Below are 72089 nucleotides of genomic sequence, written 5' to 3'. Positions count from 1 at the left end.
ATAGCGAAAGAAGTTCATCAAATGAAAGCCGTAGAATTGTGCGCTAAGAGAAAAATATTTGCTAAGTGTCCAAGTGAATGCTAGCTGTCGCGAGGACTGGGCGCCATGCCATGCATTGACATAAATAAAAGACTGCACATAATTCCGTATTGTGCGCGCTTACAGGCATCAGGAGAGCGTTCACGATGCGCCAAGAGGAGGAAAGCCCCATGGCACCAGTCGAGATGAAGATCTTTGGATTGTGGCAGCTGGCACTAAGGGTTTCTGTGTCCACCATTCGCCGCAGATTGCACGCGGCCGGGTTTCGCAGTAGCACTGCTTGCCAGAGGCCTGTAGTAAGTAAGAGAGAGAGGGAGAGGCAAGAACGACTCCAATTTGCACACAACCACCTGTTCTGCGGAGAAGAACAGTGGAAGCTGGTCGTGCTTACAGACGAGTCTATTTTTACGCGGTGGGAGGAGCAGCAACGGATATGGAGAATCGTCGACTCAAGGTAAGCATTTATTGAAATTTTCGCATTACAGTAGAACAGGCAATGGAGCATCCAGCGCATTGTAACGGAAATTTATTCCAAGAAATCGCACTAGCTCATGCAACGAAAATTGTGCGGCCTTTACCTCAGAGTCAGCTGCTGTGTTAGGCGTTAGGAAATTCACGTCGGAAAGTTCCCAACCTAGGTTTCAATTTCAGGGTTCTGTTCAATTTCATGCGGTCTTCCAGTAGTATTTATTCAATTTTGAAAAACAGTATTCGATGCATGAAAAAGGAAGGAGTTCTAAGATCGTACTTACTATGTCAAACGTGTCAACGGTTTGATGCAGGTTGTTGTACCGACGAACCGCCGAGAAACTGTGATGAAGTAGGCCCGCGAAGGAATTATGCCTGGACATCTGCGAGTCGAGAAAACTAACGACCAAATTGAAGAAAAAAGTTTTCTAGCCCAGAGTCACAGCCGACGTGAAACGATTCGTGGCATCTTGCGATATTCGCGAGCGGACTTGACGAAAGGAAGGGGGCCACACGTGTCTCTCGGCAAGTCTTCTGTCATTCACACTCCTTTCAAACGAGCGGACATTGATATTGTAGGTCCGATCCACCCATCACCTGTACCAGGTAACCGCCATATACTAACAGTGATGGACTGCGTCACGCGCTACCCGGACGCCGTTGCACTTCCCAGCATAAAGACAGAGCGAGTCACAGAAGCTCTCGTCGAACTGCTCTCCCGTTTAGGCGTACCGAGAGAAGTTCTCAGGGATAGAGGCACTAAATTTACGTCGGAACTAATGAAGGAAGTGGCATATATGCGCCTCTTCCATACAACCCCCTACAATCCGATGGCAAACGAATAGTAGAAAAATTTAGCTGCACTCTAAAAATAATGCTAACGCGAATGTGTGCGGAAAAACCGAAAAACTCGGATTGATTCCTTGTCTGTACGGGAGGCGGTTTATCGCTGATTGAGCTACTCTACGGCCGGCATATTCGAGGCCCTCTGGCATTATTGAACGAAGTTTGGACGAACCAAGAGCTGGACGACGACTTTAAGATCACCTACCGGTACGCACTGGATCTTCGAAATCGCTTGGAAGAAACGTGCAGCTTAGCCTACGAAGAACTCCCAAAGGCGAGAGCACGCTACGCCAAAAGCTATAATCGAAAATCTAAGGATGGAACATTCAAGCCAGGCGATAAGGTTTTCATCTTGTTCCCGACCGTCAACAACAAGATCTTCATACACTGTAAGGGTCTTTCGAAGTCTAGGCAACTACTGGGAACTTCGACTGAGGCCTGAAGACGCCGAGCGGGCCCAGAATTTTCCACGTCACCCTACTGAAAACTACGCGGAGCGGGAAGCGAACGAAGATACGCCGAATCAACGCCAAGCCACTGTAGAACTTATCGACACGGGCAAAAAAGCAAGAAATTCCCGTCCCGGAATTAGATAGAGCAAGAAAACAGAGGGAGTAGAAGACGTGACAATCCACCCCAAATTGGCCACCTAACAAAAGGAGGAGTTGGAGGAAACTATGTCAACGTACTCCAGAATGTTGTCCAATGTCCCGGTCAAGACAGACTGGATAGAGTGCCACATGGTACTGACGACGGACGCCCCACTTCCCGTCAAGCGGTACCTGTTACCAGTGGCGCACCGACGGGGGGGGTTTCGGGGGTTGTAACCCCCCCCCTGAGGCCGACCACCCCCCCCCCCCCCCCCGTAACTGCCCCGCTGTCCTTCTCACCGGTAGTCCAAGGTTCATATCCAGAGGTGTCCTGAGGTCGACTTTTCCTGACCGGCTCTGGAAATGTGTTGTATTCACTCATCTACTCCTAAATTGAGGAGTGCTCTATGGCGTGCTCTATGGCTCTGCGTTCCTAAATTTCCAGGGAAGCAGCTTTCCAATAATAATATCTGGGGTTTAACGTCCCAAAACCACGATATGATTATGAGAGACGCCGTAGTGAAGGGCTCCTGAAATTTTGAACCCCTGGGGTTCTTTAACGTGCACCTAAACTTAAATACACGGGCCTCAATCATATTTTCGCCTCCATCGAAAATGCAGCTGCCGCGGCCGGGATTCGATCCCGCGACCTTCGGGTCAGCAGTCGAGCGCCATAACTTATCACTAGACCACCGTAGCGGGGCGCAGCTTTCCAAGAAAAAATATGCTTTCACGGGTTGTCAGTATGGCCCCTTTTTCATTTTCTTGCCCCTTTGATTACTACAATAGAGCATATGCCACGGCAAATATAAGAATGGAACACATCGAGGGACGAGCTCTCATTTCACTCCAGCCGCAACCAAAAATATTTCTCAGATACGTCTAAACGACTGTTTTTCGATCGTCAAGAGATCCTACGTCATAATTTTTCTCTCTCATATAAATTTCATTGAACGAGAATTCAATTCGCCCTTAAAACATAAGACTCTCGGCCGTGTTTGGATGTTCCCGTAGCCTGAAAATAAAACTCTGCACAAACACCTACACAAGTCGATATCTTCGGTTTTCTTCAGACCCCCAAGAAACTCACCAAGAACAGCTACGGAAAGTCATTTATTCAGAAAGCAGTTCACTTCCAAAAACACGATGCAAGCTGATAAATCCAGCAACACCCCCCCCCCCCTTTTCCAATCAACACCACCACAGAAATGCATCAGTCTCTACTATCCGAGTAGTGATCGAAACCATCGCTCCCAATGACCGGCCGCCGAAAGAGAAAATTCAAGACACCAGCTGAACCGAGAACCTGAAAGAAAGGCGGGAACCAATTTTGCAAGAGATCGCAACTCATAGCCGAAGATTCCGAGGACGCGGACCGCCGAATCAATTTTCCTGAAACAACAGTTTTCGCCGTTGAAACCAACTACCGGAAATGAATCCTGACATATGCTAGCGACCCAAACAACGTGAACCGCGCTCAATGCAACCTACCCCTTGTGTACAGCACACAAAAAAAAGAAAGAAAAAGAGAGAGAGAGAGGCATCTCCGTACCCACTTCGACGCGTCCGTCTAAAAAGCTCCCTACCCCCTTCACTGTTCAACTTATGCCTTCCGGTCAAGCCCTTGCACTGCTCTGTTCTTTTGCCGACAAGCAGCGCCGCCGCCTGAAGCACCCTTCCATACTCGCCTAACAAAAGAAGCCCTATTCATGTGTTTCCCTTCCTCAAACTCCGAAGAGGGAACCGTATGGTTTCGGGACAATGCTCACTCAAATTTTAAAGATAAGAAGGCGTCGGCGGCATCTGATCCATCCGCCAAGCTTCGACTCACGTGTTTTCTATTTTCTTCGGGGCTGCTGGTGAATGGTACCGTCTGTCGCTTAATGGCTGCAACGGAGTTGTCGCGCATTTTTTTTTCTGAACCTCGTTGACAGCGGACGAACGAAACGTGTTAGTGCGGCGAGAAGAAAGGCCAACTCGCAAGCGGCTCGTTCATCAAAGCAACCGCGAACCCACGGAGGCTGTTTCTGAGCAAGCCTTGGAGCAACTAGTGTGTGCGTCGCCAGCCATTGTCGCAGCATCGCACGCACACAGTGACTCTAAGCATGCCCACGGCCGGTCTGGAGGCGCGCGCCGGCCGTGGCATGCCATGCGGAGTCTGGCCGTCACAAAGATGGGAGGAGCAAGAAGCCGTGGCAGAAGAAGTAAATGTTTTTAACGACGTCTGCTAAGAAAAAAAGAACCTTGGGAAAGTGCGGAAGGTCTGTTGGGGCGGCACGTTTTCTTTTTCTCAGTAAACGTCTCTCGCCCTCTCTTTTTACCACTTCTTTTTTGCATGTACATCGGACGGAAACTACAAAGTTTGTTGTGCACACATGCGTGCACGTTCAGTTTGCTTGCTAGAACTTGTTGCTGTGTTTGCTGCGTGAATCTGAAGCCCTCTCTCGAAGCGCCAGTCGAACGAGGCTATGGTCGAACACATCCTCACCTACTACCCAAAAAGGATTTCGTGTTCATATTCAAGCGACGCAGCAACACCGGAATGCCCGATTACGTCCATAGAGGAACCGGTAACTCAGCAGATATCGTCGTCTCATGCGTCCATTAACCAGTCAATTTTTACTAAGGATGGTTCAGCCGCCGAACCTATATGCGCCGGAGTGACCTGGGAATCTACGCTGGAAAGTCAGTAAGTGCGGCTCTAATGCAGTTTATCCGTGAGCTGAGAATTGTACTGTACGTGTGCTGCATTGAACTGTACATGCTATTAATAATCAATACTATGTAGTTTATAAGTAATATTTATGGTGCGCTTTGAAATTTATTGTTTGGTGAGACTCCAAGGAAGCGTAGGAAATTATCAGCTGCAGCGTTTTTTAAGAGTTAAAGTTGCCATGCATGCGGGCTTGTTCGTATGGCATTTTCTTATTACACTGGTAGTGCAAATACACGGGACACAAGAAACGCACACGAAAACACACCCACGGCGCTGGGTGTCTTCATGTGCCTTTCTTGCGTCCTGTTTGTATGCGCTACCTACCATAGTAATAAAGTTTTAACATCATTGCGCGACCGCCAGCCAGCCGACATGTCGGTTCAATTTGTAGTTTATTTTCTACGTGCACTGCTCCACTGAACGGTTTTTTGGCCTTGTCAAGTTATTTCAAGACCTTTCTGTAAAACGCTGAATAATCATCATCATAATTCATGTTATTATTTTTATTATTATTATTATTATTATTATTATTATTATTTGGTATTTTATTTGTTGTCGCATTACTCCAGCTGAAGCAAGGAAATGTCATATTATGCAATGTGCTTGCCCCCCCCCCCCCCGCACTCCTGTAATCTTGTCAGAAGTTCAACCCCCCCCCCCTGAGAGAAATCCTGAGTGCGCTAATGCCTGTTACCAATAGCTACATCCGATGACATCGAAGCCGAGGTACATCAAATGAAAGCTCTCAACCTAGCAAATGCGAACTCGGAACGCAAGAGATTGATTTCTTCAGTCGTCGCATCGGGCAGAACCAGCTTGCGCCACTTGGGAAAACTCTTCCCAACATCCAAGCCGCACCAGCACCGAACACGAAGCGACCAGTTACTATGGGAATTCATTCGGAGTTATGCCGAGATCAGCGCCCCCCTCACGGAGCTGACTTATTAAGTGGACGGCGACGCATGAGACGGCGTTTAAGCTCAAGCAATACATCTCGAGCCCCTCGGTGCTTCGCCTCCCCTACCTCTCGAAGGAATTCGTACTTCGCACCGATGATTCCGACATAAGCCTCGGCGCTCTACTTATGCAGTCGCACCAGGGGCTCTCCATCCGATAGCTTACGCCAGCCGCAAATTACTTCTCTGAGAGGCCTCTTACAGCACTGTATAAAAGGAATGCCTCGCTTAGGTATAAGCGATGCATAAATGGTATAAGCGATGGTATAAGCGATGCATATACCCGTCTTGGTCCACATAGACCATCAGTTACATCAAATAGGCTAAGCAACTTAACAGCAGAGTCTTGCGGCGGAGTTTGCTTCTCTAAGAGCATCAGTTCAGAGTCGAACGTATTAAGGGAAGCGAGAACGTCGGTGCCGATTTCCTTAGGCGAATTTGATCTGAACAATTTTGAATGTGTTGGATTATTCTGTACTGTGTCCAATGTGTATGGCAAGTGAGTTCAAGCGTCACTCTGTATGGCGAGTGAGTTCAACCGTAGCCAGAGGGGGGGGGGGGGCTAACCCCCTTCCTTTTGGCTACGTGCCTGAGAGCTTTGTGTTTTCGAGTTGTTTTTCTCTAAAATGTGTGATTAAATATTCCATTTATTTGAATTGTTATGATCTTGATGTATTGTGAAACTATTGCATTGAGAATTGTATTGAATACCAAGCGACGTGCAATTGTAATGGACTCAATTTCGGACGAATGTGTGTGCCGGCTGTGTGTTAAGAACACACAGCCGTACAACGCAGGTGTTTTAAACGAGTGCCCTCCACTCTAAGAAGTGCGCATAATATTAGAAAGTAAGATTCGCCACATTTGCCGTATTAAATGCCACAGAACGCGACCGGCGTGTGCTCGAGATCTCGGAGCCACCGCACGCTTTTATGTCACCGAGACGCAATCCGAATGCTGCTGGCAAGCTGTGTAATGGTTCGCGCTTCGCTTTCCAGCCATGGAGTGACCCCACCGTCGAAACGACGACAGCGCACCACCAGCGTAGGTAAACAAGACCAATACGAAGTCTTTAATGAAATATTATTGTAAACCAAACCTCGCACATCGGAATACCATCAATATAAACCTAGAATCGCTCGTCATGTGAGCCGGGTGAAAGGCTTGTTACTCCCATTTCACGCCTCTTTGCGAAATGGGACTGCACAGCGGCGGGAGCAGACGACAGCAGCAGACGACCCGCAAGCCAGTGGCATGCTGCGAGCTTCGCGTCCGGGCCTTCAAGTGTCGCCCCCATCGAAACGACGACAGCGCACCGCCGGCAGCAGTAATCGAAACGCCATCTAAGCCTTTTTTTCGCCGATTTTATTTAAGACTCCAGATCAATACGCATAAAAAACCGTTTCTCATTTAATTTTAGGCTGCCAGAAGCGTGTATAACGCGAAGGCTAAAAATATTTCAAAGTGACGCATTTCTGGTGACAGCGCGAACCAGAAAACAAACAGTCACGCCGCATTGGTAGCCGTGAAAGGGACGCGGATATGTTCGTAGCAGTTACAGACAGTTTGCTAAATACTGTGAATTAAGTGGTGCGACATCTTGAGCTGCAGAAGTGCAGAGACTTTAGCGCTATACCTTTATTATACCAGCGAAGGCTTCGTGCAGTTCTATGTATTTATCATCCAGTGCTGGACAGCTTCTGGGCTCCGGACATCTGTGGTGGGGCTATGCGTAGTACGTACCTTCTTTGCATATAAACGCTTATGCAAGCATGTTATTCACTGGTATACATCCTAAAACGCTACTTACGTGCCCTTCATTTTATGTAAACATCGATATTTCTTATGAAACATCGAGCAGCGGAATCGATATTTCATTTTTTTAAGTGCGAAGCAATTCTCAGCGAACCTTTGCCACTTTGAGCGTTTCTATCTATCTATCTATCTATCTATCTATCTATCTATCTATCTATCTATCTATCTATCTATCTATCTATCTATCTATCTATCTATCTATCTATCTATCTATCTATCTATCTATCTATCTATCTATCTATCTATCTATCTATCTATCTAGCCGCCTACGCCTGGGTACTCTCATGATCGCCTCCTTAACTTCGTGTAGACCAAAATTTACAAGGGAGGGTAAGAGGATTTCACGAATATGACTGTCGGGTCATGACATGAATAACGTGAAAATCCTGTCGCGTACGTCGTCAAACCCTCTCCTCCAGACCCGTGTGGCACATACCTGTACGGGTATGCGCCACAGGTGATTGACAGTTTATATAACGACGAGCACAGACATTGGTAATGTAAACGCCAGAGCCTTAAAAAAAACCGACATGGGCAGCGTTGATCCGACGAATGGAAAGCAAATTTAGGATCCCTGCAGAAGTCGAACACAAGCATTCTGCGTGGCAATCAGGTATTCTACCCGATAGCCACGCCACGTCTAAAAACTGGTTTAGAAAATCAGCCTATGCAGGCGTAATGTCGGCGCAGCGTCAATTGTGGTTGTGGTGTTGGCTATCTAATTTTACAAGAAAACAAGAAAGCATAAACACTGCATGTTAAGAATAAGAGGCAACCACCGACCAAATAAATGTTTAAAAAAAAAGGAAAGAAAAAAAAGGAGAAGAAAAACATTTAAAACATTTATTTGGTCGGTGGTTGCCTCTTATTCTTCATGTTTCGTCCCGACCAGACGGGCTTCCGTCGAACTCTCGATTTCAAACACTACATGTGTACTCCTACGATACAGGCGTCATATCAGATTAACGTCTGTGGTTCCAGTGTTGGCTCCGCTTTTGCAGCAGTCTAACAAACATTGCATTTGTATTCCTACGATTCAGCAAGCTATATTGAAGCATTGTTGACCCCGGAGGAATACATTATTGAAAGTTACGTATGACATTCACATGAGTGCACCATAAAGCGCACTTAGTTTCGATAATACTGACGTATGTACTCTAACCTGAGGGCTGACGTTACCTCGCACCGTAAGTCACCCTTTACGCCAGTGTTCTCGACGTGCCTGGTAATCCCAGGATGTACAGACAGCTACTACACTTACCAAAACACGTCGATCTACCTCGTAACGCTTAGCTCAAAGCCACAAAATACAGCATAGAAGTACTCGCTGACTGCATCGCATGAAACCGATTCCCACAACGCGTGGGATCTGCCGATCTTTTTTTTTTTTGCGTCTGAATATTTGAAGGGAACTGAAATTTCAATATGATGATTCTGGGCGTGCCGTAGTGTCTAGGCATTGATTGTTTGCGGAAATTATAGCAGTGAAAGACATTTTCTAGCTTATAATATTTAGTCCCGAACACCTTGTACTATGTCTCTTCATAGTTTAAGCGAACTTGCAGCTAGACGCACACAGGCGGAGATGGTGTACACGTAGTTAGATTAGCAGGCGCCTTAACGTAGCTTTTGTGAATGTCGTGATGCTTGCGAAATCTCTTTACTGACCACTGCAGAAAATCTGTACGTTGATTTGTGTTACTGTTTTTACTCATGTGGCACGGAAAAGAGCTCGACATATTATCTGTGATTAAAAAGTATGATCAAATCCGGGAACAATGTTTCGGTATCTCGAGTGTAGTGTTCTTAGTGCACGGAGAGCGGTAACCATGCCATAGCCTGAGGAGGCCGCAGCGAGACAGCAAGTCGACGCTGAACCCAAACGACAACTGGTCTTTATTGAACTCCGTACAAGCAGAAAAAGAAGATGTTTAATGACAACAAGGAGGCGAAGTCGGCCTGGAAAGCGGTTTTCTAGCCTGCTACTCTTCGCGGGGGTAAGGGGAAAAGGGAAAGCAAGAGGGAGGTATGATGATAGGTAACTATGGTATGGCACAATGAGTCACTGTACACTATGTCCTGCGCGGAGACAGGACACGCGCGAAAGTCTTTATACCGCACGTGCTCTAAAGGCGGCACTGAACAGGATTGAGCCAACAGGATGTAACCAGAGATATTTTCTAATTGGTAGAAGCTCCTTTTGGCCTGTTTCTTTTCCATAATGACATAAATGACAAACTTGGCCTTAATTTATTCTTCCACAGCCCAAAAGCTAGCTGCGTTTTCAGGGAAGTGCTGCTCTTGCCGCGTGTGAGGACATTGAGGCGCCCGCTGGCAGACATCCCAGTGACGCGTAGTATTGCACCAAGTGCCATAGACACCAGTACATGACCATGGATTCCCCAGTTCAACACAGAGCATGCTGTCTGTTGCTTCATAAAATAGCCCTGAAATTAAAATTAAAGCATGATGAAAGGATATCGTAATCGGTTTTACGGATAATGCAAACAGCAGGACTGTCGTGTAGCGAACGCAGCATTGTTGCGGTAGTGTGTCTCGAATATCAAGAAGTTCGGTGCAGCCGGCAGCTTCCACATTGGCAGTTGTGATGCGACGAATTTTTCTCGATTTAATCCAATAATTAAAAGGTCTCATGGTAAAAGCTCTAATGTGTGACCCGGGCTCAAACATTGCTAATTTCTCAGGAATGCTTGACCATTATTTGCGTAAGGCATTTTTTAGAATTATTAACAGAAAGGCATCTTCCATGCTTGACATTGCACACCTCATCAAACGCACATGAAATAACTTGAGGCGACTAAAGCTTATAATTGGTTCAGAGGTTGTGGACTGGGAACACATTGGAGCATTGCACAAAAATCTCGTTACACCGATCATGCATTACCAAACCTATTGAACATTTGAAGAGTGGACAGCCCAATAAACTCGGGGTACAACCCATCTACAGGATGCCCTTCACTGATATGAGAGTGAAGAATGCAACTCGGATTATCAGTAAATATATTTCCATTACACTGCTCTCTATCATGACTGTCGGAGAGCTATACTGTAACTTCCAAGATAATACAGTGTTCGCAGAAAGAATATACAAGCTGTTTGGGAGTCTGAACAGCTCTGGACTGAGAACTTAGCATATGTCAGACGGCTCTCACACACCACACCTTCCTTGCATTGCTGGCGGGCACTTTGGTGGTGCTCGGGACAAGCAGCCGCACACAATGAAAGCATAGCAAATCAGAATCATGCAACAAGTACCAGCTACATCTGGAGCAAAAATTATAAGATATATCTACTACCCACGCAAGTATTTTGTTTATTGCGCAGATCAAATTGTTTGGACTCGCAGATATTGCGAACAACATCCTTGAAAACGCGGCTTCTCTCTTGCAAGATCCAAACCGCCCTTACAGTTTTAGAGCTAAGCAACAAGCGTCCCTAGCGGTCTTGGTTGCAGGAAGAATACAGTCCTTAACTAAATCGTTCGGTAATTTTAAACTACGTGGAATCTATCAAAAATAAGAGTCGCTCAGAACTCTTCGCCGTTCGAACTGACACTTTCAGAAGGTACACAGCTCTTTTATTAAAGGGATACTGAACAAAAATTTGAAAGAGCTACGAAAACACTTGCATTCGATTCGGACGACACGACTGTTAATATAAACAGCGTTTATTTCACGTGATTTCGAGCAGTTGGCCGTATATTTAGTGGATTGTGAGAGCGCGGCGGCTGCACGCCAGTGCGCTTGTCGACGGCCGTGACGTCGAATGCTCCAGCAAGAGGGGGGCAACCGGCACGCTCTCTCCTGGCCTGCCCACTTCCCTTTCTTCACCTCTCCTCTCAAGAACACCTTCCCGACCGTGAGAACACGTTTTGAGAGAGACGCGCGGCAGCGGGTGGCGTCTTGCGATGTCGATTGGTAAGCGATTTTGCAGCGAGTCAGTATCCGCCTAGTTTCGCGTCACTTCCTCTCTAGTTCGCGGAGCGGCCGCTAGACGCGCCAATTTGCGAAAAATGCATTAAATTCATTATTTTCTGCTAGTCTCTGGCTGAAATGAAGCTTGTTTCAACAAATTTCAGCACCCAATCTTTCAATTGGGCCATTTATCTCGGCGGCGAAAATTTTCTTCAGTATCCCTTTAAGTCTTTTACTCTAGTACGCCTCTCAGTACAGCATATACAGGCTGTAGAAGATGCTCAGCGTCACAGCACTGATATTACATAAACAAGGATAACTTTCGCGAAACAGAGGCGTTTCTTGCAGCCACCTTTGTTTTATCACCGGCCAGAGATTGCGATGACTAGCTGGTTTCCAGGCATTTTGGAGACACGATGTATCCGGCAGACTCCAATAACGATACAATTTGCGAATGCAGAAACTCTGAGCAACATCAATATGTGTAAAACACGAATTATTTGTTCAGAAGCTCTAATCGACCTGACTGAAAAAATAAGCTAGATGGTACACGAACATCAGTGTCGCTTTATCAGTGTATAGACTTAACAGAAAAGTCCCAGGCAAACAGGTGAAAGTAGAGTTTGTATCTTCACTTTTTCTTGTTATACATGATTTCAAGTCATGGTTCCTCTACGGCTGGCATCTAATCGTCAGCAAGTCCCTGAATACATCTGACATGTCACCAACGTACTAGAACAAGGCAACGGTTTGCTGGACGAAACGAGTTCTTGGAACATTCGTCGATTTTCTGAACGGCGAACGTCGGAAGCGCTGTCCTGGATCACTTGTAGCGGTCAGTCGGCACCCACCGCACAATTTGCCGGTGAAAAAACACCACTGCCTACGTTTCTGAGGCAGCCTTCTCACTAACCGAAGGTGCCTTCTCATTCACACGCGTCGTCACCTTCTCGGCTCGCCACTTCATAAAGCACTCGATGGCCCAGAGGAGGCTTGTTGTTAACGAGACAGCGGCGAGCATCACGTACATGCCGGCATAAGATGAACCCCGGTCTCTGTAATAACCTGCGCAGCCAATGTCACAACAGTTATTCAGATCTCATAGTCACTGAGTGATATGCGTTGAAAAGCCTGCGATATTTTATTGCATTTCACGGGTAGTGCATTGAAATTGAAAGCGAGCAGACACAAAAGCACGCCTATTGTATCACGGCTTCTACGCACGCGCCATCTACTCTAATAACACCTTGACGGCTATTTATGTACCTACTTTGTAATTACACACAATGTACCGGTCAGCTATCATAGAATTTACAGAGATAATCGATTACTTTTTATATCCATCTATATGCATATATGTATGCCATCACGTATCATGATACTGTTATTCCAACATTATCTAGAAAATTAAAGCTTTGTCTAAATTTTTCATAAGTCTGTCACAATTACGGCATAATATACTACGGCATCTTCGAAGCATCTAGCAGCATAGGTACCTTAGTAGTAGTGCTATATTTTAGTAATATAGTCTCTATACCCTAGTAGTATATCTCTAACTACACCTTATTAGTATAGTTAGAGATACTAAGAATGGGCCCCCGGGAAGTAACGGGAAAATTTACCAGCTTTTCTAGCTGCTGGCTAATAAAGGGATGTCGCGAAAATTGTAAAATACGCTCCAAACTAATAAATGCGTGCATGTACCAGCTGTTTACTAACTTTTTTCTAAGAGTATATTATCGCAAGTAATATTTCGGATGGCACTACCGATTGCACTATCGATAGTTTGTTTACACTATCGATAGTTTCAAATAGACTATCGATGCTATCGATAGTCAATTTACCGATAGTTTTGCATCGCTAGTAGGAACGCATTACGTACTTTATTTTCTAAACGGACCTGGTGATCCATTGTTGACCACCCTTTCTTGTATCCGCACTGATGGCTATCCAACAAGTTCTCTGCTTCAAGAATATATGTTAATCTGATATTTGTAATGGTTTCATATGATTTTGCAAGACAGCTTGTGAGCGCAATCGGTATGTAGTTACTCGCTAGTGTGGGCTGCTTTCCGGCTTTCAAAACCGGGACGATTATGGCTTTCTTCCATTCATTTGGCATTTCACCTGTTTTGCAGATTATGTTCAAAAATCGAAGCAGGCCTCCGCTGCTTTCGGGAACAAGTGAGCGAGCATCGCATAATGTATTCTATCAGGACCAGGTGCTGTATGTTTGCCTGCAGTGAGCGCCCAATTGATTTAAAGAAGCCTTATCGGGCTGTTTTGTAATCTGTTAGAGCCTCCTGTAGTTAAAAGCTTTTGTTTTTCAGCTGATTCTTTACATTTTAGGAAAGCTGCCGAATAATGCGCTGAACTGAATATTGTGTGCAAGTGTTGGCTCAATATGTCTGCTCCTTCCTGTAAGTTTGCTTGGCTGCCAGCTGTTGAGAGAATGGGAACCGTGTAGGAGGTGTAATCACCCCTAAACTTATGCACTTGATCCGACATTATCTTGGACGTTATTGAAGTATTGATGGAAGAGACGTAAATTTTTAATGATATTTTTTTCTGCTTGCCTGCGTACATACCGTATTTACTCGAACCCAAGCCGATATTTTTTTTTCGAAAAAACGATGTGCGAAAATGGCGGGGGGGGGGGGGGGGGGGTCGGGGGTCGGCTTAGATTCTAGTACAATGATTAGGCTTTTTTTCTGGCCTTGCGAATTTTGGCGGTCAGCTTAGAATCGGGGCCGGCCTAGATTCGAGTAAATACGATATCTTGCTTTTGTTCGTGCTTTTTTAAATATGACAAGATTTTCTTGCGTAGGCTATCTGCGGAAAGTAGTCGACGCTTTGTTTTGTAATTTTTTAGCTGGTTTACATTCGCTTCTCCACCAGGATCTTAGTTTTTTACAAAAGATGCCAGAAGAGCGTGAGATAGCCTCTGTTCCTGCTGCTAGTATACAGGCAGTGTCCTGTCATTCATATATTCTACACTTCCCCCATCAATTATCTCTGTTTCAAGAGTAGTTTTTTCAGTGAACAGAGGCCAGTTTGCAGACTAAAGCTTCCGGCGCGGTGGGTCTAGAGTGTATTATGAGAAATGAAAATATAAACTGTACAATGTCAGGCATGTGGTCACTACTGTAAGGATTATGAATGACCCTCGAGCTAAAATCGGTAAATATAATTAAGGAATACAGCGTTAAATCCAAGCAGTGCATAGCGCCAGTGCTTGGGGAACAATATGTGGCTCTGCCAGTGTTTAGAAGACGTACAGCACTCGCAAGTATAAAATATTCTATTATTTGTCCTCGAGCATCAGTTGCAGCGCCTCCTGACAATGTGTTATGCGCGGTAAAATCCCCTGTTATAATAAAAGGTTCAGGCAGCTGGTTTAAAATCAACTCCAAATGTCTTACAGGGAATGGCGTAGTTGGCGAAATGTAGATGGAACAAACTGTTACTGTTTTATGTGCTAAAATTGTAACAGCTACGGCTTCTATGTGGCTGTTAACAGTCACTCGTCTAGTAGGGACACCACTTTGCACAATGACAGCCACGTCACCAGACGACCGGCTATCCTGGGTTCGGTCTCGCCGTAGACAGTAAAGTCCGTCAAAAAAATGTTTTGTGCCTGAAGCCCAAGTTTGTTTCTTTTGGGCGCAATGCAACAGGGCACAAGTTGTTTACCATGTCTTTAATGTCACCTAAATTATGCAGAAGTCCTCTACAATTCCAGTGGATAATAAAAGCCATTTTGAACTTAAGAGGTGAGACTTGCCACTACAAGTAAATGCAAGAGAAGAAAGTTAGGTGATACATTTGAAGAAGCAGCAGGTTCAATCATTTTACAGGGCCTTTCCCAGGCCCCGTAATTGGCGTTTTGTCTTTTTTGGAACGGTCGAGAGAGTCCTGACGCCCCTTCGGCGCTACCTGCGCCGTCTGACTTGGAGTGGTGTCCATAGCCCCTTGAGAGGCTCTGGACAATCGCTCCAGACAGCGATGTCTACGCTGCGTAGACTTCGTATCGAGCAACGAAGTCTTGGACCCCACGTGGCTGGACGTCGATGGGACCTCCTTGGCCTCTGTGGTGCCTTGGCTGCTGCTCCAGCTGGTAGACGCCACTGGTGTGGTCAGGATAAGATATGGCAGGGCAGCCTTGGCTGCTCTCGCCGCGTGGACGGATGGTGTTGGCCTCGGCACGCTACGCGTGGTCCGGGCAACCGCCAAATGCCGTTGTGGTGTCGGCCCCCATTGCACCACTTCGGCGAAAGATGTTTTCATTGCAAAGGACGATGAATTATGTTGTCGCGCTTGACGGAACGCTGTATTTTCCTTGACTTTAACTGTATACTAATTTCTTTTTCTTTCTTCCCGCCTGAACAAGCTCTGGAGTACGCAGGGTGATTGCAGTGGCAGTTTGCACAGTGCACCTCATCATGATTGCACTCGTCAGCAGTGTCCCGTTCCACATTTCGCGCAGATAAGTTGCCCTCGACAACTCTGAGACGCAGGACCAGATATTTGACATTTAAAGCAACGCCGCGGGTTGGGAACGTAGGGTCTGACATGCAATTTTACATAGCCGGTTTTTAGAGTTCCGGGTTAGGTAGTTGAGTAGAAAGTCAGTATTATGTGCTTCGTCGGGATTTCAATGTCGTTCCTTCTGATCGTGATGTGCTGCAGATGGACCATATTTTGAGGAGTTATGTTTCATTGAATTCCATTAGATCTTCGTCCGACACTACACCTTTCACAGTGTTCATGGTCCGGTGTGCGCTCACCGAGACTAGATTATTTACAAACGCCACGAGGAGTGCAAGCTTGCTATACTGGTCCTTGTCTTTTATTTCGAGGAGCAAATCCCCGCTTGCCATGTTAGTAGCTTTATAACCGCTTCCAATGGTTTCCCTTATACACGTAGCAACCAAAAACGGTGAAATAGCTCAAGCCTTTGTGGATGATTGTTCGCAATGTATCACATGGAACTTCTGGAATGTTTATTTGTTCTTTGACGAAAACAGGAAGGATGCATCGGTGCGGACCCTTTTCAGGAGTACGATCAGTTGGAGGGTTCCAGGATCCCACAAAAACATTAATTAGTTCGGCGACAATGCCAGTCGCCCACCACCGAGCCCAATGAGCGCACATGACAGAGGTTATGAAGCGAGCCCTGACATGCCTACTGTACATCGTTGTGACTATAACCAAATATGATACAACATATGTCACACAGGGTTAACCTTTGCCGCCGGGAAAATTTGAAGTAAATGGAAGTAAGGAAAAGACAGGAAAGACTAAAACTGGAAGAAAAAGAATTAGACGTAGGCCGTTTCCCCCTGGGTGGGTCAGCCCAGGGGTGCCGTCTACGTGAAGCCGGGGCTAAAGGGGTCTATTGCCTCTGCCGGGGGACCTTAGAGGTCAATCACCCGGAGTCGGCTCAACCCCCAGGGTCCCCTTTTCCCCGGATACGGCAATGCCACGCACGGCTAGGCGTTGGAGGGGGTCGAAACACCCTGTTGGCTCGGGTCCGTGGTCACGTCGCTCACCAAACGCCTGCTCGCGTAGACGCCCCTGTGGGGCCTTTGCATTGGAAAAGCGTGATTACTCAGTGACGCCTGTCATTAGGCTGTGTAATGTAACATTTTGAGAGCCTTCGAAAAATCCCTAGATTCAACAAAAAGACACCAAGTCCCTGAAAGAGGTACAAAACCCCAAGATGTAGGAATAAATCCCTAGGGTTGGCATCACTGCTGGCATGTACGGCCGCCCTGTTTTGAAGGCAGGCTTTTTTGTTGGCGTGTTTCATGATCTTGTCTCGACGACGGTGGTAGCGGGCTGCTGAGAGGTGTTGGGAATGGGTAGGAAGTGTTTTGTACCGAACTGCTGTTCTGGCTATCGGACTTGTGCGGAGCGTGTGGCTCTCTTCAAAGCGCCGACCGGCAGTAGTCGTCTGGAGCAGCGAGGCCGTGCAGTTACGATGGCATACCGAACTTAACGCCTACCGACCATGTCTGCGCTAAGCATTTTTTGAAAGAACGTGATATCAACAGCATATCACGCGGAGTTTGATCGAAGCCTGCTACTTGACGCGCCAAAGAGGCCTGTTCTGTCTATAAGTGCAATTATCACCTTATTTTTTAATTATCTAAAGTACCTGACACGGTCAATTAAACCTACAATGTGTGGAGATAGGTTTTCGAGACGCTTACCCTACGAGGCGACCGGCAAGGGACGCGACGTTCTCCACTGCCGCAGCGAACAAAGACGCTACGGCCGGGTTCTTCGATTCTCCGGCACGACGCAGAAAAGGCACTCGAGGCAGGATGTCAACAAACAACACGGGTTTATTAACCCAAGATGCAGCACAGTACGCCAGTCACGGGATTGCAGGCTGTAAAGGGAACTCCGCAAGACCGGTCGAGTACGCTTGCCAGCGGCGCTACGACTTTCACACAAAGGGCAGCAGTCGAGCACACGAACGAGAAGCCGCCTGCCAGAGCAGCACGTCAACCTCTCGTGCTGACCTGAGAGCATCTGACGCGGGCAAGCCCGCGCCAGACAGAAGCGAGCTCAAGGGGGAAGGGGGTTGTCATTGGCGGCCAATGAGGACAGGCGTTGGCAAAGACGTAAGCTAGCATGGTGGCGTGAGCATGTCGAGACATGTGCGGACGCATGCCCGCGCGCCGGGAAGCCGACACATGGCTCGCACCAGACAAAGAGGCCTGGCGCTGCCGCCGTGGTCGCCATACTTCCGATTAACGGCGGTTCCCGGCGGTCGAGCCGCGCGGGGCCAACACACGCGCTAGCTGGGGAACGAGGTGCCAAAGCGGAGGGCGCGCTCGATTCCCACAAATGTCACCCCGGAAGAGAGAACCTCCTGTGCAAGCACCCAAACGATGTCGTCAGAAACTCGACAACATCGATGCGACGCAACCGGTGCGAGTTTCCTCGGCCACTGTGGCGTCTGTTGGCCCGGAAACATTGCTTAGGTACACTTGACTATGGAGCAAAATACATTTCGTGAAAAAAGGGGGGAAGAAAAGAGAAGAAAGTGAAGCGGCGGAAACAGCCTTAGAGCCTCCACAGAAGCAACTTGAGTCGAACCTGCGGGGTTGTGGACACGTGGCGCTCCGTATACTGAATGACCCTATTCACGGGTAGGAAAACTAAGCCGCAGGATTCGACGACGCTTTCCTTATTGGTCGTTATCTCGACCGCAGCTCCTGCTCCGCAACAACGTAAGGATCACATAGCTGTACTAGACCGGAAATATCACACTAGACGCCACCATACTCACCAGTGTGCTTAGGAAATGTTGCCGTGTCAATTTTCTCTATTTCCATGCGTAAAAACACCTCCGAACGCGCCATTCATGCATAAGTGGCCGGAAATGAAACCAGTAAGACTGGTTTGCTTTCACTGATTCTGCAACCTTGTGCGTCGATTGCCAGGGATCCCACTTCCGCAAGAACTGCACTCATTAGCAAGAATTATTAATTTTTGTTTTGCACGCACACAGTCATGGCGTACTTGAGACAATGTTTGTGTATTGGAGGGTCATGATGATACGTGTTGTTTAATGGCGCAAGCGCCGTTTCATGGCCAAAGAGTGCCAGGACAAGATGTCGGATGTGAACAACGATTATGTTACGGCGCTGTTTGCGGGCCTCAAATTCTGCCCACTGAAGGTGCGTAAAACGTATAAATATTAAACTCATAAGAGTGACGTGAAATGTGTGTGGTGAGAATGAATGGCAAGTGGTCGAGATAATAAAATTATGGGGATATTGTATGAGCCCGAATACCTCGTCAAAGGCTCTTGGGTCCACGGGACGCGTGGCAGGTGCTTTCTCTAATGTTGCTACCGCAGCAATAACCTCTCTTCAGAGGTCGTGCTACGAATTGTCTGGGCATATCACGCGAAAACTGCGCGCAGCCTTTACAAACGCGAACAATGATTCATGTTTGAAAAGCGGATCCCTACCGATCAACATAAAAGGATTCAGTGGAAAGTGCTGACGGTAGCGTAATGGAAAGTGCTTTTTATCTGATAGCGTCAATTCTTTGCACTGGATCAGGATGTGAAGCACGGTAAGCGGTTCTCCACATCTCCGACACGTGGATGGGTCACCAGTATGCATGTATGTTGTATGTGTGCCCTAGTCTTAGTCTGGTAAGTGTTACTTGTGTGCGGCCTGACCTCGATACTGACGGCCAGTTCACAAGATTCGGCTTGATAATATGTAGTGTATTGCGTGTGTCACTGTCCCATAAGCGCTGCCAGAAAGAGCTCAGTGTTTTCCTTAGAAGTGGCTCCAGGTCCATTACAGGGACAGCTATGGATGAATCGACGGCGCTTTGAAGGACGGATGCAGCTAGCTGGTCACCGAACACATTGCGTTCGATCTCGCAGTGCACTGGTACCCAGCCAGGCTCGTAGCCTGGAATTCTTTTTTCGGGAGTGGGGGGGGGGGGGGGGGGGTGAGGCACTCGCTGGGGGCTGACTATTGGATAAAAGCACGTATTTTAATTATTTTCTGTAAAGCACCCCCTCCATCAAAATTTCAGGAGCATCCCCCCCCCCCCCCTGGATACGAGCCTGTACCCAGAATGCTACAACATACTCTTTAGGCGCGTAAATGGTGTAGAGTAGTGATTAGAGCAAGGCGACGTCAGGGATCTTGTGTTTCTTGGGGGGTTTTCAATGCTTTTACGACGTTTAATGAATCTGAGTATTTAATGACATGTGTCTTGGAGGGGTGCAATGACACTTCCTCCTTACCTATAATCAGCGGCCTAGGAAGTGCCGAGAGGCCGTTCACCAGGCAGTGTATACCGATGGCCATGGGCAGCTTCTTGAGGCCGAAATACTCAACGATGAGGACGGAGAAGAGTATCATTATGCTGCCGCCAGTGAGGCCAAACAGCACGCTTGCCCCTCCGAGCAGGATGGAGTCCCCGTGGTTGAGAGCCAGCAAGGAGAGTGAAGCAAGCAAGAAGCCTACGGCCATAATGTCCCAGTTCTTTATGGAGAGGTCGATCTTCCACTCAAGCGCCGATTGTCATCTACGAAAGTCAGTAAATACCAGTACAAAATTGCGTTGGCGTTGTGATGCTAACGACTCGGTTTCTTTCGCAACCTTGAATGGTAGCTTTACAGAATCGGGAAAGATTATTTTATTTATAGCCTTGCCAATAAACCTTATTAGCCATTTGGCCACGAAACCATTGACTATACGTGTATCTACAGCAAACATAATATTTTAAATCAAATGTGGCTTCTTGCACTTATTCAGATGGATTACGAACAGCAGGGGATATGCATTACACCTAAAATTGCAATGAAAATGAAATAATTATAATGAATAACGTTATAAACTATTTCCATCATTACTGCTGAACACACGCTGATGCGCAAGCTGAAGCTCTCGTTTCACAAGGTGCAATGTACTATGGCTTTCAGTATAAGCTGCTGGAGCGCTCTGCCATTGGCGGTCCACCTGGTGGCGCTTCGTAGATTGCAGATGATATCGATATTCCAGCTAGGAGAAAAGTTCCATACGACTAAGAAAGCCGCCCACTTCGGTCGATGAGAGAACATTCCCAGGCGAAAATTTCTTTATTGCTCCCCCTCCTGAATGTTCTGACCACCGTGGCGTTATTTGCCTTTCGCGCAGTGTGCTTTATTGTTGCCGTTATAGGGCACAGCCGGCACTAATGATAATTCTTTTTGGCGAAGAGAAGATAGTGATCAACAGACATATGCGAGCCAATGTGACCGTGTTCCTTTCAGATAATGGCCATCCTGTATTGCAAGTATATGTCCAGTCTCAAAGAGCTAAACGCAACACAACAGCACATTTATTCTTAATAAAGTATTCCAGAGCAAAGCTGCACGAACAACAGCATGATCGACAAACACTATCAATCATGTCAGCCAAACCAACGTTACTAGAACAAACTCAGTTTCAAAGCTCCGTATCTCCGCCAGCGGAGGAGGGTGGTCCGAACGGCGGACGCGAGAACTAGCGGCGCTACAGTCACGTCTTGCTTAGGGTGCCTTGATGCCCGCGCGCTCCGCTGAGGGTGAGGACAGGCGCGACGTCTGCTACGACGGCCGCCATTGCGAATCCCGCCGCAGCTCGGCAGCATGCGAAACGCGCTACACAAAGCGCTTGCGGTGCGCGGATACGTCCGGAAATAAGTGCACGCTAGTAAGCTTGATCTTTTTCTTTTCTTTTTTGAAGCTTGGGCAGCTTTTATTGCTGTTCTTGCCTAAATGTTTATTAAGGAAGCATGTAATTCTTGTAAGCTGACGGCCTGTGCATGTCTTATGCGCTAGATGTAGACGTAGACTGTTATGTTGAAAACGAATCCTCTTCCTTACGCCGGAAACGAAAAACTCTAAAGCCTTACTTAATTTCCTCGTAAGCTCTGCATTCCAAATACACAAATAATCGTTTAAAGTATTTGTACACGTGTCAGCAGCAGCAGTATATGTATCTGAACACACACAATTAAGTGTTGCGAAGCTACCTAAGCGCGATTAAGGTGGCTCATTTTGCTAAGTTTGCAAACAATTTACTCGTTTATTATAAATGACATCATACATATATTGAATACAGAATAAAGGGCCGAGGGGCAGTATGGTGCGAATATCCTGCTAAAATGGAACGAAAGCTTCTTTATCATTATTATTGCTGACATTTCTTGCTCACAATCTGTAGCCGCTACTGTATCGGCACTCGAGTTGCACCTTCAGTCCTTATCAAAACGATGAATACGTTGTTCAGTAGTATGCCGTAAAACTTTGCGTGCGCGCAGTATCAGTGCGTTTTTCCTTCTTCTTTTTGTATCTGCAGTTTCTTTCTCTGTATCTGCAGGTTTTCTCGCATGCCCAAATTATTGAGTGTTTCCAATACTGTTTTACACTTTGTGCGGCAGATGCACGGCGTCGTTTATTTGTCTATTTTATTAATAATAAAATCTGGGGTTTTACTTGCCAGTACCATGATATGATTATGAGGCACGCCGTAGTGGAGGGCTGCATGAATTTTGAGCAACTGGTGTTCATTAACCTGCACTGACATCGCACAGTACACGGGCCTCTAGCATTTCGCCTCCACCTAAATGCGACCGCCGCGGCCGGGATCGAACCCGTGACTTTCGGGTCAGCAGTCGAGGACGTATTTTTTAAGGCGAAAGCCTTAAATGCCTCATCAAACGCGAAATTTGACCGTCGGCGTCCCGCGTCTACGGCGTCAGCATACCACGACGTCGGGGACGAGGGATGCAAAAAATTATCGTCACGTGATGACGTCACCATATGACGTCATCACGGCTTCACAAATTTTGACGTGACGTCATATGATGACGTTATCACATGACATCGTAGCTTGCTCAAAAGTGGGCAGATCACGGAGGCAGTGCACAACTAGGTGAGGTGCCTCCGATCTCGGAGGCAATGCAAAACCGCGCTTTGGGCGCAAAAAACTAAGAAGAAGATGGCTTTCGCTTTCGAGCCGTCTTAAGCGAACGCATAAGGGAGCCTGTGAGTTTTTATTTCATTAACTGGTTTTCCATGGCGTACTCATTGTGCAACTTGACTTTGTTTCTTGCATTTTTTTACTGACATAGCGTGTCTACTGTACACAATGCTTCCCCGTCTTCTTGTTGTTTTCATGCGTCTTCTTCGCGAGAACTGTTTGTATGCGCATTCCTGTATGAGCCTTCAGGGCTTACATGATTAATAAATAAATTATGCTTGCTCAAAGAAATAAAATACTGAATGTGTGTGTGTGTGTGTGCATTAATATCCAGTGTACAGGCCATTTATTTGTGTGCATTAAGCTGCGCTGAGAGAAGCAATTACACAAATAAGACGCAAATTACACAATAAAACACAACTGTCACTGGTCGATTCACAGTGATCGTAAATGATTAAAAAAAACAGGCACTGCGTAATTATTTAGGACAGGGCGAAAATGTAACCTTGAAACACAGAAACAGGGAAGGATAAAAAACATTTAACTGCACACATACATACATGGGCATCAGAGCAGCACAGAAGGCGTACTTGAAACACGGAAAGGAATATAAAAAACAAGAACCCGGCGTGGTTTTAGTTATGGTGCTTGACTGGTGACCCGAAGGTTGCGGGATGGAATCCCGGCCGCAGCGGCCACATTTCGATGGAGGTGAAATGACAGAGGCCCACGTACTTAGATTTAGGTGTACGTGAAGTACAACAGATGGTCAAAATTTCGGGAGCCTTCAACTATACACGGCGCCTCTCATAATCATATCGGGGTTCTTGGGACGTAAATTCTCACAAATAATAATTATTAGGAAAAAAGAAGGATCTGATCTGCAGACAAACACGCATAATATGTTCCACGATACATCTTAAATCACAAAAATAGCGAAAGCAAAAATCAAAGGCAGATAAGGACCAACCAAGTGCAGTAAAGAATTTTGCGAAGAAAAATGCAGGATTCATGCACACGTGAACCAAAGCATTTTAAGCATGTAGCTGATATCAGTCTGTCCATTTATTACGCAAGGTTAACACCGGCAGAGTTTATCCTTGCATGTGCATTCGAAATGCCGGCCGGAAACACGCTGCAAGTGCATAATGTGTTCTTCGGATGCCGCTTGTAACGTTTGATTTTTACTGTCCAAAGAAACCTCGTATCTTCTAAAACGATACAGGTCCCAGCGTTTCAGGAATGATTGGTGCACTGCGGCACGCAACACCCGGTCATGGTGACGGTAGCGATTGCATAAAACTGGAGGGAAACGAGCACCGACCTAAAAACAGCACGCGCGCCACGCACAAGTGACCGGGCGCGGGGTTCAAAATGGCGGCCACGCTGCCGCCAAGGCCGAGGAGGCGGCATCTGCCCTTTCAAAAGCTGACACCACTCTAAGCGGGGGCGCGCGCATCGAGACACTCTAGTCTTGCTCCACTATCGGCGCGTCGTCTGCGGCCACGGCGTAACGCGCGGACCACCGCGCAGTTGCTCGCGGGAACTGCGCGGCAACTTTCTAATTGTACTAGTGGCAAACTCAAAAATTTATCATGCTTCCAGTAGACGTTCTCCCGCCTCATTTGCGGGCTACTTAGGTGGATATGCATAAGGTTGTCTGTATGTTCATTCAGAAGCCACGGTTGTGGCTATTTCGCGCAAAGAAACAACAAGGGAAGAGTTCAGGGGAGCGCAAAATTCTTTTGTTATTTCTTTGCGAGAAATAGCCACAACCGTTGCTTCTGAATGAACATGAACAGACTAGCACAACAACGTGTGCTTCTGCATTATCTGTATGCATTGGCCCGCGTACGTTGCTCATTGATTGGCTACGAATCGATGTTCGGTCTATATTTGAGCTGTCTACATTGCGCTTAACTTCCAAGCATAGGAGATTCTAAGCGAATGAGTGTTTTCAGCGTAATCTTTATAACTACCACTGCAATTTTAGTCGCTGCCGTCTTATCTAGACCAAGAACAACTCAACACGTTTGTAAAAGCCTTTATAGTGTACGAAAAAAGGGTACTTACTCGAGATACAAAAACGTTCTAGAAGAACAGTGCTCACGTTGTCTACAATTTATTTAAAAAAAGCTATCTCGAAAAACATTACCAATGCTTTGCACTGTTTACAAGACACGTTTTTGCGACGGTTAAAGGGATACTGACCCAAAATCGGAAACTTTTACGAGAACTCTGTAAATGAAATCTCAGTGTGCGATTACATCGAATAGATGTCGTCTCTGAGACGTTTCTTCAGCGGATAGTTGTATTTTCGGTGTTTTTGTGGGCGCGCGCCGAGCCGCCCGACCAGGTGCGGCACCCCTCGCGACAAAACTGGTGATATGCTGTACCCATACTTCGAACATGGGCACGAACATAAACACCAACGCGTGGTCGGCTAACTGACCTGTGCCCTCCTTCACGACCTCACCATAATCTACAAAGCCGTCTACTTTGTAGGTAGATTTGTTGAACACATAAGACTGTCTGAGCTTGATTTCATCAACAAGCGTCCCCAATTGGAGGCTGCTTGTTCATTTGCCGTTGTATGGCTTCCAAGCAGACGACTTGAAATTCATATTTACATGGAATGCCCTTCAGTATTTGCGTCAGCCGGCTCATTGTTGGCAGTGGTAGCATGTTCAGGTCTATCAGCAGCTTGTGGCCCGTGGCCTGGCGATTCGTACAAGCAGGCAGTTAAACAGCCATTGTGCGTTGTATCGCATTCCACATGGTGCCTTTGCTTTGATTTTGCGGAATGCAGTTGCAACCGGTGGAAGACAGTCCAGCTGCTTATTCTGGTACTACCTCCGAGGTCGTTTTTATCTTTCCTTTTAGTTCCACGATTTCTTTCTTCTGCTTCTCGCGAGCTGCTGTGGACCTAAGCAACATTCTTCGAGGGTTCTTCTTCTTGAGCTTCTGAACTGTTGCCTTTGTTGGTCTCTGCAGTCGCATCTTTCTACGGTGCGTTAAACAGTTCGGACAGATCGGCCGTATTGTGTGCACCGAGCAGTTCTTCGCGCGTACTTAGTCGCTAGAAGCGTGCTCAGTATTGACTCCTTCGCACAACTTCAGTTTTTCAACTTCACCGAGCAGATGTTCCATGCCCGCAGCACTTCTTACACTGTACTACAGCCGTTTGTGTTGCGTGCTGTATCCGTTCACTACGCAGTTAAACAGCTCGTCAACTACAGTTGTGTTTTGCACAATAAATCGCCGTTCACGAGCCGGCGAGTGTAAAATATTCCGCACATACTGCTCGATACCTCGTCGTAAAATCTCTCGAAAATCCACTGCTTTGAAGGCAGCGCGACAGTTGACAACTGATCGAATGTCAGTGTGTTGCAAATCTCAGTCTCTGTAGCGTAGGTAATCGCCTGCCTTTCTCTTTGCCGTTCCATTTCTGGCGGCTCCTCCAAACTGGGCACTGGGCTTTCGCGGGGCGCCGTGCGTTTTCGGGGGGATTTGCGCCTTGGTCCCGAACATTTTGGCTTCGAAACATGGGGTGGAAGTGCTGGGAACAGGTGCGGCACGGCACCGGGCGCGAGTTCCCACTTTCACGTGGGATCAAAACGGTCCCGCAACAACATGACGATAGTGCTTTACAATGCCCTCACTCTAAAATTAACGTCACAGACGCTGCATTTCGCAGTAAGCTTTCTATCTTTGCGATGAAAAGCTTGTTCCCACCTTTTGAATTGCGTAGGGTCTTTTGGAGGTCCGAAGAAGTGTCGTGAAGCGGAGTCGTCGTTGCGGTGGCCGCTTTTGCAGCCCGGCGCAAAGCAAGTCGGCATACCGCATCGTGAATCTGTTCGTCCTCGTTACGCTTCGTACATCATGCACGTGTCTTCGTACAAGACGCCAAGCCTGATCAAGAACAGTCGCAAAAATGACGAGCGAAGAAAGCGCAGACGTCGCTGTAACCCACGTGCGCCCGTACGTCGCCGGCGCCGATCACGACGAGCGCCAGCCGCGGGAGCTAGCCTAGAGTCACTGGAAAATCAGAGTACCGCAAAGGTAGGCTGCACGCGGGCAACATTGGGTGGCGGCGGCCATGTCCCTTCCAGACCGTCCGGCGCGTTGCTAGCGTGTGTTGAGAAGTGACCGATCTTTTAGCCTCAGTGCTGTGTTACGCTCGGCAGAACGGCATTATGTGTGTGTGTTTCTTCAAGAGGATATTAGAAGTGATTTCGAGTCATCGACAGGTATGGATCGACTGCGCGGTTAGCGGTGTAACTAATGAAACGTACGGCGAATGTTGCCATGTGCTCGCGAACTCTCTCCATGGCTTCATCGGTCTCTTTTCGTGTCACGCCCGGGCGTGTTCGCAAGGTCCGGATCTCTAAACATAGTTGCATTAGCGCAGTGACATCGTGCGAGATGCCATTTACTTCGACATTTGGTGAATCGTAACTGTTTGCGCTAGCTTTGCAGTCGGTGTTCAGGTTCACTGCACTCGAGAACGTTATCGAACAACATCGAGAACATTCAACATTGCGTCCTTCGACTGATCGTTGACGCATAGCTTTTGCGCACCGTGCTTGCTGTTCAACTGGTTGATATGTGTAATAGAAGTTGTGTGTGTACAGTAATTGGAAGTTCTGCGCGACGTCTTGATTCGGAACGCCAGCAGCCGAACGCACGGGCGAATCGGCGTGCGGTAGGTAAGGTGCATCTTATCTTACGATACGTAGAAAATAGGCCATCAAAAATGATTGACATCACTACTTAATTGTTTCATTTCCTATTTCTTGTCTCCTTAATATTCCCAACGTTGCAATGAATTTGCAAATATTTTGCTGTGTTCCGACAAACAGTTCTTTTTTTGGCGTTGCCAACGCGTAAACAGCTGGGGTTCGGTTTCTGCACTGCTACACTTTTTTTTTTCATAATGCACTCTTATTAAAACTTCCTCGGCACGGTGCTTTATGTTCTTTTGATCAGAAATAGCACATCCCGGAATTTTTAAAGCGCATGCTACTGCAACACAGTATGTATACATATAGACCTAGGGCTCGCATAAAATCGACTCCCTCAATGCGTGGGATCTGCTTTTTTTTTTTGCTGTGACCATTTCTCACCAACTATACAGTATTTTAAGGGTACGCTCGGTGCAATGCAGCATCAGCAGTATTTTTTGCAACAAACTTAAAAATACGCTTGATAACATTGCCTTATACCAAGTTTATCAACAGAGTTCCACGCTTCTGTTTTGTGCAATGCCAAAGATCATGCCACAATTGCCTTCAAGGTATTACAGTAAACAGTTATTACTTTAATAAATCTTCGATTTCGCTCTCGTGCGTGACACGCTTATAACTCGGATAGCATGCGTAATCTGTTCAACAGAACGAGATATAAACAGCCGAGGAAATACAAAGGTATGTAGTTTTCAATATCGCTGACCACAGCGAACCGAAAAGGTGAAGTATCCTGTCGCATAAGATCTTTTCCAGCAAAGTTAGTGTAGTTCACTGCAGGAAGGAGTGTTATTCGAGGGGGGCGAATTCGTTCAGGCCAACTATGCAGCCACGTAGAACGACGCTCTTTGACATTAATTTTTCCCACACGGCAAACGAGATTCAGCTCACCGTAACGTTCGATTGATGGTGAGCTACTCTCTTCTGGCATCTGCATGCAGTGGCGTAGCCAGGGGGTGGCACACCAGGCCCGTGCCCCCCCCCCTCCCCGAAAAAAATGTCTGCTTACGCCCCTGTCTGCATGACGCGTTTAAAAAAGCGACGTACTTCTGGGCACCGTGGTACTGTTAAATATCCGGCCCCACTCTGCGTTCAATGCACCCGCACCCGAAGCGCTTGGAAGGGATATGGCGGCGAGAGGTCACGTGATGCGAGTAAGCCAATCGCGTCGGCGGCGGCGCGCGGAAAACAGATGCGATACTCTGAAATTTTTCCAGTGACTCTAAGCTAGCCGTGACTGCAGCGCCACTAGTTCTCACGACCGCCACGCGGACCGCCTCTCCGGCGGAGCTTTTAAACTGAGTTTGTTCTAGTAACGTTGAGCCAAACGACATGTGCACTGCCTGAAACCCGCAGACACTGCCTCAATAAGCTGGACCTCGCACGCGCCTCTGAGACAGCTGCGGACCACCCATCTTGCGGTTAAAATCGACAACCCTTTCATTTCCCTTTTCAACACAACAGTTCTTTATACGTGGATGGTCAAAAGATGCCGGAACAGAAGCGTGATTCATACCGAACGTTAAAAACGCATTCGTTGAAACTGCTATATCGCAAAAAATCAGATACACGGGAATTCGGGTCACCTCGATATATGTGAACGCTTCTCTTTTCATACCCTACTCAAAATAATGTGCGATTCAGTAGTGTGGTTCGTAAGCTATAGTTCTGCTGCGTGCTAAGGGTTATTTTGTAAGCTAGAATAACGGTAAGGAAAAGGCACATTGCATGGTATGCAATAACGTAGACGCGCATTAAAAGCAACTGGCATTTCAAACGGCGTTGGGCACGGATCAGAATTACTTTGAAGATTGCCAGACTTCGAAGGCAGGATTTTGTTTCATCTGCGCGAGTACATTACTGTGAATGCGTCACCGGAGCCGCAAACGCATTTTCTTTGCACATCCAATATAACGAGAGCTTCAGTTTTCTCTAATGTTGACAAGTAATAATTTGCAGTTTTGAACACTGCGTTTGCTTCTTGCTTGATGAGGTTCTCCTGTGTTATATTCGAATACATCCCGCTAATAAGACTAGGCGATAGTTTTTTGTTCGTTTCTCTGCGCGTGCTCTACGATACGACATCACTTCAAATCAAATCCATATTTTCAGTCCCTTGAGAACACGTTATTCATCTCCAACTTTCCCGGATTATTGATCATGCTGCCAGGCAAACAGTAATTATACTGGAGAAAACAACCCTGTGCAAGAAAGAGTGTGAGCATATGTGTTTTCTTGTCCCTTTCCAACGCATTGCCATTACGCAATACCTTGGCTAAATTATGTAACCGGGTCCGGCAATACCTGTGCCACAGCTTCTTATCCGAGACAATGCCGGAACATATGCGCCCGATGAACTCTCCGGCGCCGTAGCACGACAGCAGTAAAGCAGCCTGCAGCTTGGAGAGGCCACGGCCCATGGCGTGGTCCACTACGGTAACGCTGAACATGACGAGATTGTAGGCAAACACAACGCCCGTGAAAACAATCACGTAGTAGATTGGCCGCCGCAAGAAGCTGAGTTCCTCGCTCCGCGAAACTTTCGTTCGGCCTTCCTGCACATCAATAATTATGAAGCCACAACAAAGCGAACATAAGTGCACACGAGAACTTCCCAATATGATGCACTTGTTTCACAGGCTGTTCTTCTTAGAACGGAGTAGCCGGCACGTCTAAGGTTACAATGGTCAATACTATGCATTCAACTTTAGTAGACGAGCGTTTATCAACGCAACGAAGGTGTAAAGTGGCAATTACAATACAAAGACTTTATACTAAGGGCTCTAATCACCCTAAATCTGAGGTTTGCTGATAACAACAGAAATGATTATCTTTATAAACTTGTGGCGGTCGCCGCTGCCACAAGTACACCCGCCCAGCAAGCCCCTCAGGTACCTGCCTCGTTAAGGAGCTTAGCGGCGGTCTCCCGTTCCGGCTGGAGTCGTGCTCGTCTAAGAAGCGCTTCATCAGGCTTGGCAACGAGCAGCGATCCCGCCACGGCGTTGAGCGTGAGGCCACTGATGATGAGCAGCGTGCCACGAAGCGCGTATTGTTCATGCATGTGCACGAGTAGCGACGGAAAGATGAACGACACTAGGGTGCCACCCACGTAGCTGATGCCGCTGCCAGTCGCGCGGTACCTGCGAACAGGGTGCCGAAATAGTTCAACAAGCATAATGCCGAAGGGTTTTCGAGCTACTAAGGTCACTTCCCCCAAAAATTGGAAGGTTTTCATGCCCCTATACAGGGCGAGCACTATTCAGTAGCGACGTGCGTTCTTTCTTTCAATAATGTTTTGTCTCATACTTACTATTTATTATTATAACACACTGTCACTTCCTCAATAGACATCCGACACTGAGGAGATATGTAAATATCTCGATCGCCAAATATTCAGCATAGAAAACAGCAAAGCGCTGGCACATAACCTGTGCCCTGATTGTCTGCCTCCTCTTCCCCGCAGGTGGTGTAATAAACCCCTTGTCCCGAAGGAACATTAGCATTCCGATGAACGAAAAGTTGTCACAGGGCTCTAAGCTAAGAGCGAAAATACGCGCAAGGTAAATGCAAGATAGAGTCAGTGACTAAGTGACAGACAGACAGACAATGAACTTTATTAAGATAGTCCTGAAGAGCACCGCAGCCGTTCAGGGCGGCAGCGCCGCGGGCCGCTCCCGCGCGGGGACGGGGAGGCCAAGCCTCACCGCCGCGTCCTGGGCCCTCTGGATGGCCCTTAACCGGTGTAGTAGATTCGAGCTCCTTAGCTCGGAGCACCACTCTTCTTCAGTGAGGCGTTAAGTGATGGATAGGAATAATTTACTCCAGTTCCACCCCGTGAGGTATCTGCAGAAACAGCGGTGCTGCGGTTCTCCGGTGTTTCACTTGTGATTTTCTGTGATGTTTTACGACATTGTGTGGGTATCTGTGATTCTGCTATTTGCTGAGTAGAGATGCGCGGGAAAGGCCTGGTGGCAGCCCCTACCACAGCCACTCCTTCTAAAGTGCTTTTAGGCCCTATTCACGCTCTAGCCGCCTGTCCCCGTTTCATTGTGCCGCTACCACTTCGTCCGCGACCTCGTAAGGATGGAAAGGTGGGGTTGTGCCCTATAGATCGGGTGGCGGCTCACGCCACCTAGCCGTAACTCATCATGTTGTATTAACTCTACGTAGTGAAAAACTAAATTTCACTCCAGCCTTGATTTTAGCCACCGATATGCGTGCTTAATGTCATATTTGCCTTTAGCGTCTATTGTGGTGAGCGCCGGAACTCGCAAGCCCAAGTTGTGTTTACATTCTCACGCCTCCGCACCCGCACGTAGCAAAAACTCTGTGCCGTGAACCTTACTTTGTGTATCATTTCTTACACTGTGCTTTTGTGTATGCGTAAGACAATCTCTGGTGTACGCTTTCCCTCTCCTCTCTTTCCTTCCCCCTCTCGTGGCGGCCCGCGCTCACGTGCCGCCGCAGCTCAGCAGATGGAGAATAAACAACCATACCGCGCGGACGTCTCGTCTCGCAGTCAGTCCATCTCGACGCATGCTCTCTACACTATTAACCATTCATTCCCATTACCTTGGACCTTAGGGTGAAGCCCTTTACAGAGAAGTTTCAGATGTTCAGCCGTTTTGTCTTCCTCTCCCCACGAACAGCGTCTGTGCCGTCGTGCTTGGCTCGGTGCGTCTTAGTCCGCAATATTCCCGTCCTGGCTTCAAAAACAGAGCTACCGCGAGAGTTATTTCTTTCTTGAAAGTTATCTACGTTTCCAGTGCTGATTTCGTAAGCATCCCTATTTTGCACAGGCCCATCTCCGCTTGAACCTTTGCTTAAAAGGTTATTCTATTTCGCTTGGTTTCCTGCTGTTTTCCGAGTACTTACTTGACAACTTTGTGGTTCGCTTCCTCTGTTTTGTACCACATTGTTCATGTACAAGTAGCTGAAAATTTCCTAGCCGAACGCTCATCTCCAGCTTCTCTAAATCGCTCCTCAAATTCTATCTTTCTGCTACCTTCCCTGCCGTTGATTGATGTCCATCACATGTCACCTCGTACCCCCTGATTTAGAGCAGGAGAAGGAATAAACTTCATTGATACGAAACGGGAGTGGGAATGGGGAGGCCACGTTGGCGGGGGGGCTAGGTTATGACCCAGAGGGCAGCAACTATAGCAGACCAGTCCGCCGGCCTGGTCTGAATAACCCAGTGTGTGCTCCTAATGAAGGCTCCCACGTTGCAATAATGAAAGATGATAAGCTGCATAAAAGCACAGGCAGGACAAGACCACATATTATGGGGGTGGCCCAACAACCTGCCCCCCGATGAGCTCTCGCAGTCAGCGCCACCCTAATTTAGTGTATTCGCGTGACCAGGGTGTAACTAGAAACATGCGATGCGGTCACTTATCTAAGCCCAACTCTGGAACAGCTCCGCTAATGAAATATGCATTAAAATAACGTAACGGCGCGGAAACCACGAACGTTACCGTTAAGCGTATGACGTGCACAATCTCGGTTTGTGGCTCTCGGCGTCGTGGTGGTTGGCATCTCTCCGAAAAAAGCTTCACAAGTGGCGTCGATTACTCGCAATGCCATGGCGTATTACAAAGTGATGTGCAAAAAACTGTGCAGCTTCCAACTCTGCTTTTAGGAACAGCACTTCTGTCAGGTCACCGCGTTAAATACCGTCTCGTGACGACCACCCGCAACGTTACTACCTTCAGACTGAACTACTGGCGCAGTCAGTAGTTCAGCCTGCGGATATAAATAGGTCTGACTGACGGTCATATACTCATGGCATCACAACGAATCAATGTCGTCACGGCGGTACTTAAGAATAAAGGAAGTAAGCACCGGGTCGTGTACTCACTTGTGGAAATATGTGTTAATGGCCACCATGTTGGAAGGGAAAATCATCCCTTGACCAATGGCTGTAGAAAAAAAAGGAAGTGGGAAGTTACTGCGAAACAATGGATCAGAAAGAGAGTAAAAACAACGCTTAAAACGGAAGGAGGAAGGAAAGGCGAGGTCACAGTTTTCAGCAAGTCCCATTTTAAAAGCCATTGTCTTTTTTTTTGTTCACTTTTAAAATGCCTACGAACCAGCCTGCGTTATACCGCGTAATAGCCAAAACCATCTCTATATGGCTTAGCGCTGCTTTTTTCGCAACTTAAGCAGAAATAGTGAAAAATGGGCGCAGGATAGGGACAGGCAACGTTGCATATTTCCCATTGTGACGTCCTCATCCTACTCCTGGCAAAATGCTAACGTACTTCATATGAACGAGCTCGATCACGATGATTAGGATTTGAGACGTTACTATATGTGAGAAACATTGCAAATGAAAAGGTATTTTGAAACCTAATTTATAATGCCGTACAGGGTTGGACGGAACACTACAGGAATTTATAATGTGTTTTCAAATACACAGTGAAGTCTCTTGTGCCTCGACAATAAATCAGACATGTGATATCATAAGATGTGTGTTGAAAACCAGGAAGCGGAGCCGTAGTAGAGAACGTCTTGTTTATTTGACGCTGGGTAAAAAACTAAAAACGGAATGCGGGCGCGCGCTCGGGCCCACGTTCGCTTGTCACTTCTTCGTCTTCTCTCCTCTTGACAAGCATAATATTTAACAGCTCCCGTCCGAACAACTTGTGCGGGGCTTGCTTCTTTTCAAGTCTCTTGTTTCCGAAGTACCGAATCTTGTCCAGCAGATTCCAGGTGGTACAACATCTGTACTGGTCTCCGCAACGTGGTGTCACGAGTGCGCACCTTGCTTGACTTCGGTGACCTGTCCCATCTTTCACAATTGCCGCGGCGAGTTTAATTCCTTTATCAGTACGATATCTCCTGTGTTCACGGATTCTGTGCTTGTAGTTTCATTCACATGAGCTGAACGAAGGTCTTGGAGGTACTCTCGTCGCCACCTGTTCCAGAGATTGTTTAACACTTGTTCTTGATGTTTCCATCTTCGTTGAAGTATGTCGCGTGACGACGACGCCTCTTCGGCTGGTGTGCTCACACAGTCTGTAGGAAGCATAGTCAATCTTTGGCCTATGAGGAAATGGCTTGGCGTAAGTGGAGTTGGTTCAGAGGATTCTGTATACACAAATGTAATCGGTCGTGAATTTATTATAGCTTCAACTTGAATGAGGATGGTAGAAAGTTCTTCGTAGTTAAAGAAATGATCTCCCAGTGTTTTCTTCAATGTAGACTTCACGGATCTAATCAGTCTTTCCCAAAACCCTCCCCACCAGGGAGCTTGTTCAGTGATGAATTTCCAAATGATCTTGTGACATCCGAAATACGATTGTACTTCTTGCGATTCCATTAACTCATGAAGCCGCTGAATCTCCCTTGAGGCCTTTCTAAAGGTCTTGGCATTGTCGGAGTAAATTATCCTACAGATGCCTCGTCGTGCCACAAATCGTTTAAAAGCTAGTAGGAACTTGTCGTAGGTAAGACTGGTGAAGAGCTCCAAATGAACCGCTCTGACGACTGCACATGTGAAGATGAGTATGTAACTCTTTTTCGTAGCTTCTCCATTATCTTTTCGTAGAAGGGGTCCAGCAAAATCTACACCACAGACTTCGAAAGGTGGAGAAGGCTGGACACGGTCTGCTGTTAGGGGTGCGAAAGGCTCCGAGTATTGCTTGCAGGAATATCGTCGGCAGACGGTGCATTCGTTTATGACTTTCCTTAGAACCTGCCCGGCTCTCAGTATCCAGAATCTTTCTCTCAATTCCGTTAAGAGAAAACTGAGTCCAGCGTGTAAAACTCGTTGATGTTCTTCCTTCACCAACAATTTTGTGAATGTGTCTGAAGCTGGAAGCAGAATAGGGTGCTTGGAACTTTCACGGAGGTTGCTGAACTGAAGTCGACCTCCCAAGCGAAGAAGCCCTAATTCGTCGTGATAGGGACTGAACCGCTGAAGTGCAATGTCCATTCGACGTACATCTGGTCCAAATACTTTATCTTGCGTTCGACGTATCCAATAAATTTCGGCCTCTTGTAATTCGGTTGCGTCTAGAGGTCCTTTCTTTCTGGCGTCTGTATGTCGGCAATTCCTAGTGAAACGTTGTATCCACGCAGTTGTACGCATCAGTCGGTTATAAGAGCTGTAGTCATCGATGTTTACAATCGTAGGTTCTGGTCATACAGCTGCATTCAAACACTTCGTTTCCTCTTCTATGTCGACTATATCCTCGCTGTAGCAGGGTTCGTCGAATGTCGTCTCAGTGTGGAGAAAGTTTGGTCCTTTCCACCAAAGCGAACTTTGTAAGAGTTGTTCCGCGGTGGCTCCTCTAGACAGCAAATCGGCTGGATTCTGATCACCCGGGCAATGTCTCCACATATTCACTTCGGTTAGGGAGAGTATCTCCGCAACTCTGTTTGCTACGAACTGTCTCCAGCGCTTCGTTGAACTTCGTAGCCAATGAATCACAATCATGGAGTCTGTCCACATAACTGTTTCAACGTCCGCTAGGTTTAGGGCACGTTTCACTGTTGCAATAAGTCGAGCTGCAACAAGCGCTCCCATAAGCTCTAGTCGTGGGACAGTCATATTTTGTAGAGGTGCGACTCTCGATTTGGCTATCAGTAGCTGAACTGTTATGTCTCCATTGATGTCTCGTACCTGAAGGTAGAGCACGGCGCCATACGCAGCAGGGCTTGCGTCGCTAAAGACATGGATGGTAACCCGAACATTCTTGCCCAGGAGGAATTGACCAAAATGCCTCTTAACTTCCAACTCATTAACTATTGGGAGGCCTTTAGTCCACGCTGTCCACTCCAGTAGAATAGACTCGGGCAGGGGAGCATCCCAGGTGTATTTCTGTATCCACAGCCTTTGTACTAATAACTTCACCACCAGAACGAAGGGCGCCAAGAATCCGAAAGGATCGTACATGAGTGAGGCAAAGCTTAGAATCTGTCGCTTCGTAACCTTTGGCTCGCTTAACGATTCAAGCATCTTATTTATCGATGGCTTTAAGATATCTTTGTCAGTGTCCCATACAAGTCCAAGAATCTTCTTTCCGTTTCCTACGTCGAACTGTATCTTCATGTCTTTACTGTTGTAAAAGTTTCGTAAATGTCCATCATTTGTCGTCCACTTTGTTAGGTGCATCCCCGCCTCTTCCAAAATACTGAAGCAATAGTTGACGACTTGCTGTTCTTCGTCTTTGCTCTGTGCTCCGATGACCAAATCATCTACGTAGAAATGATCCTTCAACAGTTTGGCAGTCGAAGGGTACTTGTCTTCGACGAGTTGAAAGTGGTGTCGCAGAGTTGCCGCAAGGAGAAAAGGACTGCTGCAGGCACCGAAAGGAACCCTTGTCATGCGCAATTCTAAGTAGCGAAACGCATCTCGGTCGTGTTCAGCCAGTGACACTTGAAGAAAAGCTTTTTCGATGTCGGCGGAAATTCCAATCTTGAAGCTGCGAAACTTCAATAGTAATCAAGTATGTTGGGATTCAAATTGAGCCCTGTCCACAAGACATCGCTGAGAGAAGGAGAGTCCGAAGCGCTAGATGAGGCGTCGAACACCACCCGTACTTTTGTTGTAATTCTGTCACGTCTCACTACCGCTCGGTGTGGCATGTAGTACGTGACATGCCCGCTCGTACTGCTCGTTGTGACCTTCTCAGCAAAGCCATAGTTGTAGTAGCTCCTTATTGCAGTGTCATATTCCTTGTGAAACTCTGGTTCTCGACACAGCTTTCTTTGTAAAGACTCCAGCCTCTTCAAAGCGACATGCCGGTTGTCTTTAAGCTCGGAATAATTGCTGCGCCAAGGGAGTTCAACTTCGTAGCGTCCATTCGTTTTAACAGTTGATTCCATGAAGTTCTTCAGTACGTATTCGTCATCTTTCGAATGTCTTTCTTCGTGGGCCAGTCCCAGATGCTCCACTTCCCAGAAAGCCCTCAGTTGCTGTGAGACGTTGGTTTCCATCAGCTGTATGTTGAAGGTCCTTACGGTTTCTGGCTGGAACTTCGGCAAACTTCTGGTATCTCCATGTAATGTCCATCCCATGATTGTTTCGATGGCGGTTAATGAGTCGTCCAGTCGCTGAATTTTACCGCTGACGAGTTGCCAGTAATAGTCAGCTCCTATAAGCACGCATATGCCAGGCTCATGTGAGACCTGGTATACGGTGACATCCGCCAAACGTAAGTCCCTGTCTTTTACCCTTTCAAGCACATTTGTCTCTGTCAGTGCTGACAAGTCACTGCATACTTCTGGGACTTCTATAGCCTCTATTTCAATCGAGTTTGCGTCGTACTGGCTATGCAACGTAACGCGTACTCTTCGATAATATTTCAGAGGTGCAGAAATATTTCCGAATCCAGAGATGGTGAGCTGCTCTTCGGCCACCACGGTGGCTTTCAGCTTCCTAGACAACTCTTCTGTGATGAAGCTGCGTTGACTGCCACCATCAATTAACATTCTTACAAGGCGTTTGTCTACAGTGCCCAGAGCCCAAACTTGCGCGGCCTGCAGAAGTACTGTGCTCTTTATCGAGTCTGTAGAAGAGCTGGAAACAGTTGTCTGCGTTTCTGTATTCTTCTGCTTCCATGTTGGGTCGCACATCGTTGTAATGTGTCGTCCCTTGCATTTCGCGCAGCTTAACCTCTTCCAGCTTCTGCATTCTTTCGCTCTGTGAAATGGTTTAGCGCATCGGAAGCAACATCCCATCTTACGCAGTTTCTCTTTTTTCTCATCTAATGTTATCTCAGATGGGCAGTCATCCACCGAGTGATCTTTGCCACCACATAGCACACAACTCTCTGGATCAAGTTTTACAGCTAACATAGACGCAGAACCTCGGTTATGGTCGTTGGATTTTGGTTTTCCGGTTAAGACTCGTTTTCTGTGGTCATCCGTCAGCAGCAAAGCCTGTTCCCGGCTTCCTACTTCGAGGCTTAAGAAGTCTAGAAGAATAGACAATTCATCTAGTTGTTCACTAGTACCGCTTGAGTTTGTCGAAGACAAGGTGCGCTGAGTATAACGGAGCACCATTTCTTGTGGAAGGTTTTGAATTATTGCTGTTTTCAGTAACACTCCGTACTCTTTTTCTTCGACTCCAAGGTTACGAAGGGATCTCACGCGGGCTTTTACCTCTTCATACAGCATTTGAAGCCCTTCAAAATCTTCGCATGAGCGGACTTTACGAAGGTTTAGAAGCCGGCGCATGTGGTCATTAACAATCAGCGACTTATGGCCGAATCTTTCTTTGAGAAGATCTATAGCTGTGCTATAACTTTCGTTCGTTGTGGCCAGGCCGCTGATGACACCTTCCGCTTTACCCGACAGGTAGCTCCGGAGGTACTTCAATTTGTCCACGTCTGCGAGATGGCGGTTCTGATCAATAGTTGACTCAAATTGATCCCAAAACTCAGGCCATCTAATTGGGTCTCCACTAAACTTCGGTAGATCGAGCTTAGGTAGTTTAATCTGTGCACGTGCTTGATGAGAATCATCGTGAGATGCGTGCGTAGCTACAGCTTGAGGAGAGGATAAAATGCGTTCAGCGTGGGACTTTGCGAGGACGATAGCATCTTGATATTGCCCGACGCTGTTAATCTCATCCTCAAGATTATCGTCAGTGACATGCTATTCGATTTGGTTGTCAAGTTCCGTGAGCATCGTTTCCTTTATCTTCAATAGGTTAAGATGATCGGTTAGCTCACCAGTTGGCGTTGGTTCTGTCCGCATAAGAGTCGTCATGTCGTTGATGATCCTGGTGACCGAAGCTCGAACGGTAGCACGTTTCCGTCGTAGCTTTTCCATGTCGTCACGTCGGGAATCGAAGGCTCGTGATGACGTGGATCGTTCTTGGTTTCTCTCCCAGCGTAGTCGCGTTGTTCGCGTCGATCGGCCGTCCTCTTCAGGCAGCTCGCTTCATCGCCAGGGGTCTTCAACTGTTCTTCTATCCTGGTCACGGCACCATACTGTTGAAAACCAGGAAGCGGAGCCGTAGTAGAGAACGTCTTGTTTATTTGACGCTGGGTAAAAAACTAAAAACGGAATGCGGGCGCGCGCTCGGGCTCTTGACAAGCATATCATTTAACAATGTGTACCAGTCATTGGAACATATTGTCTTCAGATTTCAGAAATAATTTGTACACATTGTTCTGATGCCCATTCAGAAGCCGAAGCTCCCGATTTTAATCTATAGCCGCGGCATTTCTTTCAAAGGGGTATGCACATAAGCCTAATCAATGGGCTCGCACTTCAGACTGATCTCATTAGCTGAACGGCCCGCCGGCAAGCCTTCGAAGAGCATTGCGGAGTGCTAGATCGGAACTGTTTCTCGCGGTCAACAGCTTCGGTCAACTGGGCGGGGTCACTCCGGACTTATGTTCTAGCCGACTATAATCAATAGAATGTTGGCATAAAATATAATGATAGCTAGCGTTTTACAAGCCAAAACCACGGCATGATTATGAGGCACGCCGAGGTGGAGGGCTCCGGACATTCCGACCAACTGGGGTTCTTTAATCTGCACCTAAATCTACGTACAAAGGCCTCGACATTTTACCTCCATCGAAATGCGTCCGCGGCAGCCGGGATCGAACCCGCTACCTTCGGCTTAGCAGCCCAGCATTATAGAACGTTGGCAGCACGTGCAATACGCTATGCAAAGTACGCACCGGTTATGATGCCAATACAGATGGTGATACCGATGACGCCGTAGAAGACCACGCTGAGAAGTATGCCAACAGCCACCAGTAAACTGCCAGCTATAGACACTCTTCGCAGGGGCAGCTTTTGCAGGAGTACTCCCGTCACGACACCTGGAAGCGAGAACAGCGGTTATCGGAATTTCGAAAAAAGCTTGGTGAAAGTAATCTTTCTTTCATTACCCGTAGCAAGAGAGTTAAAATCGAATAAAGTAGGAATTCAGTCGCGCACTTTTTTGCCCTCCCCTCCCCCTTAGACACCGACGCTGTTGCTGTACGCAGTCCTCTCATTTCGCAAATAAAGCGTGCTTGAACCTCCATGAAACTCCTCGATGATGTAAAAACTGTGGAACCTGTGGTGCACTGCTTTCAAAAAAGTGGTGTAGTTTAAGGTCGCTGTATAAAAAAAACGAAGACCGGTACAAACAAATGATTATGACATTACGGCTTCCAGCATGCATGTCTTGTTCACAATGAAGGATCCGATGCGGAAGGTGGAGAATTCCAAGAACTTCTGTCCGACGTATTCCTTACCGCCTCTCCGAACCACAAAGCATATGACTACAAACTGCTCAATTCACGATGGGTTTGCGCACGCGCTCGATGGTCTGCCGAAAATCCACAAGCCAGACGTCCCAATGGGCCCTATTGTCGATTACAGATGTTCCCCTGCATAACCTGTCGAAATTCCTGCATCAAGTCCTAGTTCCGCTCGTCGGTCAGGGCACAACTCACGTTCGCAATTCATTCGATTTTGTCGAGAAGACCTGTAGCATCGATCGAAGATGGCGACTTCTTGGTGTCATTTGGCGTCAAGTTCACGAGCGTTCCTATAGACCCAGCTGTCAACGTGTGCACCGTTGCTCTCGAGGCTGATGCAACGTTGGCCCATAGATCCCCGATAGATCTACCGGACCTGTGCAGGCTTCTGGATTTTTGCCTAAACAATACGTACTTCGTTTTTATGGGCCATTTCTACAAGGAAAGGCACGGCACTCCCATATGTGTGGCTACTCCGGCCACCGCGGCCAACCTCCCCGTGGAAGTAATGGCAGCGCGGGCGTTACCCTCCTTTGCCCCGAAAGCGTTCCTGCGCTACGTTGGCGATTGCTTCTGCATCATTCAAAGAGACGCGGTGAGCAAATTCCTGGCCCAGCTAAACAGCCCGGAAAGTGCTATTCAATTCACTTTAGAAGAGAAGGTGGATGACAAACTTCCTTTCCTGAACGTCCTCGTTTCACGGCAGGGTCAAAGGCTAAGTTTCAGCGTGTACCGTAAGACTTCTCGCACTGGCCGCTACCTGAATTTCACCTCTGTGAACCCCGCCACTCATTGAGGACTATTACAACGCAACCAGCGTACCAAAAGCTTTTGCACGAACCCCGCGGACGCGGCTGTGGACGTGGCAAAGACTCTGGCTCACTGCGGATACCCTATACTCGCGGAAAACTTTTCTTGGCAATGAAGGGAAAGCTACGGGGGCGGAGCTTCTGCACATGTACACCTACGCGAAGTAGTCCGGTATGGCGCGCGTTTCGCACCCCTGTGCAAAGTGATGGCTACGCGCAATCAGCGTTGCATATCGACGCAGACGCCGCTTGGCGTTTGAGGTACACGTAAAAGGCGCCACTTTCTCACGCCTTCAAAAACGCAAAGTGACAACGTGTAAAGCAAAACAAATGAAAATATCTCGCTGGTGTGAGCTGCGTCCTGTCTGAAAGGGACACATGCGGAAAATAAAGGAGTATTTTTGATACCTCACGCAGAAAATACGGACACAATTGTGGGACTACATTCACGAGCGGTAGGATACTCGCGATTTGGCTCTGTAGCCTTCGCTTCATTGCCAAGAAAAGTTGTCCGCGAGTATAGGCACTTTATCAGCGCAACGACACGTCAACTGTCACTGGGGAAAACTTGACGCGCCTCCTTCCAGCCAGAGCCGTATATTCCTTCGGAGAGTTCGGCGGAGGGGCGGAGCCAACAACCGTCCAAATTTAGCGGCGGCGCTGTCCGCCATTTTGTGCCGCGGCACTATAAGCTCGCGTTGGCGTGCGCCCGCAACGCTCCGTCTCTGGCGAACCCTTTCTTCAGCGAGTTAAGGGGCTGATATACTCCAGCGTAACGTCGACGCGCGCGCACGCTCGGCACAGTGACGCTACGCTAACAAACGTGCAGCACTCTATAGGCCAACGCGCGATGCGACTGACGCGCCCAGCGTCCGTCAACGCGCCCCGGCTGCAGCCGGCGCGAGATGCGACATGCTGCATTCCACGCCGGCGACGTTATCCAGACTGAACTGCGTCTGTGTCTCTACGTGAAGAAGGGACGCCGAGTGCGCTCAATTGCGCATGCGTCAAGGCGACGTAGTGCGTCGCCTTGACGCATGCGTCGAACCTAGCGTCGCCATCTCCCGCCGCCGCGGGCTGACGCGAACGCACGTCGCAGTATAGCAGAGCCTTTAGAGCAGCCTACTGCGCTGCAAGCCCCCATTGCGACGTCCGTGCAGGTCCACGATGTTCCACGCAGCCGACACGTGCACGAACAGCAGCAAAGACACACCAGGTCGGTCACAGAGGAAGCATAAATGCCGACAGCGACGTCACGGGTACAGCATCACGAGAAACCTCGGCACGAAATGGCGTCGGCGGCGCGGAAGCGCGCTGTTGCCAGACTGTAGTGCAGCAGTTGCCAGACTGGCGGCGAGATCAAAAGAGCGCCGAACTCTCCCAAAGGGAATATACGGCTCTCTGCTTCCAGCCAGCCCACCGCCTCTATGAAGCGAGCCCCTGTACCGTACATTCTTAAACCAAGCGAATATTTGGCATGTGCCCTAGGTAAGACGTGCACGTGGCACACGTTTCAGCCAAAAAGACACGTCACCAGCTTCGGATAGTGAAAGATCCCAGAGAATTTTCTCGGTTTTTACTACATATCATACGCAGACTGCAAGGATGTTTACATCGAGGAGTCGGGAAATTACAAGAAGCGTGTACAGCAGCACACCCGTGACGTAAAGAATACATGCGTCCGCAACAACGCTTTAGCACATGGGTCGACAACCTTTTGAGGCGAAGGGCCGAGTTGCATGAAGCTGTCACGGCGGGGGCCGCACGGCAAAGTTGTCTTTGCAGGCAAAGAGAAAACATTCGGCGAATTGACAGTAATGTACAGAACTCGAATAAAAATTCTTTATTTTCAGCATGCAGGGGACAAATCTGCAATTTAGAAACATAGGTTACACCATTTGAGGTCCAAACTGCCATGTCAGCCTTCAGATAGGAAGTGACAAGAGGAAAAGGGAGGGGACGTCTGACCTCGTGCCGGGGGCCGTGTAATACTGCTACGCGGGCCGCAGGTTGCCAACCCCTGCTTTAGCAGAACACGCCGTCATAAATTACCGGAAGTGTCTTTGGGACAACGCAAGAATCGTCGCAAGAGAAAAAAATTACAGCATCTCGGCTGCAAAATGGGAGGCTGCTATTGTCAGCTCCGGGCTCGAAGAGCAGCTATGGGCAGTCCAACGGGCCCGCGACGCAGCAGAGAGACTTGGTCTTTCTGTTCCAATGTGGGAGCGGCCCGCAACGTGCTAGGGCGCGTTCCGAGGAACCAAAATAAAGTTTATTCACCCATCCATCTCGGCTGCATCTGGAACCGCTTATGATACAGATCACTTACGACACAGTTAATCGTAACGGCGGAAATCGAAGCCCGATTGACGCACGTACTTCGCATGGACTACTCAAGCCCATTTCAACGAACCACTTCTGTTGTTGCAGTGATTATGAACACTGTTTCCGTGTTGGAAGCCGAAACGTCGTAAACGTTTTGTTTGAACTGGTCGACGTGTCTTTTTTGTTTCGAGTGTACCCTCCCGGCCAGACGCCATTTCGACAAGCTCTCGACGTAGTTTAAGGTCGCGACGTTTCATACTTAGCTCTAAAGGACACGAGTTTACAGGACCCCAAATAAAATTTCACCACTTGACTTCGCGCACATAAATAACGGCGCATGATTGTTTTTGCTAATAAGGTTGCCGGAGCCACTAACCAATCATGCCATCGTGTGTCAACAGCAAAAACTCAGCCACGCTTGCTATTCGTATCACTGCACTGGAAGTGACCATGAAAAAACAAAAAGAAATGGCGAAGCTTGCACTAAGTCGCGCAAGGCTTGAAATAGCAAACTGGACGATTCTGAAGTCTAACCTGGTTGTTCTAGGTCGTTGCTAAGCTTTAGCTAGGTGATGCTATGTTTGTTCTAGGTTGCTTCTCAGTGCAGAGAGGTTCGAGTTAAACCACAGGCAGTCACAGGCACGACACGAATGTCCAAACTCCAGAGGCAGAAACTCGAGCTGAAACCGACCGTGTGCACCTCCCATAGATATACGGGCACGTCGTCGTTCGCGTAGGACTTCCGTCGTTTCGGGGTATTCTCTCGTTTTACGTACCGTTGAAGCACTGCGTACAGATGCTTGAAGCGAAGCTGAGACGTGTAGCCACAGTGTTTGCCACTGGGTCAATCTTGACGGTTTAATACAGTTTTTTCAATTAATGGTAACATCTGTAAAGAAACCTTAATTGGCGTTTGCCGTCCGTCTTTGCCTTCTTCATTTCTAGTGGACCAGCGGCGAGTAGTGGGATCAGCCCAACTTTTGTGGCATATAAGCATTCATGATGATGATAATTTTTGCACACACGGCCAGCTTCAACAGCTTCGCTGTTGAAAGATTGAGCTAGAGTCCCACCGCTAGTCAAAACCGTGGCAACATGTGGACTCAAACACACCTCTTGCTCGCCCGGCCCATCGCGAAAGGCACAAGCTTGTGCCGCGCGCACATGCGCACCGTAAAGCATCCGACAAGAATCACTGGAGGAAACGATATTCGGTTAAAACCTAAGCAAAATGTCAGCTCCCCCCACAGCCATCGCTGTCGCAGATAATTTCCACAAATGCTCAGTCCAATAGCACTTACTAATCTTCGTGATGTCAAGCGCTTCTCGAGTATTTGAGACAGCTCACTTTCCCATACAGACCCACGTCAGTGTCACTAGTTTTATGAAAAACCTGAATATCCTGATAAATTTTTTTCAGGGATTCCGTCATCACAGCTCGGCGAAACGTAATCGTTTAGATAGTAACGACGAACCTTTGGCTCTTGATATGCGTAGTACTTACACCAGCCGAGGAAAATTACTTGTGGTTCGAACGAAAACCAGCTAGCACGACTGTCTTTCACGGGTGAAGGGCAGGCGCGTCGTGGTTGTGGGAGGAGCTGCCATTTTGTGCTAGCTTGTAACCGAGTATAGGATACCATTGGACTCTAGCTATCATAGGAATGTTTGTTTGCTTCTCTGTTTGGGTTTATTGGCGCAAAAGAGACTTGGGCTATGCTGCGCCAACAGCAAAAAGCTAGAGGGGTCAGAGGTAAAAGGGCAAACTTGTGTTATTTAAAGTCTGTTGAAATAGCCTAATTCATTTAAAAACGTCATGACATTTCTCAGAGGCACAAGTTCATCGTCTCCTAAAATAAAAGATGAGTGTAACGACGTGTGCATTTTATATAATTTGTTGAAGTCTCTGCATATCCATATGTGCGCATGTAATTAGAATGTGCAACATCGTCAGTGGAGCGTGACAATGTTCACACATTGGCTGTGCTTCTTTTTCTGAGTAGATAACTGTGTGTGAGGTGTGTGTGCCCTATTCGAAGTCTGGCTAATATGACCTCAGTGGAACGTTCTTGGAGATAACAGGTTTTCTATTCTCCTAGTACCGGTTTTATGAGGTGCAATTTGTTAGTATAGTTCTTGTTCCGCTGGCAATACCATTTTTTACTCAAAGGTATCTTTATCAAGGCAAAAGCCTTAAATTCCCCATCAAACGCGAAATTTGACCGTCGGCGTCAGCGTCAAGCGGCGTCGGGGACGAGTGAGGCAAGAAATCATCATCACGTGATGACGTCACAGATCGCCAAAATGCGTGACGTCAACTTGGCGTCACTGTGACGTACCTTCACATGGTGACGTCATCACATGATATCGTAGCTTCGTCAAAAGTGGTACGATCACGGAGGCAATGGAATACCGCGTCAGGTGCCTCCGATCGTGGAGGCAGTGAAAACCACGTTAGGTGCACAAAGCTTTTGAAGGGTGGCTGGGCAGGATGAATACATCGACAGAGAAGAAAAAGAAGATGGCTTCCGCCTGCGAGTCGTCTTAAGTGAATGCATAAGGCAGCGCCAGTGAGCTTTTTTTTTTCTGTGATACAGTTTGAAGTTTGGCATTATCATCACCACATGTCCGCCTTTTCATTTTCCGCGATCCCAACGTCAGTCGGGACCCAACAAAAACGAATGTGGGTGGTAACATGAAAATGGAGTGGTTCGGACTTGCATGTGAGAGTGTGTGTAGGACATCGCCAATGAGACGTTCTCGCTCAGATCTTAAATTCAGGGCTTTGAGAGCACTTTAAGTAATCTTTGTAGATGACCGCTCTTTTGTGTTATCCCGTTACCACTTTTCGCACAGCCATCCACAGAGCGGGACTTTCAGCTGTAAAAACAGAAACAAATAGCGGCAGTCTTACAGTCTGTTTCCATGTTGTTGATACGACACTGCATCCCACGCATTCATGTGTCTTTGAACCGTCTCTTTGTAAAACTAATTGTGGGCACTCTATGTTTCTTGTACTGAGCGGAACTCTTGTCTTTCTTGCTCGTGGGGGTGCCCTGTTTATTGAGGTGCGTCAGAGAAAAGTTTACAAAACGTGTCAAGTTGCACCAAGGAGCTAGTCTAAATGGCTTTTCTGCTACATTAAGTGTATCGTATTAAGTCGTAGGCGGCTATCTATCTATCTAGCCGCCTACAAATTTGTGCTCTCGTGGACGTTTCGTTAACTGGATATAGACCGAAATGGCTATGGTGTGAAATGATTTATGACGATGAATGGCAGGTCGTAAAATGAAAATCATGATATGCATGTCATGAACGGCATGATTTACATGCCACGGTCTTGGAGCTCTCGCGCTCGGTTTGTTTTTATATGTATGAAAACTGCTGTGGTGTGACGTGTGTGCACATCGAACATGAACGGCACGTCGGCACATGAAAATCAGGAAGTGCATATCATGCACGGCGCGATTTACTTGCCACGCTGATGGCGAACTCGCGGCCGTTTTCCTAGCTTGATATACACCAAAATTGGTACGGCGTGACATGACTATATCATGAACATAAATGACAGGTGGTGACACGAAAATCGTGACATGCATGTCATGTACGGCATGCCTTACCTGCCACGCTCCTGGCGCGCTTGCGGCCGTTTTTGTGGGGAGCCTTCCCTTCAGTACCATTAGTGAGGTCACTATGGCCTCTGCGCTACGCTGGCCTGTACCAGCAGCAGTGGAGGCTTCCAGGCCTCGAGTGGAAGATGCGCATTGTGCACCTCCCGACTCTCTACGTGAGGGCTGTAGTGCCGACACTAGGTCCTGCAATTGGACCTGAGTGCTGACAGACAACATTTGAGGTACTCGCCCTCTCTGTACCGTTTGGCTGTAGGAGGCCTTCTGGGCAAACTCCACTGGTTTTCTGGCTTCGGTGTATGTGAGCTTCTCTTGTAGTGTTCATTAGTTTTTCTTTTTTTCCAGACAGGACACGTTCAAGAATATGCGACATCAGGGCCCTCGCAGTTGATGCAATGCAAATCATTTGTGCACCCCTCATCGCTGTGTCCGGTAAGACTGCAGTTCACGCACGTCGCCTTTCCTCGGCGTGCCTGAGACCCATGCCCATACCTTTGGCACCGGAAGCACCTTCGTGGATTCGGGGCATAGCGTGTCACTTTAAGGCGTAGGCACGCGGCTTGTACCGCATATTGAAGGGTTGTGCTCACGAAAGTCAGCCCTACATATCTTGTTCTGGTTTCTTTTCCTTCTCTTCTGATCACTATGTTGTGAGCGGAAATCACTCTTTGATCAGCTAAGGCTTCGTTTATTTCTTCATCGGTGCATTTTGGCAGATTATTGTAAGAGATCACGCCCTTGGCATGGTTTAGTGATCGGTGTGGTGTGACACATATACTTCATAGTCGTCTATTGTATTTAGTTTCCTGATGTTGTTGCTCCGCTGCTCGCTATGTACTTCAATCAAAAGATCGCAGGAACTCATTTTCCTAGCGTCGTAGTCGCCGTTAATGCATTCTGTGATGGCTTTGCCGATAGGGAAGGGCGGTATGTCCTGCATCAGTGTTGCACTCTTTGAAGTTATTACAGAAAATATGGTGAAGCTGTTGCGTTTGGAGTGAATTCTTTGGTTTCTTCGGTGCGACCCCGCTTTCGGAGCCGACCAGTTTTGGGGATAGTGGGATTTTTATCCATACAGAAAGGTGCCGTGTTCGGTAATCATGCTGGCCGCCCACCTTGGAGCCCAACCCGGGAGTGTATTTCAAGCACTAGCCATATATAACTACTACAAATATACGTGACCAGCCAAGGAAGACTAGTCACGCATGGTTAACCCTTGTCACCGGGAAAAAGGAAGTAAACAGAAGCAAGAAGCGGACAGGATAGATCAAAAGTGCGAGAGAAATGCAAAGATGGTAGATAGAGTAGGCTAGGAAGAGGTTACTGCCGATTTCCCCCAAGGTTGGTCAGCCTGGGTGTGCCGTCTGCATGAGGCACGGGCCAAAGGAGTGAGTTGCCTCTGCCGGGGAGCCTTAGCGGTCCAATCGCTCGGCGTCGGCTCAAGCACCAGGATCTCCTTTTCCACGGACACAGCAAAGCCACGCACGGCGAGGCGAGGGAGAAGTCGAAACCCCCCGTTAGCTCGGGTCCGTGGTGTCGCTACATACCAAACGCCTGCTTGCGCAGGCGCCTCTGCGGGGTATCATAGTGCCACCCGCGCTTCTTTTGTTATTTTTATGTAACTATAGTCCGTTGGACGCGTAGCCGCTGCCACGCGCAAGCCGCGCCCTAATGTCTGAGAACCTTCCAGACTATTTTAGGGCGCGTTTTGCGCCCTAAAAGGCAGCAGTCGGTGTGTTAGACTAAACACTTCATTTGGCAAAACTTATGGCCGGGAAACCGAAAGTCAAACTACAGCAATGCACATTGTACACAGATAGCGGCGAACAGAGCGTCGGCCGTCGATAAAACTGATCTGCAGTAAGGCGGGTCGTCATTTATACATGCGGCATCGAACATTCGAGCCTTATCGCTGGTGGCCGTGTTAGTTCCAGAATAATTTCAACAGTTCGCGCTTGCGCGCTCAGTTCTATAAGATCATAGGCGTGCGCAGGGTACCCCTTCATGAGGGGGGGGGGAGGGGAGGTTCCTCTCGGCGCCCCCCTTGGTGACTAGCCACCCCCCTCCCCCATACGCACGCCCGTGAAGAAGATTCTAAAATAGTCTGGAAAGTTGTGAGACATTAGGGTGCGGTTTGTGCAAGGCAGCGCTAGGAGTGCCACGGACTACAGTTACATAAAATAATAAAACAAGCGCGCGTGGCAGTAGGACTGGTCATTAGTATAGTAGTTTTATTTCAGTGGTCACTCAAGTACTAGTTTTCTAAACTTTCATAGGCGATATGTTTGTATAGATATTCTCCCGAGCTCTCCCATAATCAACCTGCAATACTACAAACTCGTTTCAGGTTTCAAGGGCGTATAAGCGACGTAAATTCATGTCTTGCACATCTATCCCGCGATGGCTGAATCGTCGTCCTTGCTGTTCCCATGCACTTTCAAGCCGCAGTTCCCACTATCAATACTAGCATGAAACTGGTGTACACGTGCTGCACACGACCCCTTCAGCAGCATATTACTGCGGGACCCCTTCGCATTCCTGTTTACCACTTGCACGTCACTGCTATCAACGCATTTTGCTGAAGATCACAGACACGTGTGGCATGTTCGGTATTGAAATGCAAAGGTCAGAAAAGCACGACCGATGTTTCACTTTGACCACGACATTACGATAAGGGCAGAGAGGCCGCCGGACTTCTTAACTTTTGTTTTGTTATTCCTTTTTGGCGCTCTGTGGTTGATACGCGTACGAGTTGCACGAGTGTAGTGATGCATCTAGACACCGAGTGTGATGATAACATAGTTTCATTAAAGGGACCCTGAAACGGTTTTTTGAAGTTTTGTCAGCGTTTAGGCAGGAGCATCCCCAAATCATTCGCACCAGAAATTAAGCGACGCACTGTGTACCAAGGCCGCTACGGAATTTATATCTATACCCTCCTCCTCACCACTGCCTTGCACCCTCAACTCACAGACACCCTGACATCGCCGGCGATCGCAGCGCTCTCATGAGCGCACTCGACGGTTTGAGCTTCGCGACGGGTTGCGCGTAATCTCGGAGGCCCAACAAAGACGAAGCTCGCGGAGTGGTTGATATCTGCTCCGACAGGTGCCGCCACATTACCAGTAGATCTTATTTTATTCTCCTGTACGGCGACAATCTGCAACAGCATGCGGACAAACAAAAATAATTCGAGAACGATCACCGATAAGCGTAAACTCGGGCAATGTGGTTGTGTCTTCAGGGGTGATGTTACAGCCACAAAAACGTGGATCGTGGCGTTGAATGGATAGCGAGAGCGCGACGCTCATTGCAGCGACGAGCTGAAGGGATTCCGCTCGCCAGATGCCTCACGAACATTGCACGATGTCGCAGCTTTACAAGTCACCAATTGCTAGAAATTGCTAGATACGTGGTACACAACAAGGCCGGGGCAATTAATTATGTCCAAGAAAAGAAACCTCAAGATAAACACTCTCGCTCAGCTCACGTCAACACGGAGTACGTTGTAACACAGGCAGACGACGCTCGCTGCCCACAGGAGGTTCAGTGACGTGTACTGGACATATCCAATCAGATCAGCCGCCTGCGTGACGTCGCGCTTCCAATACGACGCGCACTGGAAATGGGCGGTTTGAAAACTCGTTTGGCTGAGCCGCTGTGATCGGTGGCGATTCGCAGCTTTAAAGCCTTGTAATAAATTACACAGTTTTCGCACAGAGCTTAAATAGGTCTGTAAATGATCTTTAGGACTTGTTCTATCGGCTCAATGTGTTCGTACATAATCGTCAAAACCGTTTCAGGGTCCCTTTAAGCCTTTCCCTACCGAAGACGAGCTGGGCTCGTCCACCATGAAACAAGCATTTGGGGGTGCCGCAGTTAAGCTACCCTGATTCATTTTTTGTTGTGTTCTCTTTGGCTTCAACAGATAGCGCAGCAAAAAAATATTAAACACGCGTTCAAAGCCTGCATTTTGGTCGAGAAAGGTAAGTACTTAATTCATGTAACCGGAATTAGAAAACGACGTCCTCCTTCGTGCGCGATCGGTGCGCGCGTGTCGCAACAGCTCCGCTCAGAGAAAGCAGTGCCCTTCATCGCCGAAGATTCGTTAAATGAAGAATTTCACTTCTCCTACGAGTGCAGCAGCGACCGCACATAGAAGCATAGTTTCTCTAAACCATCGGATTCGGACGACAACCATGTGTCTACGTATCGGCAGTGGACGCCCTTAGATGTTAGGAAACCCGTATCTATATATGTATCTATATGTACCCGTGTAATATATGTTTTCACGGACTCGCTTCCCTGCGCTTTATTTTTTGAATTTCAAAGAGACGTTTTCTACATCGCAGACTGGAGAGGTTAGTACACTTTCCGCGGTGCAGTGCAGTGAAGGCTGTGCACAGCTTCAAAACAAAAGTATATATATATATATATATATTTGCGTGTATCTTGCTAATAAAACCCTTTGAATAATTTTTTAGTTGTTTCAAGACACGCATGCTCGAATAGGCAAATAAAAATAATAAAAATGGGTATTTTTGTATCGTTTTCAGCCACAAAGCTCGTCAAGGAAAGGGTTAAGCTACACAATGCCTTCGAGCGCTGAATGCGGCGAGATAAACAGTTTGCCGCGATGTACCTTTTAAAGCGACCGCGGCATTTTCATGGCCATAGTTTGAAAAGATGTTCTTCCAGGTGTTCATCATCTAGTAAAATATATAGCCGAGCTACTGAGCCCACAGTATTACGACAAAAATGTAGAACTAGAGAAAAAAGCATGAGTGATCAACGCAAATGCGCCTACACTTGACTTTTTCAATGCCGGACTTTATTCTGCTACCGCCATGGTTTACATTCAAAAGTGAAGTTCTTAACTTTAAGAGAGTACATTACTCTCATACCAAACGGGACAAATACAAAACGCACAGATAGAGACAAGTTCATCCATCATATTTCTGAACTGCCAAACATACACAACATCGTATGTCGGAACGACTTGTCCAATGATGCATCTTGCTGGGCGAGTCGGTTGTGCATAATGAGAACAGGGTGCTGCGCAAAAGAGACACGGACAAGAAGAGAACATGTAACCCGTCTCGCAGATACTTAGTTCATGTATCTGCGCCCGTCCTCGTTCTCTTCTTGTCCGTCTCTTGTGCGCAGCATCTTGTTTTATTTAGGGACTTGTTCGCAAGCCTTCCGATCATTCGGTGCTCATGTATATATCTGGGCATAGCAGAAGCGTTGTTAACACAGGTATATATGTTCTGAAACGAAGTTTTGTTCGTACACCTTCGCAAACCTTGGTCATTGTGGATGCTAGTCGGTGCTCCCTACAGCGCGGTGATTACGCTGCACATATGGCCTTTCTGGCAACTGTTTGGCAAGCCATATTCAAAGAACACTGAATGCGCAATTATTTCTATGCCGACAGAACGTGGAAAATTGTGCCGGTCCATCCGTCTGTCTCTGAAGACGAATCATTTTGAACGAAAAAAATGCATGAAGCAAAATAGGTTTTCATCGCAGAGATAGGTTGCGAATCGGGGGCCCCCTCTCAGAAGCCGATTGTCCTGCCCACTGGGCAGGACACGCAGGCTTGCAGTATGTAAATATAATTGAACTGTACGGGTTATGCAAGAGAACACTTTCTATGAAGGCTCCGTTGAAGTATTTTGCGGCGGTGGCATAAAAGCCCTTCTTAGGACAAAGTCTAAAGCCAACAGGAAAGAAATTCCAGTCAGGCTAATTCCGATTTTGCGACAACTCAATGGCAAACACGCGATAGAAATGCGATAGAAAGAGAAGTAGTACGTGAGGCACGCCCAGCTTCCCTTTCTCCCATTTTCCCGGTTGGGCAAGGGCGAAAGTCAGCTGCCGCTACGGCGTCCACGTTTCACGACGCCGCGTCTACGGAGTTCTCGTGAGAAGTTGAGACATCCGCGTAGTAATAGTACCCGCTTCACTGCTGTGCGCCTCTGCACATGAATTTATAGGGCTAAATACGCTTTTTAGAAGTTTTTAGTGTTTATAATGCTCTTTATTCTAGAAGTGGATTGAGCGATGAAGACATGTATGCCATAATTTTCGAGTTGCAAGCGGATGCTCTGATTTGGAGAGCTCCGATTATGAACGTGTTGAAGCAGAGCCATCCCTCCTAACTCAACAGGAAGGACGGGCGATCTACTTGCAACATGATTATTTTGAATGTCATAAAGCGCAAACGAAAATACCCTGGAAGAAGAAAAGAACGCACATCACAGATAGCGTGTGGCATTTGCGTTCCATACATTGCCCAGTGCGCACAAAGTCTCCTCAACACGACATTTTAGTTAGTTATGTTGGGTCTAATGGCGCAAAAGCAACTACGGCTCCCATTTCAGTTCTGCCACTGTTTTCTCGCTTGGTCTACCTTACCTGGCGGCTTGATGAAAGATTGTATGCCGCCATTAATATTCACGGCAGCGTCATCGCCCGTATCTTTGTTTTGCGCTTTTTCTAGCTTCCCAAGCGTCTTCCGGGGTAAGATAGGTGCCACTGGTACTGTTTGATGGTAAGTTGCAAGTACAAATTAATTTTCCCTTTAACGTCTGTCGTAAGTCCGATGCCTGTGATTTTTCCTTTGCGGCTTGGACAAGTCGTTTAGGAGGAAGTCCAATATGCTCACCAAATATGTTGGAGACGGCGCCCAGGAGCGAGAAAGGCCACGAGGCGGCCTGGCGTGAGGCGCCCATTTCGGAAATCATGGTGATGAACACGATGCCGCCGCTGCGGTTCACGATCATGGTCCAGAACAGGCACCAGCTGCAGGCCGCCGCCACGAGCACGCTGCGACCGGTGTCCTGGTAAGAGGACATCGCCATGGCTGCTTGTTACAAGGCCGACCAGGCTGCGCCTTCGTGCACGATACACACCGATGGTGCAGGGGCGAGAAAGGAGCCACTTCAGCGGTTCTGCAAATAAAGCAAACGCAGCGTATGTGTGCGATAAGACAGCAATTGTTACAGTACACTCTCCTCGGGCCACTGCATGCAAGGAGGCTGCGCACAGTTGTTCAACCCGAACGCTACTACGTGCGCACGCCGCTATTACCGACAGCAAATCTAGGCGTCTAGCTCGCGATTCAGTGTCCACACGATATAACGGTGCGCCAGCTCCTGTTCCGTCTTATCACAACGCCAAGACGATCGCGCGTCCCAGCCGCTTCTGCGAAAAGCATATATTGAAAATCCGAAACGCGTTTCACATTGAGAGATGAAGATCAAGTTGTGTTAGCTTTGGTGCCCGTAGATTTCTTGAGAATGTAATACGTGAGGACGCAGCATTACTTCGCAAGCACTCCAGCCCAAAAGCGAGCACGAGCACACTTAAACCGGAACGGCGAACAGGACGCGAGACAATACTATCCTAGCAGCGCAACCGGCGGGCGATAGCTGGTTGGTAAACCTCAGCAATCTATTTTGTTTTGCGTTCTGTGTTTCTCCAGCAGAGAGATAAGCAAAACAAAATTCAGCTCGTACAACCCTAAAGTTCAACTGGCTCGAGCCAATTAAAAAACAATAAATGAATAGTGCCAATTTTCCAAAGCACGTTTTAGAAAAAGCCAATTTAAAGAAAATGTTTAGACGAGCGCGGCCGAAAGTACGTAAATGTGCTGATTTGCAATATGTGCCCAGTTGCTTCGGGTTGTCGATGAATTCGCCCCCGCGCTGCCAATTGCTAGCTTCCTGGTTAGGTCAATTGGTAGAGCGACCGCTCCGGAAAGGCGTTGGTCCCGGGTTCGTACCCCGGACCAAGGTTGGCTATTTGCACGAGGTTAACCCAGGCCGCCTACAAAGGAAGTAGGAGACAGGACAAAGAGGAAAGAAAAAGATCTGATAGAGGGATAAGAAAAGGCGATCGCCGATTTCCCCCGGGCGAGTCAGCCAAGGGGCGCCGTCTACGTGAAGGCGGGCCCAAAGCGGTGTGTTGCGTCTGCCGGGGGGCCTTAAAGGTCCAAGCACCCAGTGGTGACTGAACTCCCAGGTTCCCCTTCTTCCCCGCACACGGCTAAGCCACGCACGGCAAGGCGTGGGAGGGGTCGAAACCCCTCGCTGGCTCGTGTCCGTGGTGATGCCACTCACCAAGCGCCTGCTTGCGCAGACGCCCCTGCGGGGCAGACCGCTAAAAGACCAGAAGCGAGATATGCCTCGTATTGGCCGGGTCTAATCGCGTAGGGTCAATTTCTCCCCTGTCGGTAAACACCTTAAGAGGTAAATCAGAAGCAAAAGAAAAGCCGCTTGCACAGCACATTTTTCTTGCGCTCTTCACTGTCCTTCCCCCTGACGGTTCTCCACGGATGCGCATTCACCAACCGCTCGCGCCATGTCAGCGCGGCGGCGTATGCTGGCCGGCGCTTCACGGCTACTAACGGTTGTTTTCGGGGAGTTGGTTGAACTAGAGGACTAGGTCAAGCCCCATAGAGTTCCGAACAGTCAATGTTGCCCGGTAACATGAATAGCGGTCTCAAACAGCACTCGAAAGCCGGCTAAATAGTGTTCTATAGGTGCCAATTCTGAAAATAGGCATTTGTAGGTACTTATAGGCAATCTAAGCACAAACGCCAGAAATAGGTGTACTTTTGGCTAGTAGGTTCATATTCGCAGTAAAATAGCGCCGGCGAAAACAACAGACAAGACGGGGAGAAGGACACGTAACACAAGGCGCACCAAACACGTTGTTAGTGCGCCCTGTGTTACGTGTCCTTCTCCTCGTCTGGACTGTTGTTTTCGCCGACGCTGTATTACTACCAAAAATAGGCATTTATAGGCACTTTAAACACACTATGAAGGTCCTTCTTAACCTCTAATTTATGCTCATATATCAAAGTGGGGCGATAGGAACGCAAGGAACAAAATAGGCATTTGCCTAAAATCCAGTCCCTAATGATGAGTTTTCCCACACATAAAAAAAATCTGAGAATGAAAACATTATATCAAATACATTTACTGCCCTAAGTGAATCACAAAGGTTGTTCTCTCCGTAACACATGGAGAACTACAACGCAATGCTATCCTCAGCGTGAGAGAGTATGTTCGTTGCAGACATCAAATGTTTTTTTTTTTTCACAATAAGCGTCGTCCATAATACTTCGCTAGAATGATTATTAGGTCTACTTACTGTCAGATAATATAATGACCAGACAGATAAAATGTTCCTCTCACTGGCTGAGACAGTTACAGCAGACGCTTCGCACAAAATGCTATCACAAACATGTGTATCAGCCGAAGAACCGATATATGGGATCTCTTCCTTTCAAGCGTACTTGCCGCGAGGTTCCAAACTATAAAATAAAAGGTAGCGATGGCTCTCATACTTTACGTTGTATTTCGTTCTTTGCCTCCTCCCCTGAAGCTATATAGGTTCGTTCTTCAATAACATTGTTGCAGGCAGGAATGAGCGCGAAATAGGCGCGCTGCACTAAAACCTGCACTACCAACCTTCTTTGTAGTGCAAATCCTGCACTAGAAACCATCTAGAGCACTTAAAATGATAAATAACTGGCACATTTTCATTATTTCTGAAATTATAGTTTTCAAAAGTTAGCATACATGATTGATCATTATAACATCTGTATGTTATTTTTTACTAATGCTAGGGCGCTGAAAATTGGAATATGTCCTAATATCCAGAAGATGAGCCATCGCTGAAATTTTCGTCAAGATTAGTGCAGCAGTTCAAAAGTTGGCATTTAGCCCCGCATCCCCCCTTAACCACCAGCAAGGAACCTCGCCGCCACTGCCCCAATACTGCAGCGCGATGACACATTGTGGCGCAGGGGCAGAGAAGTCATCGTCCCTCTGTGCATTTCTGTTGCAATGTGGAGCGAACCCTCTGAGTTCGGACGACATCGATAATTGAAGGGCTCGGCAGGGCAGGGCGAAGTGAGACTATTAGTGCATCGTAAGAAGAGAGCGATGATCTTCTAGGAGCCAAACAGGAAGACTGGACGAGTTTCCAGCATGAGCATGAAGAGTGAATAAAGTAGGGACTTTTGACAATCAAATCTGGCGACCTAATGCTGCAACGTTCCCTGACTCGTTGGTGACATCAATCACCGAAGGCCTTTTACGGACGGTGAAACCGTGAAAGGTACAATAAGTGCCGTAATGGAGGATGAAATAACCGTGAGACGTGCAGTATTTCTTTATGGTCATAAGCTGTCACATGGTTGCAGGCCGGCATGAAATAACCATTGCCTTTTCTCGCCCCCCATCGACCCCTTTCAACTCAGCTCGAGAAGCGCTCGCACTGAGACCTGTCGGCAAGGTTAGGGCAAGCAACATGGCACAATTTATGGAAAATGAGCCACAGGCGTAGTCTACGAAATACCCTTTGCGTACAGCAAGTCATACAATGGCCGGCCAATGTATCAATGTACGAGCCACGGAACACGCACTATATCTTACTAAGGCGGGCGTGGCACATTTGGCAGCGCATTGTAAAGTCTGCACGCGTCAACCACTGTTTAGGGAGGTCATGATTCTCGGCTAAAAAAATGAGACTGCAGATAAGGTAATGGAAGCTTACTATATCAAAAAGAAAAGTGCCAATTGTATCCTGCTATCCTTTAACAGTCGGAGAGGAATTTTTTTTTACTCTGGTTATCCTAAGCATGTGAAGAACCTACGCATGCGCGTATGACTATTTTCCCCTCGGTAGCTCCCCAAAATAAACCAGATGGAAGTACCGCCGGCGCAGTCTCCGTGTTCCTTCATTTGCGTGCTTCATGTGGCACGAAATACCCCTCAGCAAGCACCGACTGGGCCAACGAACAGTTACATAACGTCTTGAATTTTGCGCTAAGAAAGACGAACACATGAGAGAAGACGGGACAGGCGCTGCTAACAAGTGATTTATTGCAAAGGTTGCAATGAGATATGCAGCACCGTGAAGCGCAGACGTACCGAGCGCATATCAAGACAACACGTATCGGGCTAAGGACATGTGACATCAAAACACCTAGTCTCGCTCTTATACAGGCAGATGGACGTGTCGCTAACACAATCAGTGGCTTTTTTCTTTGTGGTACGCCTCCCAGAGTTCACGGGCTGATTTGTTCCGGCTTCTACCTGGAATCTTGGCCTCACGAAATATCGGCTCACACGCGCATTTTCGGCAGTGGGACGAAAGACGGGCACCGTCTACCTTCTTTACATTTTGCGCATGGTCTCTTAAACCGTTCATTAAGGCAGCAGCCTGTTTGCCCTATGTGCGCCTTTCCGCAAGACAGCGGTGTGTCGTACACCACTTCTTGCACACATTGCACAAAGGTGTGCTTCTTTGACCATCCGTTCTTCTTGCTGCCCACCTTTGTTGTGCGAGGGCAAAGCTGTGCGAGCTTGCTTGGCGCCGAAAAAATCAAGATGTTCTCTCATGTGTTCGTCGTTCTTGACGCAAAAATCAAGATGTACTCACCAACTCACGCAACAACAAGTTCTTATCAAGAAACAGTTCTTTAGAAAGTAGTGGTAAGCGTTCTGCGGCAGCTAGCCGGTGCATTAAGCCGTTTACAATTGTCTCTGTGCTATCTTAAGTAGAAAACGTAGAGTGCGGAGTTCTCCAGCTTCCTTGAACTTCTTGTTCAGTGTCTAGGCGCCTTGGGATGTTCATCAGCAGTTTCCCATCCACAAAAGCGTGTTCGTGAAGCACAGTGATACTTAACCGCTCACTGCAATATTCTGTATACGCGTGAAAAAAATGTTCATGCTACAGAACCGAACACAGTTTTATTCTAAGGCAAGCTTTGTTGGGTGCCCGCGTGTCCACGTTTATCAAATGTAAGATCGAGTTTAGACTCGGCGACGCGCGTGTCATTGCGAGCGCCACCAAAAGTTGGCCTGAATAGGTTGACATGCAGCGAGCGCCAGGAGGTAGCGATCGGCGTGCAAACACGCCTACCGTCTTCTATCCTAAATCGGAACTGACTAGCTTGTTTGTCGGCGTTTGTGTTGTCCTGACATCTCGTGTCCGTGTATACACGCCTGCCGTTTTTTATCATGAGCGCCAGTAACTGAATTTCAGAGAACAGCTCGCTCGACTAAACCAATGAGTAAGCGTCTACAGTGCGCACCGGAAGGAAGCGGTAACACGAACGCCCGTGAGGTAAGAGAACGTAGTGGGGACCGCCGTAACTGCACTGTATACGTGAGCTAGGCACACCTGGCGCAGCAAACACAGCACGCAGCCACAACAGACTGCGTATGATCGGCTCAAGTGAACAGCTGTCTACCGTACTGCGCAAGGGCGTTGTCTTGTTGGCAGCAGCTTTTGACCGAATGTGGTTCTCACACGAGCGAGAGGACAACAAGTAAGGGTGTGCGAAGATTCAAATATGCGATTCGATTCGCGAGACACTTTTTGAATATTTTAAATTCCTCGGACACCACAAAACTTCAAAACAGGTATTGAAATCGCCATAACGAAATGTACCTCTGTGCTAAATTTCGCAACATTTGATGTACAAATAGACAAAATAACGAAAGAAGGGGAATTCTTCCCGAGCGGCTCGTTTATATGTCAAGCACAACCAAATGAATTGAACAGACAATTTCGCCTGGGAAAGCACAAAGAACGTTAATCGTTCTTTTATTGTAGCGCACTAATTCTGACGTAGTTAAAATGAAGTCGATGAAAAGTCACCCTTTCCGTCGGTGAAATCCCACCGACGGAAAGTGTTCTTGCTCTTGCAAGACTGACATTATTGCTGACAATATTACAGGACTGAACGCACTAGAGTCGCAAGACATGTATGGAATGCTTCCAAGTTTCAAGGAGTGCGCCCATTAGTCATGTTATTCTGTAGCCCTAAAGGACTACAGAATAACATGACTAATGAACCATGTTTTTTTCGGTAGTGTGTCACTGATACCTTCCCACGTATTTAGTAGAATGAACAGCTTGAAATTAATTGAAATGAAATGACGTGGACGAAAAATCACCCTTTCCGTCGGTGTATATCAATCCACACCTTCAAATTGCGCGTCCGGTGCTCTACCAATTAGGCTACCACGGAAGGCGCTTTGCCGTCCACTTCTTTGGGTATGTCTGTGCATGTAATCCTTGGGAGTGTTAGCCAGAGCTCCTCGCAGCCCATGCGCGAATGTTAAAATTATTTTGTCCCTTAAAACAATATATGTACCGATAATAGCTGCGATATTTTCCCAACGCTGTATGGGCACGCTTGTCCGTGGTGTGGCGGCTCGCCATCTCTATATTACATTTCGTGGAGATGCCTAAACCGACCACCAACTTTAGATGCCTTTTTAGGCCAGTACAATCTGTCTAATACCTTCGAGCAATGGGAGGCCCAGCTCGCCAGCTCTGACCCGGAGGTACAGCTTGCACTCCTGGGTCACGTGAGGCAGGCAGCAGTCGCCAGTGGAGCCCTGGACTCGGGGCCCCACCCATCGAGCTCCTGACCCCTTATACCAACCCTTATGAATAAAGTTGTACTATACTACTACTACTACTACTACAAACTTCAGTTTTGGTTGGTAACAACTTTATTGATGGTCCTGCAGAGCTTTTGCCGACCGGGCTTTAATGGTATGAAAATATGTTTTACGCTTAATATACCTTCCGCGGAGTAAGTATTTCATACATAGCGCAATACTGTATGAGAAAAAACGCAAACGCAGGAGATTTCGCCAATATTTCTGGAGTTGTATATGGCACAAAAAATGGACCAATTTTATTGAGCTTGGGTTACCTTGCACGAACGCCTTTGCTTAACGCGTAAGCCAAATTTGGTAATGAAACAAAAAACGATACTCTCGTAATTAATTTTCTACAAACATCATTCAGACGATGCATTACGGAGATTTCGGAAGGTTCCCACGTGACCCTAATTTTTCTTGTCTCCGAAATATTCCAGCAATTCACTGTTTTCAATGAAGCAAGTCAGCACGATATTTTGTTTTTCGAATACACTAGAGATGACCGCCAAAACGACTGGTACGTTTGCCGTGGAATGACCCATTACGCTCTATACTCCAGAAAACGAAATTGTTTTAAGAGAGAAGCTGCTCTAGCTGGGCGTAATGAGGTGACCCAAAAAGTACCATTATGAACGAGTATGTGCCGCAGAAATCGGGCAACAGATGGCCGGCGCATAGCAAGGAGGTGAGACAAATAAAGAGGCAGAAAGAACGAAAGATAGAAAAAAGAGAAAATCTTGAGGAAAAAATTGCGGGCAGTTTGCACTAAGTCGCGCAAAGTTTGGCACAGCGAAGCACAGACCTGTCGCCGCTCGTACTCCCCGTCGACCGACACGTCTAGCTTCGACATGCACGGCTTCCTCCTCGGCAGTCAGGCTATGCACTACGCGATGTCTCCGTCGGTGGGCGTGGCTTAGCTACTGCGCATGTAGGTGGTGCAGTATCTGGTCGCTAGACGACGCGATGCTTGCTTCCTCTTTCTTGTCATCTTTTTTTCTCTCTCTATTTCATTGATGTACTCTCTCTTTCTTCATCATTCATTCCGTGCTACTCTTTACTCTCTCCCCTCCTCCTCTCCTTCCTCCTCACCATCACATCACTCCTCCTCACGCTCACTTCCCTTTCCCACCCCCTTGCTGCACTACACTATACAAGGCTATGCTTTGCTCTACCAGCGTGCCTTGATAGCCGAGTGGTTAGGACGCTCGCCTTCGGATCGAGAATACGCGGGTTGGAATCCCGCCTCGTGAAGAATTTTCTTTCGGCACAAATATTTCTCTTTCTTTATATCGTTTCTTCCGTCTCTCTGTTTGTTTGTTTCTTTCTTTCTTTCTTTCTCTCTCTCTCTCTCTGTACTCGTTCTCAGGTAGCCGCACAGTGGCAGATACCCGTTAAGATGATGACACTTTTTTGCGATCGACTCACAAGGAACGATTTCCTAAACAGCTTTGCTGTTAAAAATATTCCACACGAAATATTCGAACCACGATCCAAAGGCACACGTCTTAACCACTCGGCCAGCCAGGCATGCTGACAGAACATCGCATAGCCTTGTATATTATCATATGGCAAGCTGGTGGGAAAGGGAAGTGAGGGTGAAGAGGAGAGCAAAGAGTAAAACATAGCATATAAAGAACGAGAAGGAGAGAAATACAGAAAGAAATGCAGAATGGGAAAAAGGAAGCAAGCGAGAAATAGAGAGAAAGTGAGACAAAGGTAGGAAAGAAAGCGAATGAAAGATAGAAAGATAAAGAAATAAAAGGAAAAAGAGAGAGAGAGAGACAGAAAGAAATAGAAATGAACAGAGACAAAAACAAATGCGGAAAGTTTGCACTAGGCCGCACACGGCTTGGCACAGCGAAGATAGTCGATCCTCAAGCAAAACCTAGTTAAAACATAACAAAACCTTGCAAGAACCAGTACAAACACAGCACCAACCGTCGTTAGCCTTAACATTTGAGTGTCGCGAGATTCGCTGTGCCAAGCTTTGCGCGACTTCGTGCAAATGTTCCGCATTCCTTTATTTCTTTACTCAATATACTTCCAGGCTTGCTTCTACCACAAGATGATCCACTATCCTTACCAACTGTTCACCATCATTAGCCGATCGCACCTACACGGCTCACACTTTCAAAAAGTGCGCTCGAATACGGTCTTGGTGACATCTAAGATGACCCGTATATGACATAGAACACTACGGCGTCATATAAAAAAAATATTAGGAACTTTGAGGTATGATCGGCTTAACGACATAAAAAAGCGAAAAGCACTGGAATGCGTAAATAGGTAAATGTGTAATTAGAGAAGTTGACTGTCAACTTACGCGTTGTGTTAGTAATTCCTTCATACCGCTTCGTGCGATACTTTTAAGGAATAGACTTCGACAAACTATTATCGATAGGACTGTGAACATGGAAGAAATAACCAGCAAAGACATGTTCAGCGATGGCTGCTGACCCGAAGGTCGCGGTTTCAATCCCAGCCGCGGCGGTCGGATTTCGATGGAGGCGAAATGCTAGAGGCCTGCGTACTGTGCGACGTCAGTGCACTTTAAAGAACACCAGATGGTCAAAATTTCCGGCGCCCTCCACTACGGCGTCCCTCAGAATCATATCGTTGTTTTCGGACGCAAACTCTCAACAATTCTTATATTGTTCAGAGATCGTTCGTGAACGGAATAAAAAAAAAATTTAAGGCACGCTAAACTGAGACATTACAAACCTAGGCGGATGAATTATACTGCCAGAACTTTACTTTGCTCTCGAGATCATGGGATAATTATTAATTACAAGGGGAAACGACGGTCAAAGTGTCATTTCTGATTTTCGTGCCGAAACATAAGCACCTGAACGTCAGTATGACGTCACGAACTTCAAATTCTTTTTTAGCGCGCTTTGACCGCATTTGTTGCAAGAAATTTTCTGTAACTTGCTGCGTTAACACTTTGGAACCTTGAGAACACAGCGCAAACATTTTTTTCCCGATGCACAATTACTCATGCCCAAGCAGGCACGCCTTCAAAGTAGAAGCCGTCACTGCAGGCAGGTGCGGGAACTTCCCCCACTGAGAAATGTTAGGGGGGCGGAGCACCCCCCCCCCCCCCACTTCTGACTCTGGTCACTGTCGGCTAGACGCTGGGAAACCAACAACCAAGGCGAAGTTTTCCTTCAGCACAGCAATCACATAATTATATAACGAAATTTTTCCTACGCTTCTGCTGTGAAGATTGTCACCCGTGTGTCACGACCACGCACTGTAGGCGATCTGTTGTGCAGGCCGCGTATGCGACGCTTTCGCGCCTTGCTATCCAGCATTGCAGAGCAGGCTGCCGCTAAGCAGGGGTTCTACAACGTTAGTTCACTCTGAGTATTTGATGCTTTCATTCTGCTCTACCTGGCCTCAAATTTAAATCATAGACGACGCAAGTACAGGAGGAACCAGTAAACGTTTTATGGACACATCAAACTACTTCGTCTCTGTAGAAATTCATTTTCTGTCATCGAAAAGGAATAGCATCACCGTTGCTCTATATCCGAGCTACTGTGCGTCTATGAGGGCTTTAGTTTTGCCGAACTGGAAGCGCTAAAAAAGGCTTCCGATTTAGTTGCCGGTCAGCCTGCTTAGCCTTGCCTATCACATGGTAGCTTGCAGCGATCGCGGCTGTTTGCAACAAGGCGACGAATAAGGCAGTGGACTCGAGCACATTGGGAAGCCCAGCTTTCAAGGTTGCCCCGCGACTTGATCTAACCGACTAGGGAGATGGTCGAAATCCACGGTTTGCTGGGCTATGGAGACTGAATTAACAGCCGGGCTAGTTAGTCTCGATTATCCTTGAATTGACTTTTACAGGGAAAAATACAACTCCGACGGCAATGAAGCCCACACGCGCATCGCTGCTCATTTCTCTCTCTCCTTCTCTCTCAGCAAGGACGAGTTCAAAGAGTTGCATACGCGCACAAGGAGCTCAACATCGTATCACTACAATTGAAAATATTTATTATACTCATACTCAAACTAGTCACTGCCAATGTGATTGGCGGGCAGCGTTCTTAAATTACGTTCAGGAGACACTCTCCGGCTATTCCAAAAAAATGTAGGTATTGTTCAGCATATGAGTGGGCTGTTCAGTGTGCACACGTCATTTTAATACCACGAGATTTCACAAATTCGTGACGTCGCGTAACAAGCAGATGATATTATGGCACACCAAAAATTTTTGAAGAATGCCTAAGAACCAATGGCCAGCAATAGGCCTTATTGAAAATAGCTTATTCTCTTGTTTTTTATGTAGTCGTGCATAAGTGGTCATTACGCTATGCATCAGTTTCGCGTCATTTGTTGCGATAGCGTTACAAGCAGTTGCTGTGTCCATGACCCAGAGAATTTCGGCCAATCACAAACAGCTAACGACCAATATGAAAGGAAACAATGGAACGCTATAATCGCCGACATTTTTTTTTCCAAGAAAATGTGCGGTTACACCGTTTGCGTTGCGCATTGGCTTGGAGGTGCCGGATGGCACTGCAAGCAATGTTGCAAATGCAGAGACGATGTGTGTCAACAATGGACTGCACCTCTAATACCGAAAATTCCTCATTTTTAAATAAAACGTGTGGTTCACAAGGTAACAATAGTAATATAATAGCAATAGTAATAATAGTAACCACGCCCAAGAAACACTATTTCGACTAGGAGCAAAAAAAAAAATATACGCAAACCTGAATATGTGCAAGAAAGTGTGATACTTTTATTTCGAAGGTTTGCCGAACGGCATACACATTAAATATATGAACTGAGGCCTGTTTCGGCGAAATACATCAACGGTACTCTATGGTGGGGCCTATAGAGCTACGAATCATAGTCCGGTGGTCTCGTTGTATGCTTACTACGAAAACTAAAATGTGCAGTGATTGCCATCTACATTAAAGGGGCCCTCCAACACTTTTTCAACATGGTCAGAAAACGCTGCCGATCGGCAGGCGAGGCCCCTGAGAGAATGTGAGCCAAGCATTATAGCGCAGCACGTGGAATTTACAATTCTCAAAATCAGCTACAAATAGCTCACTCTTCTCTCGATAAATGATGCCATAAAACCCAAATGACCACGCCATAAGCAGAAAGTCCACGACTATTGGCTGATTTAAGCATCGTGTGCTGCCTAGTTACAGGGATGCTGTGACGTGCCCGCGCTCCCACTGCCGATCACACTGAAAGTAAACAGCGAATTTGAAGAAAAAACAAAGAAAAGTAATGAAAGTGCTCAGGGTGATGAAGGAACGTAGCTTTCTTCCCCCTTGTCATCCACCCTGCGTAGGGGATGATAAGAGGGCAAGAAAGGACTTTCTCTGTCCTTTGCACAACGAAAGGAGAGAGAACGCGCTCAAAGCGTGCGACGAATCACTGTAACTCCGCTCGTAGTTGACGGATTCTAAAATTTTTGTGGCAGTGGATTCTTGAGGCAATAAGCTCCTTTATTCAAGCCATTCGATGATTACTTGGAAAGCTGTTGCACGGCCCCTTTAAAAAACGCAGTTGTTAGTGAGTAGTTTTTACACAATAATGAAATTTTATTGAATGATACAGATCTGTACTACTGGTAAGGCCGCCATCGACATAACTGTACTCATGTACTAGATTAGTGTATAAAAAGTGTTGCTTCACGTATATGTATGGCTTCCTCAGCGCATGCTACGTAAAACTGACGTTATGTTTGTATAATGCCATTAAACGCTGTTCAGCGAATTCGCTAAGTGCACATAAAAAAGCACATAAAGATGAGTGCGAACGAAGTAACCTTTAGTAACTTTATACACACACACACACACACACACACACACACACACACACACACACACACACACACACACACACATATATATATATATATATATATATATATATATATATATATATATATATATATATATATATAGCATTTTCCGCCGTAATGTCGCCCATAAGTCGCACCTATTTTTAACTCTGTCTACATGATAAAATACAACGACGCACGCAGAGTGCATTCTTTGCGCAATGCGTAGTTACGCACGGCACTGAATATCTGTGAGCAGCAGTATAAAACTTGCACATAACGCTGTCTTAAGACGCAGAAAACGACTATTTATTCCACTGGATTTGCAGCCACATCCACCGGCGCACTATCAAAAGTTCTTCCGCCTCGGTTGGCAGCATCGCTGGGTTGCCGTTGTCACCATCTGAGTAACTTGTACGCGGCGTTTAAGCACCTTGAAGCACATCGTTGGCGTTGCCTCTACTATGGTGGCTGCCATACCTCTACGGCATTACAGGGCTTGGCGGGAACACATAAACAACGAACGGGCCGCACGGTTACCACCTACAAACTCGCATACAAAACGTAAATAGAGGAAGCTGCGACTACTGCTGGACTGCCGCGATGTCTCGCACGGAACGTGATGGTGATGATAACGAAGTGGTATTTTCGCTTTTGTAACTGATATCGCGGGCACTACAACATTGCAACAATGAACCGTTGTGGTGTCCTCTTTTATTTGTTTCCTCAGTTCCGTGAGTATAATGGTTCGTTTAGGAACAAACAATTCGAAGAATACAATAGGGCGCGTGACTGTGGTGGCTTTTGTTGCGGCCGTAATCTCCGTGGTCACCGCGCTGCTTGAAGAACAATTAGCTTACGTCTAAGACCCCAGCCGCTTCATTGTTATCACAAGATTAGATATATTTGTACGAATGCTCCGGCGCTCAGTTTATCGTAGTCACGAATTAAATATGGACATATTGGTCGCGCAGAATTGCATGACTTTTTGTGGATATAAGACGCACCAGCGAAAACATCGAAAAAAAGGTGAGTCTTATACAACGCAAAATACCTGTCTATATATATATATATATATATATATATATATATATATATGTATATATATATATATATATATATATATATATATATATATATATATATATATATATATATATATATATATATATATATATATATATATATATATATATATATATATATATATATATATATATATATATATATGCGAGGATGAAGTTCAATGGATCCGGTGGAAAATGCAGATGAGAAAGGACGACAAACGTTCGAAACAAGCTTTACTAACCTTTAGTAACTTTATACACACACACACAAACACACACACACACACATATATATATATATATATATATATAGAGAGAGAGAGAGAGAGAGAGGAGGGGGAGGGGGGAAGACTTCATTCGCACTCATCTTTATGTCCTTTTTTATGTGCACTTAGCGAATTCGCTGAACAGCGTTTAATGGCATTATACAAACATAACGTCAGTTTTATGTAGCATGCGCTGAGGAAGCCATACATATACATGAAGCAACACTTTTTATACACTAACCTTTTACATGAGTACAGTTATGTCGATGGCGGCCTTACCAGTAGTACAGATCTGTATCATTCAATAGGCGTCTCTCATAATCATATCCTGCTTTTGGGACGTTAAACCCCATATATTATTATTATGTATCATTCAAAAAAATTTCATTATTGTGTAAAAACTACTCACTATATATATATATATATATATATATATATATATATATATATATATATATATATATATATATATAAGAAGGGAGGGCACGACAGGTGGTATTTTCTATATTGAATGAACTTGCTGGTAGCACGTTTTGAAAAGCAATAATGCCTTTACTAACGTTCCGGCCGTGGCACGGCCTTCGTCAGAGCCGCTACCTGCAAGTTCATTCAATATATATATATATATATATATATATAGTAGTGGGAAAAGAATCACGCGGACCCCGATAGAATAAGGAATGAAGAAAGAAACTACGACTTTCGTTGGTTTGGCACTGTATATTTTCACTAACGTTTCGTCTGGTGGACCAGACTTTGTCAAAGTAACAAGTACATCGCGGTGGGTTTCCTTATAAACACGCTTAAAGTAGATAGATAGTTTCAAGGAACTTATCGATAGCAAGAATGACAACATAAGATAGCGGTCACGCGCAGTCGACATGGATTCATGCGGGCACATTTGGGACTCGTGGCAGCGAAATCCGGTTACACAGGGTAACATAGATTGCACACGCAGTTGATATGGCATTACACACTAGTGATATGACAGAATTGTTGGATTGCACGTCACATGGAAGAAAAGGCGGGGGGGGGGGGGGGGGGAAATGACATCAGATCTGCGCTTTACCTATTTTTTTCGCAGGAACGTAATCACATGCTAGCATAAACTGCGAACAGTCTGAAATCGCAAACAGAAAATCTACTCAGCACTAAGGTCAATTTTTACTTTTAAGTTCTCCTGAAGTACGCTTCAAACACATCAAGGTTAATACGAGAAGAAGCTAAAAAAACTGAAAAACAGCACAGACACCGTACATGATGCACACAACTCAGTACGTATGCACGTAGTCTGGTACGAAAGCTGAAAAATTGTGGGTGATTACCAACGTAACCGTAGAAGAAACACGAGCGATATTAGAAACAGAGCTGCCTATCCCGTTGAAGACCAGGTTATGATTAACAGTGCTTAGTGGGAACGCTTGTAAGTGTGCCTATGCTTTCGTTGATACCGGATGAGACGGTGTTAAACTTATAGATTAGGTAAGACTCGCGGGCTTCACGATCATGATGAGAACGAAAGCCTGACTCAAGTATAGTGGCCCGAATATTTTCAAAAGAATGCCCAGGTAAACGAATGTGTTTTGATAATGGTAGGCTAGGAAGCTTATTGGAATGCGATCTATGGTTGTTAAAGCGTATTCTAAATGAAGTTTCCGTTTGGCCAATGTACTGTTTTTTGCAGACGGTACACTCAAGCATGTATATAACGTTAGAACTATCGCAATTAAATGAACCTCGAATGTTAAGGGAGAAGTCTGAAAACGTGCTATTGGCTTTCTGTGTCGTTTGCATATGTATGCACACCTTGCAACGTGCTTTGTTGCAGGGTGCACAGCCAGTTATTTCGGGCTTATTTACTTTCGATGACGTTAATAAATCTCGGAGATTTTTAGACCGTCGGTACACAACGCGAGGTGGTTCAGGAAAAATACTCTTGAGATGTTCGCTTTGGGCAAGGATATTGTAGTGGCGTTTTAATATAGAGTGTACCTTTGGTGCTGATGCTGAGTGTGTTAGTACAAGGTTGGTGCTATTCTGTTTTTCGGGCAAACGGTTCCCCCTCAGAATTTCCGCTCTATTTAATTTATCTGCTCGACCTATTGCGTCATCGATTAAAGCCGATGGATATTGCCGTTTAGTGAGAGAAGTTTTAAGTTGTTCGCAATTCGCTATGAAATCCTCGCGGTTGGAGCACAATCGTTTAAAGCGATGGGCCTGACTATAGGGAATGGCGGTCTTGCAATGTCGTACATGACTGCTCTTGAAATGCAGAAGTGGGTTTTTATCAGTAGGTTTACGATATAGTTTAGTCAGCAGTTTTCCTTCGCATAGCGACACAGTGACGTCTAGGAAGTTTACCGAAAGTGGCGAGTAACTATGCGACAGTTTGATTGACGGGTGGAAATGATTAAACGCATCTATAAATTTCAAGAGGTTTTGTTCCCCATATGTCCAAATCAAGAAAATATCATCAATGAATCGCTTATAAAAGAAAGGCTGCATGTCAGTGCTGGATAAGAAATCATTCTCCAAAATACCCATAAAGATATTAGCATAATTCGGACCTATTCGGGTTCCCATCGAAGTACCGCTTACCTGAACGTAATGGCTATCATTGAATTCGAAGTTATTAAGTTCAAGAATAAGTTTTAGGAGCGATCGCAGGGTTTCTTTATCTACAGGCTTTTCGACACGACAGTCTTCATACGCTTTAAGGACTGCTGAAATCCCATCGGCATGCGGTATGTTAGTGTAAAGCGAGGTGACGTCGAGAGTTACAAGGATTGAATTATGCGGAATGGTAAGGTGTAATATATCTTGGAGAAAACTATTGGTATCCTTTACGAATGACGGAAATGTTCCAGGAATCTCGTTAATAAGGGAGTCTACATAGCGTGAAAGGTTTTCCGTTGTAGTGTTCACACCGGAAATGATCGGGCGGCCTGGGTTACCTTGTTTGTGAATCTTTAGTAGCAAGTAAAACCTACCAGCCACGGGACTGAGCGGTATGAGAGACCTAACGGTTTTTTCGTCTAGTTTTTTCTGCTTTAGTAATTTTGTGAGCTGATCTATCAAAATGGACCTAAAGTTATCGGTTGGGTCGGTTGCGAGGGGTTTATAAAAAGTGGTATCCGAGAGTTGTCTGATCGCTTCCATGATATAATCACTCTTATTGAGAACAACAATCGCTCCTCCCTTATCTGCGGGTTTAATGACGATATCATGATTATTTGAAAGCTCTTCAAGCGCTGTTTTTTCTTCCTTCGTCATATTCTGTCGGTAACGGACGCGGGTTTTGTACGCCTCCAGTATTTCACGTTGCACTGCACTTATATACAAATCTAGACATTTATCACGTTGCGCTGGTGGGGTCCAGTGTTTGTATGAGGGCATAGATAGTTTAGCGTCACTAGGATTTTCACGGTTATGGAAGTACTCTCTTAGGCGCATGGTTCGAGCAAAGTTGTCAAGGTCTTTTAAAAGCTGAAATTCATTGAATCCACCAGAGGTTGGGCAAAAGGTAAGACCCTTCGATAAGGCCGATATGTGAGCACCAGAAAGAACGAACATTGAAAGGTTAACAACATTGTCGCTTGGTTCAGTTGGTCTGCTTCTGAGTGATGGTTCAGTAGGAACAGTATCTATGTTAGCAATACATATAGAAGGGTCTATGCCATCACGAATAAATTTATTGTGTTTGAGCGTGCATAAGTTTTTCTTCTTATTCTGTTTAAATTCTGCCAGGCATTCTAATTCACGTGGCGTTAACTGTGACGTGAAGCGGCTTTCTTCGCTATGTAGACGCATCGTACATGATTTGTAATGGTTAACAACAATACGCAGTAATTCCAAAGAGGCGTTGCTTAGTACTCTTTGCCAAT

The 72089-nt window shown here is 46.8% G+C and overlaps 1 protein-coding gene across 1 annotated transcript; it reads right to left on the bottom strand.

Moving 5' to 3' along the window:
• Positions 1–11594: 11594 nt before the first annotated feature.
• LOC119386480 (monocarboxylate transporter 2) lies at positions 11595–54544 on the bottom strand. The gene is made up of 8 exons (XM_049413149.1): positions 54253–54544; positions 40250–40393; positions 33463–33523; positions 30498–30742; positions 29907–30153; positions 21398–21417; positions 20154–20372; positions 11595–12430 (listed from the first exon to the last, which is right to left on the bottom strand). The coding sequence occupies exons 1-8, from the start codon at positions 54446–54448 to the stop codon at positions 12249–12251; spliced, it is 1314 nt and encodes a 437-aa protein (XP_049269106.1). The 5' UTR covers positions 54449–54544; the 3' UTR covers positions 11595–12248.
• Between the last annotated feature and the right edge of the window lie 17545 nt (positions 54545–72089).

This window comes from Rhipicephalus sanguineus, chromosome 3 (assembly GCF_013339695.2).
Source record: "Rhipicephalus sanguineus isolate Rsan-2018 chromosome 3, BIME_Rsan_1.4, whole genome shotgun sequence".
Classification (NCBI taxonomy): Eukaryota; Metazoa; Arthropoda; class Arachnida; order Ixodida; family Ixodidae; genus Rhipicephalus; species Rhipicephalus sanguineus.
This window is presented reverse-complemented; position numbering and strand designations above follow the sequence as displayed.

Coding starts and splice junctions, on each gene's coding strand:
- LOC119386480 (XM_049413149.1), bottom strand. CDS start 54,448: ATGGCGATGTCCTCTTACCAGGACACCGGTCGCAGCGTGCTCGTGGCG. Junction 30,743..33,462: donor ATTAACACATATTTCCACAA/GTGAGTACACGA, acceptor CCCTGTTCGCAG/GTACCGCGCGACTGGCAGCG. Junction 21,418..29,906: donor GATAAGAAGCTGTGGCACAG/GTATTGCCGGAC, acceptor ACCCTAAGCAAG/ACGTGACTGTAGCGCCGCTA.